Here is a 72,089-nt window from a genome sequence, read left to right as displayed (position 1 = left end):
GAGAGCGCGCGCGGGTGATGGTGTGAGGGAGGGAGGGAGAGAGAGTGGGGGGTGATGGTGTGAGGGAGAGAGAGAGTGGGGGGATGGTGGTGTGAGGGAGAGAGAGAGAGTGAGGGGTGATGGTGTGAGGGAGAGAGAGAGTGGGGGGTGATGGTGTGAGGGAGAGAGAGCGCGCGGGTGATGGTGTGAGGGAGAGAGGGAGAGAGAGTGGGGAGTGATGGTGTGAGGGAGAGAGAGAGTGGGGGGATGGTGTGAGGGAGAGAGAGAGAGTGGGGGGATGGTGTGAGGGAGAGAGAGAGTGGGGGGATGGTGTGAGGGAGAGAGGGAGAGAGAGTGGGGGGTGATGGTGTGAGGGAGAGAAAGAGAGTGGGGGGTGATGGTGTGAGGGAGAGAAAGAGAGCGGGGGGAATGGTGTGAGGGAGAGAGAGAGTGGGGGGTGCTGGTGTGAGGGAGAGAGAGAGAGTGGGGTGATGGTGTGAGGGAGAGAGAGAGAGAGTGGCGGTGATGGTGTGAGGGAGAGAGAGATTGGGGAGGTGATGGTGTGAGGGAGAGAGAGAGAGTGAGTGGGGGATGGTGGTGTGAGGGAGAGAGGGGGGAGTGATGGTGTGAAGGAGAGGGGGAGAGGCAGAGAGTGAGGGGTGATGGTGTGAGGGAGAGAGAGAGTGGGGGGTGATGGTGTGAGGGAGAGAGAGAGTGGGGAGTGATGGCGTGAGGGAGAGAGTGGAGGGGTGATGGTGTGAGGGAGAGAGAGAGAGAAAGTTTGTGAGAACTTACCATACATTAAGGGCACCTCCGAACTGACAGCCAGACTACTGCAACCACTAGGACTCACAACAGCACACAACCCAACAGGCACTCTCAGATAACAACTCACAAGGACAAAGGACCCGATACCCATCATGAGCAAAACCAATGTAGTGTACAAAATCCCATGCAAGGACTGCACAAAACACTACACAGGACAAACAGGAAGACAGCTAACGATCCGCATCCAAGAACACCAACTAGCCACGAAATGACATGAGGAGCTATCCTTAGTAGCCACACACACAGATAACAAGCAACATGAATTCGACTGGGACAACACTACTATTATAGGACAAGCCAAACAGAGAACAGCCAGGGAATTCCTAGAGGCATGGCACCCATCCACAGATTCCATCAATAAGCACATCGACCTGGACCCAATATACCGGCCACTGCAGCGGACAGCTGGAACTGACAACCGGAAGTGGCAGATTCAAACCACTACAAATGCCGAGGAAAGATCACAGAAGCGCTTCACAGGAGGCTCCCAAGCACGGAGGATGTCACCTAGACAGGGGACGAAACGTCTGCAACACAAATTCCCAGCTCAGCAAACAGAACCACAACAGAGAGAGAGAGTGGGGGTGGTGGTGGTGTGAGGGAGAGAGAGAGAGTGGGGGTGGTGGTGTGAGGGAGAGAGAGAGAGTGGGGGTGGTGGTGTGAGGGAGAGAGAGAGAGTGGGGGGTGATGGTGTGAGGGAGAGAGAGAGAGTGAGTGGGGGGTGGTGGTGTGAGGGAGAGAGAGGGGGGTGATGGTGTGAGGGAGAGAGAGAGAGTGGAGGGTGATGGTGTGAGGGAGAGAGCGCGCGCGGGTGATGGTGTGAGGGAGGGAGGGAGAGAGAGTGGGGGGTGATGGTGTGAGGGAGAGAGAGAGTGGGGGGATGGTGGTGTGAGGGAGAGAGAGAGAGTGGGGGGTGATGGTGTGAGGGAGAGAGAGAGTGGGGGGTGATGGTGTGAGGGAGAGAGAGCGCGCGGGTGATGGTGTGAGGGAGAGAGGGAGAGAGAGTGGGGAGTGATGGTGTGAGGGAGAGAGAGAGAGTGGGGGGTGATGGTGTGAGGGAGAGAGGGAGAAAGAGAGTGGGAGTGATCGTGTGAGGGAGAGAGGGAGAGAGAGTGGGGGGTGATGGTGTGAGGGAGAGAGAGAGAGAGAGTGGGGTGATGGTGTGAGGGAGAGAGAGAGAGAGAGTGGGGTGATGGTGTGAGGGAGAGAGAGAGAGAGAGTGGGGTGATGGTGTGAGGGAGAGAGAGATTGGGGAGGTGATGGTGTAAGGGAGAGAGAGATTGGGGGGGTGATGGTGTGAGGGAGAGAGAGAGAGTGAGTGGGGGATGGTGGTGTGAGGGAGAGAGGGGGGTGATGGTGTGAGGGAGAGAGAGAGTGGGGGGGTGATGGTGTAAGGGAGAGAGAGGGGAGTGATGGTGTGAGGGAGAGAGAGAGTGGGGGGTGGTGGTGTGAGGTAGAGAGGGGAGGGGTGATGGTGTGAGGGTGAAAGAGGGGGGTGATGGTGTGAGGGCGACACAGGAAAGACGGAGGAAAAGAAACCGAGAGAGAAAAGAAAGTCACCCCCTCCCCATCCGGGGGGCACCTCAGTGAGAGCCACATGTCACAGGGAGTGAGGGGGTTTTGGGGAGGGGGGTGGTGACAGAGGAAGTGATCCTTTCTTTGTCTCTGTGGGCGATGTCTCCGTTTGGAATATTTCTGGCCTCGGGCCCGGGTTAAGGGACTGTCCGCTCTCTGCGCGCTCCCTCTCCAGTCCAAAGTTCGGCGTCTCAGGGAGAGGAGCCTTTTCCTTTCTCCTCCCTCTGACTGTTATTCCTCCCCCTCAACGTGGGGTGTCCGGCCTTGTCGTCTCTTACACCCACGTTCCCCCAGGGTGTAATCCTCTCACCCACATTCCCCCAGGGTGTAACCCCCTCATCCCCGTTCCCCCAGGGTGTAACCCCCTCATCCCCGTTCCCCCAGGGCGTAACGCCCTCACCCACGTTCCCCCAGGGTGTAACCCCCTCATCCCCGTTCCCCCAGGGTGTAACCCTCTCACCCACGTTCCCCCAGGGTGTAACGCCCTCACCCACGTTCCCCCAGGGTGTAACCCTCTCACCCACGTTCCCCCAGGGTGTACCCCTCCCACCCACGTTCCCCCAGGGTGTACCCCTCCCACCCATGTTCCCCCAGGGTGTAACTCCCTCACCCACGTTCCCCCAGAGTGTAACCCCCTCACCCACATTCCCCCAGGGTGGAACCCTCCCACCCACGTTCCCCCAGGGTGTATCCCTCTCACCCACGGTCCCCCAGGGTGTAACCCTCCCACCCACGTCCCCCCAGGTGTAACCCTCTCACCCACGGTCCCCCAGGGTGTAACCCTCCCACCCACGTCCCCCCAGGTGTACCCCTTCCACCCACGTTCCCCCAGGGTGTATCCCTCTCACCCACGTTCCCCCAGGTGTAACCGCCTCACCCACGTTTTCCCAGGTGTAACCCTCCCACCCATGTTCCCCCAGGTGTAATCCCCTCACCCACGTTCCCCCAGGTGTAACCGCCTCACCCACGTTTTCCCAGGTGTAACCCTCCCACCCACGTTCCCCCAGGGTGTAACCCTCCCACCCATGTTCCTCCAGGGTATACCCCTCCCACCCACGTTCCCCCAGGTGTAACCCTGTCACCACCTCCAACCAGGCAGTGTGAGTGTGTTGGGACTCCCATCTGCCTCTCTCTCCTCCTCAGGCCCTTTGCTGTTGTTGTAAACCCCCACCCCATCCCCTCAAACCCTGCCCCAGGCCAAACCCTCCCTGCTGGTACCCTGCAGGCAGTAACCCGTCACTGTCAGAGGCGTGCAGGTCCACAGACTGGAGTCTCACTCGTCCTTGTGGTCACACACTCACTCACCCTTTAACAGTAGGTCTCCCACTCTCACTCAGCCTCTCCCACTCCCTGCCATCTCACACACTTTCTCACACTCACTCACCCCCCCCCCACTCACAGTCTTACTCTCTGCACTTCCTAGTGCTCTCACATACTCGCACACACACTGCCTGCCCTCTTTCACACTTTCTCACACTCACCCTCTTACAGACTCTCTGCGCTTCCTCATGCTCTCTCAATTCTCACAGGGTATATTGGCCAAGTCACAAAACCCCACACAGCGGACACACCGCCTTTCCAGAGGCAACCCCACACAGCGACACTGAAGGAACGGCCCGTACATATCCAAATCAAATGACCTGTGTGTCTCAGAGGGGAACTTGCTGGGTGGGGGTGGTTGGTGTTCCCATGTATCTGCTGTCCCTTGTCCTTCCAGATGGAAGTGGTCATGGGTTGAGAAGGTGCTGGCTAAGAAGTCTTGCTGAGTTGCTGCAGTGCATCTTGTAGATGGTACACACTGCTGCTACTGAGGGTCAGCGACGGAGGGAGGGGGTGTTTGTGGTGGGGGAGCCAGTCAAGCGGGGGCTGCTATGTCCCTGGAAAGTGTCGTGCTTCATAAACGTTGTTGGAGTTGCCCCCATCCAGGGGCAAGTGGGGAGTATTCCCTCACCCTCCTGCCTTGGGCCTTGTCGATGGTGGGACAGGCTTGAGGGAGTCGGGAGGTGAGTTACCTGCTGCAGGATTCCCAGCCTCTCCCCGACCTAGGGAAGCAGGGCAGTCTCCTTTGCCCCCTCCTCCCCCCCCCCCCCCCGGCGAGAATCAGCACCGCTGCCTCCTCACCCCACCCACCCCAGAAAGGAAATGAGTAATTCCCTCACCCGTACTCCGTCCGTCACTGCCCACTCTCCTATCACAAGGGGATCGAGAGGGGGATGGGAACATTCCCCTGCCTGCTGGATCTCTGCTGGAGCCCCAGCTCCCACAAATTTCCCGTCCCGACTTCTTGAAAGAAACGAGAGGGAGAAATATCCAAAGGGGTAAGACTGACAGGGAGGAGATTGGAGAAGCTGAAGAGATGTTCAGATCTTCACACCTTGAGGGGGGGGGGAAGGGGTGTTGCTGGGGGTAGAAATTCCGAATTGGGAGCGAGGACCGAGGTGGTAGTGTCAAAGCAGATGGAGGGTAGAGAGGGTCTGTATCATGGGACGATGTGGGGCAGGGGAGACTAGGGGGGGATGCGGAGTGCAGGTTTCCCGGGAGATGGGGTATATACACTTGCCTGCTGATGTTAACCCGAGTTCCAGGGCGGGGGTGTCGTAGGCATCAAGGAGCTGCCCCTGAGAAGGAGGGGGCTACAGAACCAGCGGCCCCTTCCCTAATTGCCCCTGGAGGAGGTGGGGGGCTGGGGTGGGGGTTGAACTGCCTTCTCGAACCGCTGCAGTCCCGTGTAGTGTGTCCCACACAGGGTCAAACATCAAGGACACAACCACGCTGTCAAATTATTTTCCCCGACTTTTTAAAATAAACAGCGCCGGCCCGGCGACAGACTTTCCCAGAGGAGCTGTACTTATGTGTATAATTTGAGCTTAATATGGATGAAAATGTGTGTCTTTAATCTTTCGCCGATGTCAATATTGTGTTTTCAGGTGGATTGTGGGTATTTCAGTCAGGGCAAGATCTGTTGCATTCCTATCAATGTTTAATATGTCTGATCAAAGATGTTCCAAATTCAATGCATTTATTATTAAACGGATGTATTTACTACAAGCCAGCGGAATCATTTCCCTTCATTCTCTCCCGGGTTGGAAATGAGGCATTTGGGAAGCAGGGAAGGTGGATTCCCTCCTACAATGAGGCTGGTTGGAAATAGGTGAGACCCAGTTATGGATCTTTGAAGTTGAATTGAGAGTTATTTGCTTTGCTGCTGGGAGGGCAGAAGGGAATAGGGACAGGAGGAGGCCATTCGGCCCCTCTGGGCTACTCCACCATTCAAGAGTGAGCTGACATTCCTCGCTTCCACTTTCCTACCTTAACCCTCGATTCTCCGACTGGTCAAGAATCTGTCTTGGCTTTCAATGCACACAAGGGTTCATGGCTAAGGAGGGGTCAGAGGGATATCGGCCAAATGCCGGCAAATGGGACTAGATTAATTTCGGAAATCTGGTCAGCATGGATGAGTTGGGCCAAAGGGTCTGACTCTGCCCCCACAGCTGTCTGTGGCAAGGAGTTCCAAAGACACTCAACCCCTGAGAGAAGGAATTCCTCCGAATCTGAGTCTGAAATTGAACCCCTTCATTCTGAGACTCTGCCCTCCGGCCCGAGACCTGAAGTGATGGTCTGGTGCCAGATCCAGAGACCTGGATGAGAATCCCACCAAGGCAGATGCTGGAGTTTGAATCCAATAAAAAAAATCTGCAATTAAAAGTCTGACAATGACGTTGACTCTGTTGGCAATTATTGGAAAATCCCATCTGGTTCACTAATGTCCTTTAGGGAAGGAAGCTGCCATGCTTACCTGGTCTGGCCTACATGTGACTCCAGACCCACAGCAATACAGTTGTCTCTTAACTGCCCTCTGGCCAATTAGGGATGGGCAATAAATGGTGGGCCCAGCCAGCAGCACCCTCATCCCGTGAGCGAATTTTTAAAAACTCTCCCATGAGGGAACCATCCTCTCATCTTTAACCCTGTCCAGCCCCTTAATATGTCCCACTGCGATCGCCCTATCATTCTCCGAAACTCCAGGGAGGAGAGACCCAAGCTGATTAGCGTTAGGCAATCCCTCCATCCCAGGGATCATCCTCGTCAACCTTCTCCAATGAAGTGATATCTTGAATAAAGACCCAAAGGAGCAGACTGGAGTTATAAGGATAGGCTGGGACTTTTTTCCCTGGAGTGTCGGAGGCTGAGGGGGTGACCTCAAAACATGAGGGGCATAAATAAGGTGAAGCGCAAAAATCTTTTGCCCCCCCGGGGTAGGGGAACCCAAAACTAGAGGGTGTAGCTTTATGGTGAGGGGGAAAGATTTAAAAGGGACCCGAGGGGCAACTTTTTCACACACAGGGTGGTGTGTGTATGGAATGAGCTGCCTGGGGAAGTGGTGGAAATTGCAACATTTCAGAGGTATCTGGATGGGTACATGAAGGGTTTAAAGGGACATGGGCCAAATGCTGGCAAATGAGACTAGGTTAATTGAGGATATCTGGCCGGCACAGATGAGTTGGGCCAAAGGGTCTGTTATGCCATGCCTCTCTTTACAAGTGACCTCCAGTTAACACAGTGGATGTGTTTACTGAAGCTTAAAACCAAACACTCATGGTTGGCGTTTGTTTCTGGTCAGCATGGATGAGTTGGGCCAAAGGGCTTGTCTCCATGTTCTATGGCCCTGAGTAATTCAGCAATAGGTTGGCTTGGGAGAAAAAGGCACTTTACTGAGTGTTATCAGACAGAGTATAACAGAGACGCATCAGGAAGGTATTCAGAGTGGTGAGCAGACGATCGGCTGAGGAGCAGAGGGTTAGAAGGGAGAGAGAGAGGGGCCCAGGAATTCATTCCTGGACTGGGCAGAGGAGGGGGAGATCTCTGGGTCCAGGCAGCCAATCAGGAGACAGAGAACTGGGTACGAGACAACCTTCTGAAGGAGTCATCCCAGACTCCAAATCTTCCCTCTGTTTTTCTCTCTCTCAGTTCCTGCTGAGTTTCTCTGACGTTTCTCTGCATTTGATTGTGATTTTCAGCATCTGCCTGATTTTGGTTTGAGTGATCCGGAATCTTTCATCCGCCTCCCGTTTGGAAAGGCTGAGGGGGAGGCAATGATATTATTGTTGGCCCTACAAGCCCAGCAATCCAGGCCTTGGGCCTGCGGTTTGAAGCCTGCGAGGGAAGTTGGTGGGATTTTGAATTGGATTCAATAACCATCTGGAATTAAGGATCTAATGATGACCATGAATCTGTTATTGATTGTTGGAAAAACCCATCGAGTTCACTAATGTCGTTTAAGGGAGGAGACTGCCATCCCTTACCTGGTCTGGCCTACATGTGAGTCCAGACCCACAGCCATGTGGTTGACTCTAGCTTCCCTCTGGGGCAATTAGGGATGGGCAATAAATGCTGGGATATGAATGAAACACTCTCTCTTACTAACTCACTCTCGCGCACGCTCGCACTCACTCATTCACTTACTCTGTCCCACTCTCTCACACTCACTCGCTCTCACACTCACAGTGCACGTTCCACTCCCCCCTCCCCCAATCAGACACACCCTGCTGCCTGTGGATTGTGATCCTTTTATTTCGGGGATGTGTGAGGGAGAAAGTCCCCGGTGAGACCGCATTGAATGGCCTCATTGTGTTGCTGAGTGATGGTGGATTGGGCGGTGTGTGATTTTCCTGCTGGAGATATTCACCCCTGCCCCCTCTGGGTGAGGCGGGGTGGTAGGTCAGCACGACACTACCCCTTGGTCCAGAGGGAGGCGCAAAACCTCGAGTGATGTGAGTGAGTCACTCAAAACAATCTGAGCTGGAGGAAGTTCACTCGGAACAACATTCACTCCAAAGCCAGGGCTCGGTGGGATTACTCCTTGTTGAACCTTTCTGCCTGTTCCAGGTCAGGAACAAAACTGGGATCTCCAAACCTTGACTATTTATTGGGATTTTTGGTCTCCTTCACTAGCACATTGTTACCTGATTGCATTTAATGTGTTATTGGCGTTTAGTTTGCAATGGGAGGGGAGAGAGGTGGAGGTTTTCTGTCTCTCTCTGTCTGAAGGATGTGTTTATCTCTGTGTGTCTGCTGGTTTGATAAAGACAGTATAACATGAACTTGTGGTGCAGATCAGAGAGATTCCAAATACCGAGTCCCTTGAGATGCAGGATTAGTTTATTAAGTAAGCAAGATGCAATTACATCATCCACCATGGATACAGAAACCAATTGGAGGCCATCTTCACTCAACCCAACCCAACTAACTCCCTCCCCTTCTGGAGTTCAGCTTCACCTATCCCCCAGAAACCCAAATGATTTTAAGTCAATTCAGGCCCAACACCCAACTGACCTCAGCCCAAACCATTGGCGATAAACCCCAGCCCAACCTCACTGACATTTACAGATGAAGGGAACGGTGATGACCCCAACTCCCCAGCTGCCTTCCTCGTTCGAACCTCGCTCAGAGAAGGGCTGGACCGAGGTCCTGACCAACTCTTCACCAACGTCCTCAGCGGCCGGTTTGTATCCTCACTCTCGGAAGAGAAGCAGAAAGTGGGGCCGGTTTGTGTTTGCAGGATGAGGTCACAGTGACCTTTAGCAGGAGGGTCCCTCAGCCATTCTGACTGTCATTTATTCCTGTTACAGCAAGTTATTGGCACATTGTAGGGGGTACAACTGATTCTGAGGGATTTTCGTATCAATGGTACTCCAAGGCTATTACAAACACTCAACAGGTTGAGAGAGAAACTCTAATTATGTCTCAGCTCATTACAATTGGGGAAAACAACTACATTTTAATCTCAACACGTTTTAGCTGATTCACCGATAAAGGAAGGTATGTTTCTGGATGAGGATACCAAGCAATTGGAACAGAATTATTCCCGAGGATCTCCAGTCTGAGATTTCGGAAGGGTTTTCCCCTGTGCGATAGTATTGTAGGTGAACTTTCTTCATTGAGCAGGGTGGTCAGTGGCGCTGGGTTCCAGTGTTGTCCCTCTGTGATACTGAGCCAATGGCGAAGGGGTGTCCCTTTTCTAAGGAGCTGCTGGTTTCCCAATGAAGAAGGTTTTAGGGGCCGAAGCGACAATTACGTCCGTCAGGAGCCTGATCCCAAAAGGGTTTCCTGAAAGTTGAGAAGGAAGCATTAGTGTGACATTCCCCCGCGGGGCTGAGGCACATGTCATTCTGTGGCTCAAAACGAAGCGGGAACGTGAAATATATAAATCCTGGAAAGGAAAGGCTTGTGTTGTGGAGGTGCTGGTGTTGGACTGGGCTGGACCAGGTTAGAGTCCCATAGGCTGACTTGAAGTCTCAAGCTTTCGGAGCGCTGCTCCTTTGTTTTACGAAGAGAGACTTCAGTGCTCTGGAGGTTAGGAGCATGATCTGTAGAAGATGTTAGACCATAAGACACTGGAGCAGAAATTAGGCCATTCAGCCCATTGAGTCTGCTCCGCCATTCAATCATGGCTGGTACGTTTCTCAACCCCATTCTCCCACTTTCACCCTATAACTCTTGATTCCCTTGATACTCAAGCACTTATCTATCTCGGTCTTAAAATATACTCAATGTCCTGCCCTCCACAGCCTCCTGGGCCAGTGATTTCCATAGATTCCCCCCACTCTGGCTGGAGAAGATTCTCCTTACTTCTGTACTAAAAGCCCTTCCCTTTACTCGAAGGCTATGCCCTTGGGTCCTAGTCTCTCCTAATAATGGGAACATCTTCCCAACATCCACGCTGTCCGGGCCTTTCAGGATTCTATGTGTTAAAAAACACAGACACAGAGAGGACATAGAAATCAATTATTTCCTAGCTGCCATCGGTTCTGAGGAAAGATCATTGGACCCAAAACGTTACCTCTGATTTCTCTCCAAACCCTGCTGAGTTTCTCCAGCAATTTCTGTTTTACTTTCTGAATTCCACCGGGCGCAGTTTTGTTTTTAGACATAAGATTAAACTTCCTCCAGTGTAGACGGCCCGACAAGTCCACACCGACCCTCTGAAGAGTAACCCACTCTCCATCCTACATTTACCCCTGACTAATATCCCTGAACACCATGGGCAATTTAGCATGGCCGACCCACCTAAACTGTGGGAGAAACCGGAACACACCCACGCAGACACAGGGAGAATGTGCAAACTCCACACAGACAGTCACCCGAGGGTGGGATCGAACCCGGGTCCCTGGCGCTGTGAGGCAGCAGTGCTAACCACTGAGCCACCCCTTCGAGAGGATGTTTCCCCTCGTGGGGCAATTTAGAATGGGAGGAGGATGGATGACAGATTTAAAACAGCAACAGAGGGAAATTGCTTCTCTCAAAGGGAGAATTCAGAACACCACCCCCCCTTCCCCACCAGAGTGTGTTAGCTGCTGAATAAATTTGTGAAGGAGATAGATTTGTAATTAGTAACAGATGAGTGATTCCAGAACGGGACGGGGGGAGGTGGGAAACGGTTCAAATGAGACCGTATTAGCGCATAACCAAGCCCCTCTTTAAAGGGCAAGTAGAAATCCTTCCATCCAATAAATGTTGGGGTTGATGGGACGAATGGCCTCTTCCTGTTCCTATTTCTCACGTTCTGATTGGCCTATGATTTTGCCATATCTCAGGATGCTCCCAGGACATCAGAGGCGCTATGTCAATGCAGGCCGTCGTTAGTTGCCTGGCTTTACTTGCTGAGCCGGGTGGGGTGTGGGGGGGGTGGTGGGGGGGTGGGGGTAGGGAGGTGGGCATCTCAGTGAGGCTCTCGCCAACCCCACCCCCTCCTCACCACTCCACCCCAGTCCAGGGGGTGGTACCACGCTGTCTGAGGAGGGGAGGGGCTACCTTTTCAAGGTGTGACGTTAAACAGAGCCTCCACCCACCAGCTCAGAGAGGGACATCGAAGGCCTCAATACCCAGAGGAGGACAGAAATCTAGCAACCCCCTGCCCCCCCCACAGTGCCCAGCATATCGACATCAGGCTGCGAAATGATCCGAGTGATAGAGTCTCGCTTGGCCGGGGATTCGGGGCGGCGCGGGGAGCAGTTGACTGAATTCAGGGCACCGCAAAACGAGCCATGGTCTCACTGAGCGGTGAGGTGAGTGGGCCGAATGGCCGACTGCAGATCTTAGCACATCTCTTGGGTGGGGGTGGGGAGGGGGGGTGGTTATCATTTCAGTGTTTGTGGAACCTTTCTGCGAGCAGATTGGCGTCTGTGTTTCCTACGTAGAGTCATAGAGATGTACAGCACGGAAACAGACCCTTCAGTCCAACCCGTCCATGCCGACCAGATATCCCAACCCAATCCCATCCCACCCCACCTGCCAGCACCCGGCACATAACCCTCCAAACCCTTCCTATTCATATATCCATCCAAATGCCTTTTAAATGTTGCAATTGTACCAGCCTCCACCACATCATTCCATACACGCACCACCTTCTGTGTGAAAAAGTTGCCCTTTAGGTCTCTTTTATATCTTTCCCCTCTCACCCTAAACCTCTGTCCTCTAGTTCTGGACTCACCAACCCCAGGGAAAAGACTTTATTCTATCCATGCCCCTCATAATTTTGTAAACCTCTGTAAGGTCACCCCACTCCACACCAGCCTCCGACGCTCCAGGGAAAACAGCACCAGCCTGTTCAGCCTCTCCCTGTAGCTCAGATCCTCCAACCTTGGCAACATCCTTTTAAATCTTTTCTGAACCCTTTCAAGTTTCACAACATCTTTCCGATAGGAAGGAGACCAGAATTGCACGCAATATTCCAACAGTGGCCTAACCAACGTCCTGTACAGCCGCAACATGACCTCCCAACTCCTGTACTCAATACTCTGACCAATCCAGGAAAGCATACCAAATGCTTCCTTCACTATCCTATCTAGCTGCGATTCCACTTTCAAGGAGCTATGAACCTGCACTCCAAGCTCTCTTTGTTCAGCAACACTCCCCAGGACCTTACCATTAAGTGTATAAGTCCTGCCCTGATATGCCTTTCCAAAATGCAGCACCTCACATTTATCTAAATTAAACTCCATCTGCCACTCCTCAGCCAATTGGTCCATTTGATCAAGATCCTGTTGTAATCTGAGGCAACCTTCTTCACTGTCCACGACTCCTCCAATTCTGGTGTTATCTGCAAACTTACTAACCATACCTCTGTTCACATTCAGACCATTTACATAAATGATGAAAAGTAGTGGACCCAGCACCAATCCTGGTGGACACTGCTGGTTACAAACCTCCAGTCTGAAAAATAGCCCTCCACCACCACCCTCTGTCTTCTACCTTCGAGCCAGTTCTGTATCCAAATGGCTAGTTCTCCATGAGATCTTAACCTTGCTAATCAGTGTCCCGTGGGGAACCTTGTCGAATGCCTGACTGAAGTCCATGTAGATCACATCTAATGCTCTGTCCTCATTAATCCTCTTTGCTATTTCTTCAAAAAAACATTTGTGAGACATGATTTCCCATGCACAAAGCCATGTTGACTATCCCTAATCAGTCCCGAAGGAATCCGCTCCCATGGTTGCTGCCACAGCATCTATTGCTGTCCTGAAGGACCCAAGTCCTATCCCTAATCAGTCCTTGCCTTTCCAATTACATGTAAATCCTGCCCCTCAGGACCCCCTCCAACAACTTGCCCACCACCGACGTCATTACTGCAATGGCTCTCCTGCACTGAGCTCTCAGCCAGTGATGGGCAGCACAGTACCACAGCTGAGGAAGGGGGAGAGGGTCTTCCAGCCTTTGACTGAATATATGAATGATCCTGGAACATAAGGATCAACTTACCTGGAAAAGCGGCCGGTCAGTATTTACCGTAGTAAGGTTTTGGATAGCAGCATCCTTTGATACATTTGTGATAAGGTGGGCAGTCTGAATCGCAGAAGCAGTAACCTGTAACAGACAAGGGTGGATCAATTTGCTTGCATTTATGAAAAGCTCTCTCTCTCTCTCGCCCGTGTCTGAAAGGACCTGAATTTAAGTTGTAGCCCCCTTCCTCACTCCTGTTCACTGCAGCGTCGGAGGTTGAGAGGTGACCATTACAAAACTGTGACGGGTGCAGATAAGGATAATGGTGGGTGTCTTTTCCCTAGGGTGGGAGATTTCAAGGATAAAGGTAAAAGGAGACTGATTTTAAAAAAAACACATGAGGGGCAAATCTTTTACACAGAGGGTGTTTCGTGTATGGAATGAACTTCCTGAGGGAGTGATGGCTGTGGGCAGAGTTACAACATTTGGATAAGTAAACGAATTGTATCATAGAATTGTACAGCATCGAAACAGACCCTTCAGTCCAACTCGTCCAGATATATCCAAAATGATTCTGGCCCCATTTTGCCAAGGAAGGATTTGGAGGGATATGGGCCAGGAGCAGGCAGCTGGGACTAGTTTACTTTGGGATTATGTTCAGCGTGGACTGGTTGGGCTGAAGGGATTGGAGTTAGGTGCCAATGCATTACTGCTGTGTCGCAAAGTGGCAAAGAACATGGCAGACCCGAACCATGTGGGTCACCAAGAGGTGAGCAAAAAAAAACAGGAAGGCAGATTGTTATCCGAACAGGGATAGATCGGGAAAGGGGGATACCTGGGTGTCCTCGCTGAAAGTAACTGTGCAGGTGCAGCCAGCAAATGGGGTGTTGGCTTTTATAGCGAGAGGATTCAGGGTCCAGGAGCGGGGATGGCTTGCTGCAATGGGGCAGGACCTCGGTGGGACCACACCTGGAGTATTGCTCCCCTTATCTGAGGAAGGATGCTCAGGTGATAGAGGGAGTGCAATGAAGGGTATACCACACTGAATCCTGGGAATATGGGGCTGACGTGTGAAGAGAGTTGGAATCGTCTTCACTGGAGTTGAGAAGAATGAGGGAGATCTCATTTTTAATCCTGTCTCCCTCCTGAGTGTATCTGGCCTTCCCCTTCAACCTATCAGCTCCCCCCCATTCACTCGTGTTTATCCTGAATTCCTGATTGGATCCATTGCTGATGTACCTTGTGTCGATGGTGCTCGAGTTCTAAGGCAGGAAGGATGTTCCCAATGTCCAGGGGCTCACACTCTGAGGGAGACGGGGTAGGACGGAGATGAGCACAAATGTCTTCACCCAGAGAGTGGGGGAGCCTGTGGAATTCTCTGCCACAGAACGTGGGTGAGGTCGAAACACTGAATGTTTTCAATAAGGAAGTGGATATAGCTCTTAAGGCTAAAGGGATCAAAGGTTTGGGGGAGAGGTGGAAGCGGGGAACAGGGGACTGAGTTAGATGATGCTATTGAATGGCAGAGAAGGTTTGAGGAACGGGAGAATCAACATTTCGGGTATAAGCTCTTCAATGGGGTGGCTCAGTGGTTAGCACTGCTACCTCACAGCGCTGATAGAGAATGAGAACGCTGAGATTAAAGATATTACCTCCATATCCGTAACCATAACCTGTGGAACAAACAGATTGGTGTTAATTCAAAACCTACACAGAGTCATACAGCACGGGAACAGACCCTTCGGCCCAACCACTCTGTGCCAACCATAATCCCAAACTGAACCAGTCCCAGCTGCCGGCTCCTGGCACATAACCCTCCCGACCTTTCCCATTCCTGCACTTGACTAAGTGTCATTTAAACATTGTAACTGTACAGACATCCACCACTTCCTCGCGAATTTTATTCCACACACAATCCACTCTCTGTGTAAAAGAATTTGCTCCTCATGTCTTTTTTAAATCTCTCTCCCCTTTTATCTTTTAAAATGTGCCCCCTTAGTCTTGAAACCCCATCCAAGGGAAATCAAACCTGCCATTAACTCTATCTATAACCCTCACGCATTTTATGTACTTCTATAAGGGCACCTCTCACCCTCCTGGACTGCAGTGACAGAAATTCCAGCCCATACAGTGTTTCATCGCAATAATTATTATTCCATTTGGAAATTGACAGATTGTGGGATGGGGATGTTCACTCAAAAGGGAGTGAACATCACAGTTCAAACTCAATTTATACATTTCTCCTTTGTTAAATACCTTATCAAAGCCAAAGTGAGATATCTATCTAAGGATCTGTCTGTCTTTCTCTCTATTTGTCTATGATTCTATCTGACTGTCTGTTTATCTATATATTTACTTATCTATCCATCTGTCTGTCTGTCTGTCTATCTATCTATCTGTATATCTGTCAGTCTGTCCGTCTATCTATCTATTTTCCTTCTGTCTATGTATCTATCTGTCTGCCTGTCTGTTTATCTATCCATTTATTTATCGATCCATCTGTCTGTCTATCTATCTGACTACCTGTCTGACTGTCTATCTATCTATCTATCTATCTATCTATCTATCTATCTATCTATCTATCTATCTATCTATTTTTCTGTCTGCCTACATACCTACCTGTCTATCTGTCTGTCTGCCTGTCTGCCTGTCTGTTTATCTATCCATTTATTTATCGATCCATCTGTCTGTCTATCTATCTGACTACCTGTCTGACTGTCTATCTATCTATCTATCTATCTATCTATCTATCTATCTATCTATCTGTCTGTCTATCTATCTATCTATCTATCTATCTATCTATCTATCTATTTTTCTGTCTGCCTACATACCTACCTGTCTATCTGTCTGTTTGCCTGTCTGTCTACCTATGTATCCATCTATCTATCCAATCTGTTCCGATATATCTGTCGTTGTGATTGTTTTATGGAAAATGGATAACATTTTTCAATCCAGATTCACTCCATTTCACCTTTATAATATTCCAGTGGACCACATTTACAAACATTTTTATTAAACAGTGAAGGATCAGGTACGGATGTTGAGATTGCTTCAGAAAAGATTTAAAGCAGTTGTTAAGTTACTGATTATAAGACATGAGCTTGGTCCGAAATGTTGTCAGAATTTAAATCCACTTAAAGAAAGCAAATATGAGTATGATCTGGTTCATACTCATAACTCAGGGCAGAACAGAGCTGAGTAACAGAGAGACATTGCAAACACAGCCTGGTTAATGCTGACATCTCAGGGAGGAAAGGCTGTAGTAACTCTATAGCCAGCGTTTAATAATCTGATTAATTTCCCCCTGGGTATGGACACGTACAGCAGGTCGATCAAATATCTTGGTTTAAGGAATACACCCACCCCACTCGACATTGGAACAATCTTGGATAACAGTATTAATGACTCTCGCCCATTTTGTCTGCTGTCTTTATTGTACATTGCACACAGCAAGAACTACCTTTCTATGGGATTTCCACTGTCACCATCAGAATAATGTGCTCAGTGTCTCTGTTGTGTTTTCAGAGACACAGATCAGGAGGTCAGAGTCTGAGATCTCTCAGGAAGGAGCTGAAATGGGGAGTTGAAGCCGCGATCCCTATTGACAGCTGAATGTCACAACCAGCAACAACGTTTGCCCCCGGGCCCATTGACTGCTTTAGGTTAGGAAAAGGCAGATTGTTGTCATATTATAGTCAATTCTCAGCCACTGGTACCAAGAACAGAACATTGATGCCCTGGGCACTGTATCTGGGGAGTTGTGTCACCATGGGGACAGTCAGGGTGCAGGATATGGATATGTGTCTATCTCTCACCCACATGCTCAGTCTCTCTATCCTTATTGCTAATAGAGAATGAGATCTCTTAGATTAAAGATATTACCTCCATATCCGTAACCATAACCTGTGGAACAAACAGATTGGTGTTAATTCAAAACCTGCATAGAGTCATACAGCACAGAACAGACCCTTCAGCCCAACCAGTCCATGCCGACCATAATCCCAAACTGAACCAGTCCCACCTGCCTGCTCCTGGCCCGTTTCTCTCCAAACCTTTGCTATTCATGGATTTATCTCAGTGTCATTTCAATGTTGCAACTGTTCCAGCATCCACCACATCCTTAGGAAGTTCATTCCACACATGATCCACCCTCTGGGCAAAAATGGTTACCCCTCGTATCTGTTTTAAAGCTCTTAAAAATGTGCCGCCTCGTCTTGATACCCCCCATCTGAGGGAAAATATACATCTCATTAACTCTGTCTATAGCCCTCATTCCCTTTATAGACTCTGCAAGGGCACCTCTCAATCTCCTCTGCTCCAGTGAAGAAAGGCCCAGCCTATCCAGCCTTTCACACGGCAATTACTGTTCCATTGGGAATTTCACAGATTGTGGGTTGGGATGTTCACTAAAAAGGAAATGAACATCACCGTTCAAACTCAATTTATACAATTCACCATTGTTAAGGAGATAATCAGCACGTGAGTGAAATACCTATCCAACTATATGCCTGTCTGTCGGTCTATCTATCTATCTATCTATCTATCTATCTATCTATCTATCTATCTATCTATCTATCTGGTTAACTACCCACCTATCTATCTATTTGTCTGTCTATCTGTCTGACTGCCTGTCTACCCATGTGTCCATCTATCTATCTGACTATGTATCCATGTATGTATGTATAGGTTTTAGGAAAATGATGTATGCTTTCCTCTTCAGTCTGACTCGATTTGACCTTTCTAATATTTCAATGGATCACATTTATCGACATTGTTATGAAACACTGAAGGATGAAGAATGGATGTTAAGATTGCTGTAGAAAAGATTTAATGCAGATGTTAAGTGATTGATTGTAAAACGTGAGTTTGGTCCGAGATGTCCTGAGATTTTATATCCATTTTAGGACAGCAAGGATGGTCAATTTTGAATCTAATCGGGTTCAGGCTCACATCTCAGGGCAGGACAGAGCTGAGGAACAGAGAAACATTACAAACACAGCCGGGTTAATGCTCACATCTCAGGGCAGGAAAGGCTATAGTAACTCAGTTGCCAGCGTTTAATAATCTGATTAATTTCCCCCTGGGTATGGACACGTACAGCAGGTCGATTAAATATCTTGGTTTAAGGAATACACCCACCCCACTCGACATTGGAACAATCTTGGAGAACAGTATTAATGACTCTCGCCCATTTTGTCTGCTGTCTTTATTGTATATTGCACACAGCAAGAACTACCTTTCTCTGGGATTTCCACTGTCACCATCATAATAATGTGCTCAGTGTCCCTGTTGTGTTTTCAGAGACACAGGTCAGGAGGTCAGAGTCTGAGGTCTCTCAGGAAGGAGCTGAAATGGGGAGTTGAAGCCGCGATCCCTATTGACAGCTGAATGTCACAACCAGCAACAACGTTTGCCCCCAGGCCCATTGACTGCTTTAGGTTAGGAAAAGGCAGATTGTTGTCATATTATAGTCAATTCTCAGCCACTGGTACCAAGAACAGAACATTGATGCCCTGGGCACTGTATCTGGGGAGTTGTGTCACCATGGGGACAGTCAGGGTGCAGGATATGGATATGTGTCTATCTCTCACCCACATGCTCAGTCTCTCTATCCTTATTGCTGATAGAGAATGAGATCTCTTAGATTAAAGGTATTACCTCCATATCCACGACCATGACCTGTGGAACAAATAGATTGGTGTTAATTCAAAACCTGCATCAAGTCGTACTGCACAGAACAGACCCTTCGGCCCAACCACTCTGTGCCGACCATAATCCCAAACTGAACCAGTCCCACCTGCCTGCTCCTGGCTCATATCCCTCCAAACCTTTCCCATTCCTGCACTGATCGAAGTGTCATTTAAACATTATTGCTTTACCCATACCCACTACTTCCTCAGAAAGTTCATTCCACACTCAAACCAAACTCTCTGTAATAACATTTGCCCCTCAAGTCTTTTTTAAATTACTTTCCTCTTTCTCCTTAAAGCTGTGTCCCCTCATCTTGAACCTTCCCATCCCAGGGAAAAGATACCAACCATTAATTCTATCTATAACCCTCAGTGAGTTTATAAATCTCTGTAATCACACCCTCCTACAAGGCAGTGAAAAAAATCCCAGTCTACAGCCTTTCACATGACAATTACTATTCCATTTGGAATTTGACAGATTGTGGGATGGGGATGTTCACACAAAAGGAAATGAACATCACAGCTCAATCTCAATTTATACATTTCTTCTTTGCTAAGGGCATTCTCAAAACATAGGGTGTAGGTTTGCTCGCTGAGCTGTAGGTTTGATACCCAGACGTTTCATTACCTGGCTAGGTGACATCATCAGTGGCGACCTCTAAGTGAAGCGAAGCTGTTGTCTCCTGCTTTCTATTTATATCTTTCTCCTGGATGGGGTTCCTGGGGTTTGTGGTGATGTCATTTCCTGTTTGTTTTCTGAGGGGTTGATAGATGGCATCTAGATCTATGTGTTTGTTTATGGCGTTGTGGTTGGAGTGCCAGGCCTCTAGGAATTCTCTGGCATGTCTTTGCTTAGCCTGTCCCAGGATAGATGTGTTGTCCCAGTCGAAATGGTGGTTCTTTCACCTCCGTGTGTAGGGCTACGAGGGAGAGAGGGTCGTGTCTTTTTGTGGCTAGCTGGTGTTCGTGTATCCTGGTGGCTAACTTTCTTCCTGTTTGTCCTACGTAGTGTTTGTGGCAGTCCTTGCATGGAATTTTGTAGATGACGTTGGTTTTGTCCATGGGATGTACTGCATCTTTTAAGTTTGTTAGTTTTTGTTTGAGAGTGTTGGTGGGTTTGTTTGCCACAGGATTCCAAGGGGTCTTAGTAGTCTGGCTGTCATTTCTGAAACTTCTTTGATGTATGGTAAGGTGGTTAGGGTGTCTGGCTGTGGTTTGTCTGCTTGTCTGCTTCTCGCCAGAAATACTACGTAGGACAAACAGGAAGAAAGGTAGCCACCAGGATACACGAACACCAGCTAGCCACAAAAAGACACAACCCTCTCTCCCTCGTAGCCCTACACACAGAGGAAAAAAAATCCACCATTTCGACTGGGACAACACATCTATCCTGGGACAGACTAAGCAAAGACATGCCAGAGAATTTCTAGAGATATCCCAACTCTGGCGACTGATTGTGTGGAGTTTGCACATTCTCCCCGTGTCTGCGTGGGTTTCCTCTGGGTGCGCCAGTTTCCTCCCACAGTCCAAAGATGTGCAGGTTAGGGTGAATTGGCCACGCTAAATTGCTCGTAGTGTTAGGTGAAAGTGTAAATGTAGGGGTATGGCTGGGTTGTGCTTCGGCGGGTCGGTGTGGACTTGTTGGGCCAAAGGGCCTGTTTCCACACTCTAAGTAATCTAATCTAATCTAAATCACATTTATTGACATTTTTACCAAAAACGGAAGGATCAAGGGTGGGTGTTAGGATTGCTTCAGTAAAAGTTTAATCGTGTTGCTACGTTACTGATTGTAAAACATTAGCTTGGTCCGAGATGTGCTGAGAATTTATATCTAATTTAAGAAAGAAAGATTGTTCAATTTTGAGTATGATCTGGTTAATGCTGACATCTCAGGGCAGGACAGAGCTGAGTAACAGAGGGAGGGACATTACAAACACAACTTGGTTAATGCTGACATCTCAGGGTAGGACAGAGCTGAGTAACAGAGAGACATTACAAACACAGCCTGGTTAATGCTGACATCTCAGGGCAGGACAGAGCTGAGTAACAGAGGGAGGGACATTACAAACACAACTTGGTTAATGCTGACATCTCAGGGTAGGACAGAGCTGAGTAACAGAAACATTACAAACACAGCCTGGTTAATGCTCACATCTCAGGGCAGGACAGGCTGGAGTAGTTCAGAAGCTCCTTTGCCAGCGTTTAATAATCTGATTAATTTCCCCCTGGGTATGGACACGTACAGCAGGTCGATTAAATATCTTGGTTTAAGGAATACACCCACCTCACTCGATATTGGAACAATCTTGGAGAACAGTATTAATGACTCTCGCCCATTTTGTCTGCTGTCTTTACTGTACATTGCACACAGCAAGAACTACCTTTCTATGGGATTTTCACTGACACCATCAGAATAATGTGCTCAGTGTCCCTGTTGTGTTTTCAGAGACACAGGTCAGGAGGTCAGAGTCTGAGATCTCTCAGGAAGGAGCTGAAATGGGGAGTTGAAGCCGCGATCCCTATTGACAGCTGAATGTCACAACCAGCAGCAATGTTTGCCCCCAGGCCCATTGACTGTTTTAGGTTAGGAAAAGGCAGATTGTTGTCATATTATAGTCAATTCTCAGCCACTGGTACCAAGAACAGAACATTGATGCCCTGGGCACTGTATCTGGGGAGTTGTGTCACCATGGGGACAGTCAGGGTGCAGGATATGGATATGTGTCTATCTCTCACCCACATGCTCAGTCTCTCTATCCTTATTGCTAATAGAGAATGAGATCTCTTAGATTAAAGATATTACCTCCATGTCCGGAACCATAACCTGTGGAACAAACAGATTGGTGTTCATTCAAAACCTGCATAAAGTCACACAGCACAGAACAGACCCTTCAGCCCATCCAGTCCATGCCGACCATAATCCCAAACTGAACCAATCCCACCTGCCTGCTCCTGGCCCGTTTCTCTCCAAACCTTTCCCATTCATGGATTTACTGCAGTGTCGTTTCAATGTTGCAACTGTTCCAGCATCCACCACATCCTTAGGAAGTTCATTCCACACATGATCCACCCTCTGGGCAAAAATGGTTACCCCTCGTATCTGTTTTAAAGCTCTTAAAAATGTGCCGCCTCGTCTTGATACCCCCCATCTGAGGGAAAATATACATCTCATTAACTCTGTCTATAGCCCTCATTCCCTTTATAGACTCTGCAAGGGCACCTCTCAATCTCCTCTGCTCCAGTGAAGAAAGGCCCAGCCTATCCAGCCTTTCACACAACAATTACTGTTCCATTGGGAATTTCACAGATTGTGGGTTGTGATGTTCACTAAAAAGGAAATGAACATCACCGTTCAAACTCAATTTATACAATTCACCACCGTCAAGGAGATAATCAGCACGTGAGTGAAATACCTATCCAACTATATGCCTGTCTGTCGGTCTATCTATCTATCTATCTATCTATCTATCTATCTATCTATCTGGTTAACTACCCACCTATCTATCTATTTGTCTGTCTATCTGTCTGACTGCCTGTCTACCCATGTGTCCATCTATCTATCTGACTATGTATCCATGTATGTATGTATAGGTTTTAGGAAAATGATGTATGCTTTCCTCTTCAGTCTGACTCGATTTGACCTTTCTAATATTTCAATGGATCACATTTATCGACATTGTTATGAAACACTGAAGGATGAAGAATGGATGTTAAGATTGCTGTAGAAAAGATTTAATGCAGATGTTAAGTGATTGATTGTAAAACGTGAGTTTGGTCCGAGATGTCCTGAGATTTTATATCCATTTTAGGACAGCAAGGATGGTCAATTTTGAATCTAATCGGGTTCAGGCTCACATCTCAGGGCAGGACAGAGCTGAGGAACAGAGAAACATTACAAACACAGCCGGGTTAATGCTCACATCTCAGGGCAGGAAAGGCTATAGTAACTCAGTTGCCAGCGTTTAATAATCTGATTAATTTCCCCCTGGGTATGGACACGTACAGCAGGTCGATTAAATATCTTGGTTTAAGGAATACACCCACCCCACTCGACATTGGAACAATCTTGGAGAACAGTATTAATGACTCTCGCCCATTTTGTCTGCTGTCTTTATTGTATATTGCACACAGCAAGAACTACCTTTCTCTGGGATTTCCACTGTCACCATCATAATAATGTGCTCAGTGTCCCTGTTGTGTTTTCAGAGACACAGGTCAGGAGGTCAGAGTCTGAGGTCTCTCAGGAAGGAGCTGAAATGGGGAGTTGAAGCCGCGATCCCTATTGACAGCTGAATGTCACAACCAGCAACAACGTTTGCCCCCAGGCCCATTGACTGCTTTAGGTTAGGAAAAGGCAGATTGTTGTCATATTATAGTCAATTCTCAGCCACTGGTACCAAGAACAGAACATTGATGCCCTGGGCACTGTATCTGGGGAGTTGTGTCACCATGGGGACAGTCAGGGTGCAGGATATGGATATGTGTCTATCTCTCACCCACATGCTCAGTCTCTCTATCCTTATTGCTGATAGAGAATGAGATCTCTTAGATTAAAGGTATTACCTCCATATCCACGACCATGACCTGTGGAACAAATAGATTGGTGTTAATTCAAAACCTGCATCAAGTCGTACAGCACAGAACAGACCCTTCGGCCCAACCACTCTGTGCCGACCATAATCCCAAACTGAACCAGTCCCACCTGCCTGCTCCTGGCTCATATCCCTCCAAACCTTTCCCATTCCTGCACTGATCGAAGTGTCATTTAAACATTATTGCTTTACCCATACCCACTACTTCCTCAGAAAGTTCATTCCACACTCAAACCAAACTCTCTGTAATAACATTTGCCCCTCAAGTCTTTTTTAAATTACTTTCCTCTTTCTCCTTAAAGCTGTGTCCCCTCATCTTGAACCTTCCCATCCCAGGGAAAAGATACCAACCATTAATTCTATCTATAACCCTCAGTGAGTTTATAAATCTCTGTAATCACACCCTCCTACAAGGCAGTGAAAAAAATCCCAGTCTACAGCCTTTCACATGACAATTACTATTCCATTTGGAATTTGACAGATTGTGGGATGGGGATGTTCACACAAAAGGAAATGAACATCACAGCTCAATCTCAATTTATACATTTCTTCTTTGCTAAGGGCATTCTCAAAACATAGGGTGTAGGTTTGCTCGCTGAGCTGTAGGTTTGATACCCAGACGTTTCATTACCTGGCTAGGTGACATCATCAGTGGCGACCTCTAAGTGAAGCGAAGCTGTTGTCTCCTGCTTTCTATTTATATCTTTCTCCTGGATGGGGTTCCTGGCATTTGTGGTGATGTCATTTCCTGTTCGTTTTCTGAGGGGTTGATAGATGGCATCTAGATCTATGTGTTTGTTTATGGCGTTGTGGTTGGAGTGCCAGGCCTCTAGGAATTCTCTGGCATGTCTTTGCTTAGCCTGTCCCAGGATAGATGTGTTGTCCCAGTCGAAATGGTGGTTCTTTCACCTCCGTGTGTAGGGCTACGAGGGAGAGAGGGTCGTGTCTTTTTGTGGCTAGCTGGTGTTCGTGTATCCTGGTGGCTAACTTTCTTCCTGTTTGTCCTACGTAGTGTTTGTGGCAGTCCTTGCATGGAATTTTGTAGATGACGTTGGTTTTGTCCATGGGATGTACTGCATCTTTTAAGTTTGTTAGTTTTTGTTTGAGAGTGTTGGTGGGTTTGTGTGCCACAGGATTCCAAGGGGTCTTAGTAGTCTGGCTGTCATTTCTGAAACTTCTTTGATGTATGGTAAGGTGGTTAGGGTGTCTGGCTGTGGTTTGTCTGCTTGTCTGCTTCTCGCCAGAAATACTACGTAGGACAAACAGGAAGAAAGGTAGCCACCAGGATACACGAACACCAGCTAGTCACAAAAAGACACAACCCTCTCTCCCTCGTAGCCCTACACACAGAGGAAAAAAAATCCACCATTTCGACTGGGACAACACATCTATCCTGGGACAGACTAAGCAAAGACATGCCAGAGAATTTCTAGAGATATCCCAACTCTGGCGACTGATTGTGTGGAGTTTGCACATTCTCCCCGTGTCTGCGTGGGTTTCCTCTGGGTGCGCCAGTTTCCTCCCACAGTCCAAAGATGTGCAGGTTAGGGTGAATTGGCCACGCTAAATTGCTCGTAGTGTTAGGTGAAAGTGTAAATGTAGGGGTATGGCTGGGTTGTGCTTCGGCGGGTCGGTGTGGACTTGTTGGGCCGAAGGGCCTGTTTCCACACTCTAAGTAATCTAATCTAATCTAAATCACATTTATTGACATTTTTACCAAAAACGGAAGGATCAAGGGTGGGTGTTAGGATTGCTTCAGTAAAAGTTTAATCGTGTTGCTACGTTACTGATTGTAAAACATGAGCTTGGTCCGAGATGTGCTGAGAATTTATATCTAATTTAAGAAAGAAAGATTGTTCAATTTTGAGTATGATCTGGTTAATGCTGACATCTCAGGGCAGGACAGAGCTGAGTAACAGAGGGAGGGACATTACAAACACAACTTGGTTAATGCTGACATCTCAGGGTAGGACAGAGCTGAGTAACAGAAACATTACAAACACAGCCTGGTTAATGCTCACATCTCAGGGCAGGACAGGCTGGAGTAGTTCAGAAGCTCCTTTGCCAGCATTTAATAATCTGATTAATTTCCCCCTGGGTATGGACACGTACAGCAGGTCGATTAAATATCTTGGTTTAAGGAATACACCCACCCCACTTGATATTGGAACAATCTTGGATAACAGTATTAACGACTTTCACCCATTTTGTCTGCTGTCTTTATTGTACATTGCACACAGCAAGAACTACCTTTCTATGGGATTTCCACTGTCACCATCAGAATAATGTGCTCAGTGTCTCTGTTGTGTTTTCAGAGACACAGGTCAGGAGGTCAGAGTCTGAGATCTCTCAGGAAGGAGCTGAAATGGGGAGTTGAAGCCGCGATCCCTATTGACAGCTGAATGTCACAACCAGCAGCAGCGTTTGCCCCCAGGCCCATTGACTGTTTTAGGTTAGGAAAAGGCAGATTGTTGTCATATTATAGTCAATTCTCAGCCACTGGTACCAAGAGCAGAACATTGATGCCCTGGGCACTGTATCTGGGGAGTTGTGTCACCATGGGGACAGTCAGGGTGCAGGATATGGATATGTGTCTATCTCTCACCCACATGCTCAGTCTCTCTATCCTTATTGCTGATAGAGAATGAGATCTCTTAGATTAAAGATATTACCTCCATGTCCGGAACCATAACCATAACCTGTGGAACAAACAGATGGGAGTTAATTCAAAACCTGCATCGAGCCATACAGCACGGAAACAGACCATTCAGCCCAGCTAGTCTGTGCTGACCATAATCCCAAACTGAACCAGTCCCACCTGCCAGCTCCTGTACCATATCCCTCCCGACCTTTCCCATTCCTGCACTGATCTAAGCGTAATTTAGACATTGTTACTTTACCCATGCCCATCACTTCCTCTGGAGATTCATTCAACCCTCCAACCACTCTCTGCGTAAAAGAAAATTTGTCCCTCCCGTCTTTTTAAAACCGTTCTCCTCTTACCTCAAGAAACATGTCCCCATCTTGAAACCAGCGCCCTCCTCCCCCATTCCAGGAAAAATACACATGGCATCATTTTATAAACCTCTATAAGATCACCTCTCACCCTCCTGCACTACAGTGAAAAATTTCCCAGCTTATCCAGCCTTTCACACAACAATTACTATTCCATTTGGAATTTGACAGTTAGTGGGATGGGGATGGTCACTCAAAAGAAAATGAACATCACAGCTCAAACTCAATTTGCTGAGGATATCCTCAAAACATCAGTGAAATAGCTATCTTTCTTTCTTCCTATCTATCTATCTATCTATCTATCTATCTATCTATCTATCTATCTATCTATCTATCTATCTATCTGTCCATCTCTCTGTCTATCAGTTTAAGCAACTTAATGCAGCTGTTAACTTTCTGAGTGTGGAACATTAGTTTGGTCTGAGATGTTGTCAGATTTTATATCCACTTTGAGAAAGCAAAGTTGTTCAATTTTGTGCATCAGCTGGTTAATGCTCACATCACGGGACAGGGCAGAGCTAAATTGTCCCATAGTGCCCAGGGATGTGCAGGTTAGGGTGGATTGGCCATGCTAAATTGTCCCATAGTGCCCAGGGACGTGCAGGTTAGGGTGGATTGGCCGTGCTAAATTGTCCCATAGTGCCCAGGGGCGTGCAGGTTAGAGTGGATTGGCCGTGCTAAATTGTCCCATAGTGCCCAGGGACGTGCAGGTTAGGGTGGATTGGCCGTGCTAAATTGTCCCATAGTGCCCAGGGACGTGCAGGTTAGGGTGGATTGGCCATGCTAAATTGTCCCATAGTGCCCAGGGACGTGCAGGTTAGAGTGGATTGGCCGTGCTAAATTGTCCCATCGTGCCCAGGGACGTGCAGGTTAGGGTGGATTGGCCGTGCTAAATTGTCCCATAGTGCCCAGGGACGTGCAGGTTAGGGTGGATTGGCCATGCTAAATTGTCCCATAGTGCCCAGGGACGTGCAGGTTAGAGTGGATTGGCCGTGCTAAATTGTCCCATAGTGCCCAGGGACGTGCAGGTTAGGGTGGATTGGCCGTGCTAAATTGTCCCATAGTGCCCAGGGATGTGCAGGTTAGGGTGGATTGGCCGTGGGAAATGTCAGGAGATGGTTCAGGGTGAGATGCTGATTGGTGTGGACGCGTTGGGCTAAATGGCCTGTTTCCACACTGTAGGGATTGTATAAATCCCGAAGAAATCTGGAGCGCTGTAGTGGGAGGGGCCAAACAAAATGGTGAGTCGGAGAGCGGAGAGCAAAGCAGAGGGCCGGGGAATATTCCAGCGAGTGCAGACAGATCCCGGAAGCTGGCTGGATGGACTACACTTCGTGAAGAAAGCAAATGGAGTCCTTTTCTTTATTGGCAGGACACGTTCGATTGGTTTAAAGAAACTTACTTTGTTCACAGGATGTGGACATCACTGGCCAGGCCAGTATTTATCACCCATCCTTAATTGCCCAGAGGGGAAGGAAAGAGTCAACCACATTGGGCTGTGGGTCGGGAGTCACGTGTAGACCAGAACAAGCGAGGATGGCAGTTTCCTTCCTGAAAGGGCTTGAGCGATCCAGATGGGGATTTGTTTTCCCCAGCAATGGATTCATGGCCATCACGAGACCCTTAATTCCAGATTTTTGTTGAATTCAAATTCCACCATCTGGCCGTGGCGGGTTTCGAACCTGGGTCCCCAGAGTGTCTGGATTATCATAACAGCACTAAGCCATTCCTGACTGCATTTCCTTAAACCTGGACACCGCTTTTAAACCACTACTGCTTACCACAGTATATAACAGAACCTCAAGGGGGTCTACCTCCCACTCACCCAACAACACATCGACGACTAAACCTTCCACCCAATGTTTTATCCAGCAGCTGAAAAATCTTTGGGAACCCATGGGCTTTGACATGGTTGGCCAGGTCTGTCTTGTGACATCTTCCAAAACTCCCCTGGATAGCCCTCATCCATCCCCCTTTGTTACCTCCTCAGGAGAGGTGAGGATGTTGCAAAAGGAGGGAAGAGGTAGAAATTGACATTAAGGAACGGAAAGATCATTGACTAGAATCAGTGCTCTTAATGCTGAGCTGTCTTGCCTACTGCGTCTATTGCTTGGAGTATATCACCATCCCTACTGCACACTTCACTAGTGCAGCTACCTGTTAGAACACCATGTACACTTACTGTCTCCTCACTTGAGGCAGGATACTGATTTGATTGTCCGGTTCGTGGTTCGGGTATTTTACAGTTTAATGGGACTACATGGCAGTTGGCATGGTGGCTCAGTGGTTAGCACTGCTGCCTCACGGCGCCAGGCACCCGGCTTCGATTCCTTCCTCAGGTGACGATCTGTGTTTGCACATTCTCCCCTCATGTCTGCTATGGTTTCCTCCCGCAGTCCAGAGATGTGCAGGTTCAGATGGATTGGCTATGGGAAGGCAGGGATGGGGTAGTGAATGGGATACCCTTCGGAGGGTCAGCATGGACGTGATGGGCTGAATGGCCGGCTCCCACAATGCAGGGAGTCTATGGACCCAGTTGGGATATGGTTACCTTTCAGCTATGTCACCCCAAGTTAGAATTGTACAGCCATCTGGACTGGTAGTGATTGGCTGAACACCCAAAACAGTTGGCAGGTTTGAAGATTACCCATGTTCAGTTGGGTGATTAACATTCTTGGGCAATAGCTATACCAGGTGACAAACCTGATAGCCAAGGCAAAAGGTACCCTGTCTGCTTGTGCCCCCAAGGATACCCACTGCCATGGTTTTACAGCAGTGTTACATAACAGAACAGACTCCCCACATACAGAGAACCGACCGGACTGTTCGGAGAGATTGAAACATACCAATATTGAACAGATAGTTCCAATGTTAAAATACTTACCACGTGGTTCAGGGACTGTGGAAGAAACAGATATCTGTGTTAACATCGGCTGTAGAAAAACGAGCGACAATTCACATTCGCAATGCAATTGGTCCAGGAACTCAAATATCTCCTGTTCAGAGATCACTGTAAAGACTCAGTGGGAACCTCTCCGAAACAACAACACGGGTCTGCCTCCATCACCCACTCTGAGCGTGATCCCTGGATCCCAGTAATCCACTGTCGGATCTACATTCTCCACATCCTCCCTTTGCGAATTGGCCAACTCCGCCTCCTTCAGTCCCCAGCTTTCCTACCAGTGGGAACACTTTCTCCCCATTGACACCACCCTGGGAATTTTAAATGCCTCAATTAAATCTCCCGTTCACCCTCTGTGTATGAGAACAGCCCCAGGTTTACCATTCCCTCCTGGAACTGTTTGAGTAAGCTTCCTTTACTCTGTCTCCAAGGTTTGGTTACCTTTCTGAAGTGACAGAGCTCTGTCCATGGTCTACACTGGACACTCGGAGCTCCATCCAGAGACTGCGAGCTCTGTCCATGGTCTACACGGGACACTCGGAGCTCCATCCAGAGACTGTGAGCTCTGTCCATGGTCTACACTGGACACTCGGATCTCCATCCAGAGGCTGTGAGCTCTGTCCATGGTCTACACTGGACACTCAGAGCTCCATCCAGAGGCTGTGAGCTCTGTCCGTGGTCTACACTGGACACTCGGAGCTCCGTCCAGAGGTGGCGAGAGCAGGACTGACATTAAAAAGCTGACCACCGCCAGGGGGTGAGTGGGACAGCAGACTGCTACATACATGCCATGACCACTGCCATCAGGCTGACCAGGAGGAACAGACACAGGTACTTCATGGTTGTGGTGAGTCAGGAGTCTCACGGTGAGTTGTCTGTTTGCCTCTTGCTGAGGTGATTTGTACACGGTGCCCCCTGGGTTTATATACACTTTCAGACCAGTCTCCTGACACCCAGCCAAGCAACTCTTGGCTCCTGTCAGAGCAGCTGCCACTCTGCCCTGCCATGAATCAGCTTCTCTGGCAGATTGGTTACGGGTCAATCAACAGGCGAAGAAATGTCAGCCAAAAGATAAGGCATTGGCTGCAGAGCGGAGGATCCTGGGAACCTTTTCCTGGCCAGCAATTCCCGGGCTGTCCACCCCTCACAATACCTGGAGCTAACCCCTGAAACCAGGCTCCTGTGGAAGGTGGGGAACAGCAGTGGGTCTGTATCTGTGGTTGAGTGGGACAGGACGATGGGTCTGCATACAGAACCCTCCATCACCACCCTCTGTCTTCTACCATAAAGCGAATTTAGTTGGTCAGAGCTTTGGGAGAACCTTGTTTAAATGGGGGGGGAGGGGGCAGTATTCTCCCCCCCGAAAGACAATGAGGGACAGAAAAACACACCACCCAATATGTAACATTAAACACTCACTGTTTCTCTTTATGATGACACTCAGTGTTTGAGTTAAAAATAAGTGATGATGTCATACGAGTGACAGGTAATGTCACATGGGATCTAGGGAGAGCTTTCCAATTGGATACTAAATTCGCTTTATGGTAGGAGGCAGAGGGTGGTGATGGAGGGTTGTTTTTCAGACTGGAGGCCAGTGACTGGTGGTGTTCCACAGGGATGGGTGCAGGGTCCACTGTTGTGTGTCATTTATACCAATGATTTGGATGAGAATATATGTCGGTAAGTTAGCGGATGACACCAAGGTTACCTGGAGTACAGTGAAGAAGGTTACCTGGAGTACAAAGGGATCAATTGGGTCAATGGGCTGACGAGTGGCAGATGGAGTTTAATTTGGATAAGTGTGAGATGTTGCGTTTAGGTAAAACAGGCAAGGGCAGGCCATGTCCAATTAATGGTAGTGCCCTGGGTATTGTTGGAGAACAGGGATACCTCAGGGTTCAAGTACATCATTCTTTGATGTTTGTGTCACAGGAACACAGGGCAGTTAGAAGGTATTTAGCACACTTGCCTTCATTGTCCTGACCTTTGAGTATAGGAGTTGGGAAGTCATGCTGGGGTTGTACAGGATAATGGTGAGGCTTCTTCTGCAGTACTGTGTCCAGTTCTGTGAAAGGAAGGACATTATTCAGCTGGAGGGAGGGAGGTCAGGACAAATTTACCAGGATGTTGCCAGGAATGGAGGGTTTGAGTTAGAGGGATAGGCTGGGACCTCTTTCACTGGAGCATAGGAGGTTGAGATTTATAAAATCATGAGGGGGACAGAGAGGGTGAATGGTAACGTGGCTCAGTCCAAAGATGGGGGATATCAAGACTAGGGAGAGCATTTTTAATGTGAGAGGAGAAAGATTTAAAAAGGATTTGTGGAGCAATTATTTTACACAGAGAGTGGTTTGTGTGTGGAATGAACTTCCTGAGGAGGTGGTGGATATGGGCACAATTTAAAACGATATTTGGATAAGCACATGAATAGGAAATATTGGGAGCGATGTGAGCCAGGATTGGGCAGGTGGGACTCGGTTGGTTTGGGATCATGGTCAGCATGGACTAGTTGGGCAGAAAAGTCTGGTTCCATGCTGTAGGAATGTAGACTATCTCAATATTCAATGTAGGCATACTGCTTCAAACTGAAAGTAAAGCTCCCTCTACACTGTCCCCAACTGTGCACTCTCAGGACAGGGACAGCATGGGATTCAATACAGAGTAAAGCTCCCACTACACTGTCTCCCCCATCAAGCACTCCCAGGACAGGGACAGCACAGGGTTAGAGACAGAGTAACACTGTCCACCATCAAACACTCCCAGGACAGGGACAGTACAGGATTAGATACAGAGTAAAACTCCCTCTACACTGTCCACCATCAAACACTCCCAGGACAGGGACAGCACAGGGTTAGAGACAGAGTAACACTGTCCACCATCAAACACTCCCAGGACAGGGACAGCACAGGATTAGATACAGAGTAAAACTCCCTCTACACTGTCCACCATCAAACACTCCCAGGACAGGGACAGTACAGGGTTAGGGACAGAGTGAAGCTTCCTCTACACGGATTGCCAGCATTCCCAGAGTGTTATGAGGATGGAATAGTTTTCTGAGCATGGACTGAATGTCAGTTCCCATGATGCCGCAGGCTGATTGCCCATCGATAGTGGTGTCAGTCCATCACCACATTCAGCCCGGAATCAGAATGGCGATATCTCAGAAGGAAGCCTTCCATCGTGTCTGACCTTGCATTAAAGTAAACCCTGTTCTTGACCCTCCTTGTCCTTATCCACCTTGCCTCACCCTCTGTCTGCATCTTTAACCAGAGAGTCTCCGAGGCAGCAACAAACTGCTCCTCCCAATCTCATCTCGCGTTCAGCTACCTGTCAGTTCCAGTGCGTTCGGCCTGTTTGGTAAATCCTTTTCAGCAATTCGTACTGTCTCTCGTTTTCCCAACCACAGCCCATTTCCATCAGAGCTGGCCCAGCACTGTCTCTTGGCTTACATTCATACTTCACACTCAATGCTTCAGTCGAGCCATGAATAGGAAGGGTTTGGAGGGATTTGGGCCAAGTGCAAATTGGACTGGACTCGTTTCGGATATCTGGTTGGCACGGATGGGTTGGACCGAAGGGTCTGTTTCCGTGCTGTCCATCTCTATGACTCTATGACTCTATCTGTAAATCATGAGATCTGCAAATGTCCTTCACACTGTCAGTGTCCTTTCACAATTTGGAAGCCATTGGACTTCCTTTCAAGCTGCTGCCCGTCTCTTTTTCATGCTCTCTCTTTGGATCTATGAACTGATTCCCTCGCCTCTCTGAACTAGCGCTGTGGACACTGTTCCTCACCAGCCTAATCAGTCACATACAGAGACTTTCAGCTCCATCTTACTCTCCATCTCTTCTGTCGTCGGTAGGAGAGCTGAGTCCAGGGGTGGTTCATTTGGAAAGGAGTTGGATAGTTTCCTGAGATTGACCGGCGTGTCGGTATGGAGAGAGATGGTACCTCATTGGCCCCATTACTCAGACACGCTCTCCCAGAGTTTGTGTGATTAGTTTCAGAGCTAAATGTTACAAAGTGTATTCCTCAGTGGAATTCCCATCTTTACTGTTTGTCCTTACTCTCCCAGTAGATTGTGAGTCTGGTTGGGGTCTGGGGTGGGAGGGGAGTGTGCTGATGGACAGGCAACTCAGTGTGAGACAGGTTCAATGCTCCAGTCCCCTTTTCCCCATCCTGTCTCCTCTTGTCAGTGCACTGATCGGTACCTTTGGAAACATAGCTCCCCTTCACCACACAATGTGACTCTGTTAAACATCTCGTCATTGGCTTCATGTCCCAGAATGCTCGCTGTCCTTGCCTGATCTCGCTCTTCAAGGACGCCACGTCAGATGTTGGCGGGTCTGGCCCCCACCCCTCACCTCACCCACACCTGGCCCAATAAATATTCACGGGGACCATTGTGACATTCGAGATAAATCTCCTAGAGAACACGATGGAAAGGGATAAGATGTTCTCTGATAATCTCCGGGATAACGAGGGAAAATGTACGTGGCTCATGGCATTCACTCAGCTCCTTGATGCCAAGGTACATCCGGCAACGTGGCGCATTGGCAGTGCCAGCTGGCAGCATGGGCAGAGGGGGAATGTATGGGGAGTTGGAGAGGAACAGGTAAGTTTGAGCATCTGGTTCCCAACACTCTCCACCACTGAGCGTTTCCCTCACTTCATGTCTGGCTCAGTGGGAGATTTACTGATGTTCGCGATTGGTGAACACTTCATTGTCCAGCACCAAGACTAGGGCAACAGCCAGTGAACCAGATGGATCTTGGTCTGTTTCCATCCAGTCATTCCCCTGGGAAAGGCAGTCAGGAGCTTCCTGAATCCAGAACCAGTCCAGACTCCCTTATAATGAGGACTTTGTTACTGTGTTTCGGGTGCCTTTATTCTACCAATGTGTTTCCATTTGTGTAGCGCCTGACACCACCTCAGGGCACTCTACTGTGCTTCACTTTCCGGTTTTTAATGGGAGAGAAGGGGTCTCAATTTACACACAGCAACCTCCCACTGTTCTCAAATGTGGGACCCTCAAGTCAACTGAGAAAGATAGCAAGTGAAAAATTGGTGACCTTCAAATGTAGGCAACAGCCAAATGCAGAACCTTTGATTCCTACTCGCTATTTGCAATTCTATTAGCCTCTTTCAAAAAAACTTTTCCAAGCGAAGATCTCCTTGATGCTTCCATATCGGTTGTGAGATAGTTTTCCAACCATCCTGTTCAAAGATGTTCTGACACACCAGTGGAGCAGGTGGGACTTAAACCCAGCCCAAAGGGAGGGACATTACCACTGTGTCACATGATATTAGACTTAGATTAGACTTACAGTGTGGAAACAGGCCAACAAGTCCACACCGACCTGCCGAAGCGCAACCCACCCATACCCCTACATATACCCCTTACCTAACACTACGGGCAATTTAGCTTGGCCAATTCACCTGACCCGCACATCTTTGTGACTGTGGGAGGAAGCTGGAGCACCCGGTGGAAACCCACGCAGACACGGGGAGAACGTGCAAACTCCACACAGTCAGTCGCCTGAGTCGGGAATTGAACCCGGGTCTACAGGCGCTGTGAGGCAGCAGTGCTAACCACTGTGCCACCGTGCCGCCCATATCATGTCCTATTCAGAATCATGAGGGGTGTAGATAAGGTGAATAGCAAAAGCTGAGGAGACCAAAATGAGAAAGCATATGTTTAAGATGAGGGGGGAATGACGGGGTACCTTTTTCACACAGAGGGTGGAATGGGCTCCCCGAGGAAGTGGTAGATGCAGGTGTCGTTACAATGTTTAAAAGACAGTTGGATAGATACACGAATAGGAAAGGTTTCGAGGGATGTGGGCTAAATGCAGGCAGGTGGGACTAGTTCAGTTTGGGAAACGCGGTCAGTATGGAAACAGTCCATTTCCCTGCTGTATGACTCTCTGACTTGATGTCTAAAATTGGTGGCATAGCAAACAGTAAAGAAGGTTATCTACGATGACAAAGAGATTAGTGTTAACGGGTTGAGGAGTGACAGATGGAGTTTAATTTGGGTAAATGTCAGGCATTGCATTTTGGTAAAATAAATAAGGACAGGACTTGTACAATTAACAGTCAGGCCTTGGGTACTGTTGTAGACTAGAAAGACCTCAGGGTTCGGGTACATAATTCTTTGATCACATGTCGACAGGGTAGTGAAGGAGGTGTTTAGCACGCTTGCCTTCATTACTCAGACCTTTGAGTATAGGAGTTGGGACATCATGCTGAGGTTGCTGCTGAAAATGTGTTGCTGGAAAAGCGCAGCAGGTCAGGCAGCACCCAAGGAACAGGAAATTCGACGTTTCGGGCATAAACCCTTTATCAGGAATCCCTTCCTGATGAAGGGCTTATGCCCGAAACGTCGAATTTCCTGTTCCTTAGATGCTGCCTGACCTGCTGCGCATTTCCTGCAACACATTTTCAGCTCCGATCTCCAGCATCTGCAGACCTCACTTTCTCCTATATCATGCTGAGGTTGTAAAGGACCTTGGTGAGGCTTGTTCTGGAGTACTGTGTCCAGTTCTGGGCCAGGTGTGAGTGAGTTGGGGGTGGGGGGCGGTGGGCGGACACACCAACATCTGACGTGGCATCCTTGAAGGAGGAGATCAAGCACAGACAGCAAGCATTCTGGGAACTGGTGTCAACGACAAGTCGTTCAACGAAATCACATTGTGGGATGACGGGGAGTTCTCGGAAGGGTTTTATTAAGCTGGAGAGGGTTTCCCAGGATGGTACTGGGAATGGAGGGTTTGAGTTATAAGGAGAGGCAGGATAGGCTGGGACCATTTCCCTGGAGCGTTGGGTGACCTTAGAGAGGTTTATAAAATCATAAGGGGCGTGGATAGAGTTAATAGCCTTTACAATCTCCTACGACCCAGTGAGAAACTTATCCAGCCTCTCCTTATATCGTAAACCTTCTAGTCTCAGTAAAACCCTTGTAAATCTTTTCTGCACCTTTTCTAGTTTAATAACATCCTTCCAAAAGCAGTGAGATGAGGACTAAATGCAGTATTCCAAAAGTGGCTGACCAATGTCCTGTACAGCCGCAACATGGCCTATCAACATCCAATACTCAATGCTCTCACTAATAAAGGCAAGCATACCAAACGCCTTCTTCACGATCCTGTCTGCCTGTGATACCACTTTCAAGGAACTATGTATCTTCTTCCCTTGGACTCTCTGTTCGACAACACTCCCTCGGGCCCTCCCATGAATACTGTAAGCCCTATCTCAGCTATACTGGGTTTAATAGCATTGCGACGATTTCTTCCACCTGATTTCATTGCAGCTGCAGACAGTCGCGCTCTCCTGTAGGTACGCCAACAGTTAAAAGATCGCATGGAGAGGATTGGACTGATTCAGGACCCAAAGTTGGTGTAAGCATGAAAGACTGAGGCATGACTGGGGTGTAAAAGAATATTTTGCGTCTATCTTCATCGAGAAAGAATGTGCTGCTCAGACACATCGCAGGCACTGATTAAGACAGAGAGTCATGGTGATGTGCAGCTCGGAAACAGACCCGTTGGTCCAACTCGTCCATGCCGACCAGATATCCGAAAGTAGTCTCGTCCCATTTGCCAGCATTTTGCCCATATCCCTCTAACCCTTTCCTATTCATGTACCTACCCAGATGCCTTTTAAATGTTGGAATTTTACCAGCCTCCACCACTTCCTCTTACACCTCATTCCATATACGCATATTCCATATTCTGCATGAAAACGTCACCTCTAATGTTCTTTTTACACCCTGCCCCTCTCACCCAACACACTCTAGGTTTGGACTCCCCTTCTCTGGGGAAAAAGACCTTGACTATTCACCCTATCCATGTCCCTCGTGATTTTATAAACCTCCATAAGGTCATCACTCAGCTTCCGACACCCCAGCAAAAACAGCCCCAGCCTATTCAGCCTCTCCCTATAGCTCAAACCCTCCAATCCTGGCAAAGTTCTTTTCTGAACCCTTTCAAGTTGAACGACATCTTTCCTGAAGCAGGAAGACCAGAACTGAATGCAGCTTTCCAGAAGTGGCCTCACCAATGTCCTGCGCAGCGTGACGTCCCAACTCCTACACTCAATGCACTGACCAGTAAAGGCAAGCGTGTCAAACGCTTTCTTCACCACCATGTCTACCAGAATTAATCAGGTACCTGAAACAGCTGCAATGGGCCCAAGTGACAGCGGAAATTGTTGAGTCACTGGCGGAAAATTTTTTTTTTAGTCCTCCTTCAGGTCCAGGGATTTCCAATTCCGGAGAATTGCAACGTAGTTCAGAAGGGAAAATGGACGCCTGATTCAGAACAGCAACTGCAGACCAGTCGGTTCGATATGGCTGTTTGCAAAAAAAAAATGAGAATGAAGGAGCAAGTGAATATTTTCGCTCTGGCGAATGCATGATATTGAAGGAAAACCAATTTGGAATTCCTGAGGAAGGATTGTGTTGAACGAACTTGCTGGACGTTTTGTTTTGGAAGAAATAGCAGAAAGGGTTGATTGGCGTACTGCAATATATCATTTAAGAATCCTGAAAGTGAACTTGGAGCCATTAAGTAATACAGCACAGAAACAGGCACTTCAGCCCAACCAGTCCATGCAGACCATAATCCCATACTAAACTCATCCCACCTGTCTGCTCCTGGCTCATGTCCCTCCTAACATTTTATATTCATGTACTTATCCAAAGGTTGTAACTGTCCCTGCATCCAACACTTCCTCTGGAAGGTCATTCCACACATGAACCACTCTCTGTGTAAAAACATTGCCCCCTCATGTCTTTTTTAAAATATTTCTCCTCACACCTTAACAAACAGTCTTGAAATCCCCCACCCTAGGGAAAGGACACCTGCCATTCACCTTATCTATAACCCCTCACACTGCAGCCTCACAGTGCCAGGGGCTTGGGTTCGATTCCAGCCTCGGGGGAATGTCTGTGCGGAGTTCGCACATTCTCCCCGTGGCTGACTGGGTTTTCTCCAGTTTCACAATCCAAAGATGTGGCTTAGGGTGGATTGGCCATGCTAAATTACCCAGAGTGTTCAGGGATGTGTGGGTTAGGATGGATTGGCCATGCTACATTGTCCCATAGTGTCCAGGGATGTGCAGGTTAGGGTGGATTGGCCGTGCTAAATTGCCCAGAGTGTTCAGGGATGTGCAGGTTAGGATGGATTGGCCATGCTAAATTACCCAGAGTGTTCAGTGATGTGCAGGTTAGGGTGGATTGGCCATGCTAAATTACCCAGAGTGTTCAGGGATGTGCAGGTTTGGGTGAATTGGCCATGCTAAATTGTCCCATAGTGTTCAGGGATGTGCAGGTTAGGGTGGATTGGCCATGCCAAATTGTCCTATAGTGTGTAGTTTAGGGTGGATTGGCCATGCTAATTTCCCAGAGTGTTCAGGGGTCTGCAGGTTAGGGTGGATTGGCTGTGCTAAATTACCCATAGTGCCCAGGGATGTGCAGGTTAGGGTGGATTGGCTGTGCTAAATTGCACAGTGTTCAAGGATGTGCAGGTTAGGGTGGATTGCCGATGCTCAATTGTCCCATAGTGTCCTGGAATGTGCAGGCTAGGGTGGATTGGCCGTGCTAAATTGTCCCATAGTGTTCAGGGATGTGCAGGTTAGGGTGGATTGGCCATGCTAAATTGCACAAAGTGTTCAAGGATGTGCAGGTTAGGGTGGATTGGCCATGCTGTAAATTGTCCAGAGTGTTCAGGGATGTGCAGGTTAGGGTGGATTGACCGTGCTAAATTGTCCCACAGTGCCCAGGGATGTGCAGGCTAGGGTGGATTGGCCATGCTAAATTGTCCCATAGTGCCCAGGGATGTGCAGGTTAGGGTGGATTGGCCATGCTAAATTGTCCCATAGTGTTCAGGGATGTGCGGGTTAGGGTGGATTGGCCATGCCAAATTGTCCTATAGTGTGTAGTTTAGGGTGGATTGGCCATGCTAATTTCCCAGAGTGTTCAGGGGTCTGCAGGTTAGGGTGGATTGGCTGTGCTAAATTACCCATAGTACCCAGGGATATGTAGGTTAGGGTGGATTGGCCGTGCTAAATTGCACAGAGTGTTCAAGGATATGCGGGTTAGGGTGGATTGGCCGTGCTAAATTGCACAGAGTGTTCAAGGATGTGCAGGTTAGGGTGGATTGACCGTGCTAAATTGTCCCATAGTGCCCAGGGATGTGCAGGTTAGGTTGGATTGGCCATGTTAAATTGTTCCATAGTGCCTAGGGCTGTGCATTTTATGGTGAACTGGCCATGCCAAACTGCCCAGAGTGTTCTGGGATGTGTAGGCTAGGGTGGATTGGCCATGCTAAATTACCCATAGTGCCCAGGGATGTGTAGGTGAGGTGCATTAGTCAGTGGTAAATGTAGAGTAACAGGACAATAGATCTGGGTGGGATACTCTTCGGAGGGTCAGTGTGGACTTGTTGGGTTGGAGGACCTGTTTCCACACTGTCGCGAGTCCAGGATTCAAGGTTTTATAAACCTCCATGAGGTCACACCTCAACCTCCTACGCTGCTATACCTCGAGCCCCTCCATTCCCAGGAACATCCTGGTAAGTCTATGCTGACCCGTTTATGGGGATTAAAATAGATGAAATCCAGGTGAATACAGAACTGGCTGAGTGATACAAGTTGAGACTAGTGGAAACTGAACCTGAAGTTGCTGGTGAAAGTTAATCGATCTGGAGGCTCTTGGGGGCGAGAAAGCGTGGGTGATATTTTGAGTATGCTGACTGTTCATCAGCAACATTACCTCTGCTTTCTTCCCACAGATTCTACTGGACCCACTGAATTCCTCCTGCAATTTCTACCCTTTGCTTCAGATCTCCAGCACCTGCAGTTCTTGTTTTTAATTTAGGGATTAGTGGAACTCTTTCAGAATGGACAGAGTCGAGAATGGAGCTCCCCACATTCTGGTACATATTAGTAACGGAAATCTGAGGGGAATGGGGCTGGTCTGCAAAATGAAGGCGTTTAGCACGCTTGCCAACATTGCTCAGAGCTTTGCTCCTGTTAAGGTTGGACAGGGTGATGGTGAGTACTGTATCCCATTCTGATGTACAGTCATAGAGGTGTACATCACAGAAACAGACCCTCCGCTCCAACTCGTCCATGCTGACTAGATATCCTAACCTAATCTAGACAACCACCAGATGGAGGAGCAGGACTTCGAAAGCTAGTGCCTCCAAATAAACCTGTTGAATTATAACCTGGTGTTGTGTGATTTTTAACTTTGTCCACTCCAGTCCAACATTGGCACCTCCAAAATATAACCTAGTCCCATTTGCCAGCAGTTGACCCATATCCCTTTAAACCCTTCCTATTCATATACCCATCCAGATGCCTTTTAAATGCTGTAATTGTGCTAACCTTCACCACTTCCTCTGGCAGCTCATTCCACACACACACCACCCTGTGCATGAAAATGTTGCCCCCTTAGGTCCCTTTAACTATTTTCTCTCACCCTAAACCTAAGCCCTCACCATATCCATGTCCCTCATGATTTTATAAACCTCTATAAGGTCACCCCTCAGCCTCTGACTCTCCAGGGAAAACAGCCCCAGCCTAGTCAGCCTCTCCCAGTAGCTCAAATCCTCCAACCCTGGTCACATCCTTGTAAATCTTTTCTGAACCCTTTTAAGTTTCCCAACATCCTTCCGATAGGCGGGAAACCAGAATTACACACACTATTCCAAAAGTGGCTGAACCAATGTCCTGTTCAGCCACAACATGACCTCCCAACTCCTATACTCAATGCTCTGACCAATAAAGGAAAGCATACCAAATACCTTCACTATCCAGTACACCTGTGACTCTACTTTCAAGGAGTTATGAAACTGCACTCCAAGGTCTCTTTATTCAGCAACACTCCCCACAATGTTACCATTAAGTGTATAAGCACTGTTAAGATTGCTTTCCCAAAATGCAGCACCATGCATTTACGTAAATTAAACTCCATCTACCACATGGTTTTCTATGCACAAAGCGATGCCGACTATCGTTAATCAGTCATAGAGTTATAGAGATGTACAACATGGAAACAGACCCTTTGGTCCAACCTGTCTAGGCTGACCAGATATCCCAACCCAATCTAGTCCCACCTGCCAGCACCCGGCCCGTATCCCTCAACCCTTCCTATTCATATACCCATCCAAATGCCTCTAAATGTTGCAATTGTACCAGCCTCCACCACTTTCTTTGGCAGCTCATTCCATACATGTACCACCCTCTGTGTGAAAATGTTGCCCCTTGGGTCTGTTTTATATCTTTCCCCTGTTGGATTCTGGGTAATCCAAGATGGAGGGACGGAAAAATTTCTGGCTGTAAGAGCTGCTCCTTTTGTTGAGGTATTTTAGGTGTTGGAGGTGATTTCCTCGAATTCCAGGAGCAGCAATTCCTGTTTTATATGCTGTTATATTGTTTTGGAAAAAAAAAAGTCAAAACAACAGCAGTTTTAAAAGGGAGAAGGACAGACAAAGGAAGCACATGGTAAGGACAGTGAGTGAGAGAGAGAAGGAGAGAGAGAGAACGAACCTGCACAGTTACTGCCTTTGCTGTTGAATTCATGTGTCGCTGGACATCGGAGTGCATCTGGGAAAACTAACAAACAGTGAATTTCACAACTACTCTTGGAGGAACTGTTGGGTGAAGTTCACAGCACAGAATCAGATATGTTAACTGTTGTTTTAAGTCTGTCCAAGAGAAAGGCTGTATTAGTGAGTACAGTGGGTTCTTTCTTGATTATATGTTTTTGGAGATAAGTCTCTTGATTAAACTTAAAATATAAGCCATAGCTATTAATTTAACCTGGGGCAGTGTTTGTAGAGGAATAAGACGGTGTTATTTTCTGGGTCTGTAGATTGTGAAGGAGCAAAAATGGCTTTTGCAGTGATATGTCCTTGTTGTCAGATGTGGGAATTTAAAGAGAGTTTAAGGGTTACTGCGGATTATATCTGCCATAAATGCTGTTAGATGCGAATCTTATCAGATCGAGTGGATCGGTTGGAGAGACAGATAGAAGCGATGAGGAATTTGCAACAGCAACAGTATGTTGGCAGTTATAGGAAGGGGGGAAGTCTCAAATACAGTCACATAGATGGGTTAACTCCAGGAAGGGTAAGAGAGGTAGACAGCTAGTGCAAGAGTCTTTTGTGGATATATCCATTTTAAACAGGTATGCTGTTTTGGAAAATGTAGGGGATGATGGTTTCTCAGCGGAACGTAGCACGAACAGCCAAGTTTCTGGTATTGAGACTGGCTCTAATGCAACGAGGGGTACGTTGGCTTCCAAGAGATCAATTGTGTTAGGGGATTCTGTAGTCCGAGATACAGACAGACGTTTCTGTAGCCAGCAGAGAAAAAGCAGAATGGTGTGTTGTTTCCCTGGCGCCAGGATCAAGGATGTCTCAGAGAGGGTGCAGAATGTTCACACGGGGGAGAGGGGTCAGCAGGAGGTCATTGTCCACATTGGAACCAACGATATAAGAAGGCAAATAGTTGAGATTCTGAAGGGAGATTACAGAGAGTTAGATAGAATTTTAAAAAGGAGGTCCTCAAGGGTAGTAATATCTGGATTACTCCCAGTGCTACAAGCTAGTGAGGGCAGGAATAGGAGGATAGAGCAGATGAATGCATGGCTGAGGAGCTGGTGTATGGGAGAAGGATTCACAGTTTTGGATCATTGGAATCTCTTTTGGGGTAGAAGTGACCTGTACAAGTAGGACGGATTGCACCTAAATTGGAAGGGGCCTAATACACTGGCAGGGAAATTTGCTAGAACTGCTTGGGAGGATTTAAACTAGTTAGGTGTGGGGGTGGGGGGGTGCGTGGGACCCAGGGAGATAGTGAGGAAAGAGATCGATCTGAGACGGGTACAGCTGAGAACAGAAGTGAGTCAAACAGTCAGGGCAGGCAGGGACAAGGTAGGACTAATAAATTAAACTGCATTTATTTCAATGCAAGGGGCCTAACAGGGAAGGCAGATGAACTCAGGGCATGGTTAGGAACATGGGACTGGGATATCATAGCAATTACAGAAACATGGCTCAGGGATGGGCAGGACTGGCAGCTTAATGTTCCAGGATACAAATGCTACAGGAAGGATAGAAGGGGAGGCAAAAGAGGAGGGGGTGTGGCATTTTTGATAAGGGATAGCATTACAGCTGTGCTGAGGGAGGATATTCCCGGAAATACATCCAGGGAAATTATTTGGGTGGAACTGAGAAATAAGAAAGAGATGATCACCTTATTGGGATTGTATTATAGACCCCCCAATAGTCAGAGGGAAATTGAGAAACAAATTTGTAAGGAGATCTCAGCTATCTGTAAGAATAATAGGGTGGTTATGGTGGGGGATTTTAACTTTCCAAACATAGACTGGGACTGCCATAGTGTTAAAGGTTTAGATGGAGAGGAATTTCTTAAGTGTGTACAAGACGATTTTCCGATTCAGTATGTGGATGTACCTACTAGAGAAGGTGCAAAACTTGACCTACTCTTGGGAAATAAGGCAGGGCAGGTGACTGAGGTGTCAGTGGGGGAGCACTTTGGGACCAGCGACCATAATTCTATTTGTTTTAAAATAGTGATGTAAAAGGATAGACCAGATCTAAAAGTTGAAGTTCTAAATTGGAGAAAGACCAATTTTAACGGTATTAGACAAAAGCTTTCGAAAGCTGATTGGGGGCAGATGTTCGCAGGTAAAGGGACGGCTGGAAAATGGGAAGCCTTCAGAAATGAGATAACAAGAATCCAAAGAAAGTATGTTCCTGTCAGGGTGAAAGGGAAGGCTGGTAGGTATAGGGAATGCTGGATGACTAAAGAAATTGAGGGTTTGGTTAAGAAAAAGAAGGAAGCATATGTCAGGTACAGACAGGATAGATCGAGTGAATCCTTAGAAGAATGTAAAGGAAGTAGGAGTATACTTAAGAGGGAAATCAGGAGGGCAAAAAGGGGACATGAGATAGATTTGGCAAATAGAATTAAGGAGAATCCAAAGGATTTTTACAAATATATTAAGGACAAAAGGGTAACTAGGGAGAGAATAGGGCCCCTCAAAGATCAGCAAGGTGGCCTTTGTGTGGAGCCAATGGGGGAGATACTAAATGAATATTTTGCATCAGTATTTACTGTGGAAAAGGATATGGAAGATATAGACTGTAGGGAAATAGATGTGGACATCTTGCAAAATGTCCAGATCACAGAGGAGGAAGTGCTGGATGTCTTGAAACGGTTAAAAGTGGATAAATCCCCAGGACCTGATCAGATGTACCTGAGAACTCTGTGGGAAGTTAGAGAAGTGATTGCTGGGCCTCTTGCTGAGATATTTGTATCATCGATAGTCACAGGTGAGGTGCTGGAAAACTGGAGGTTGGCAAACATGGTGTCACTGTTTTAGAAGGGCGGTAAAGACAAGCCAGGGAACTATAGACCGGTGAGCCTGACCTCAGTGGTGGGCAAGTTGTTGGAGGGAACCCTGAGGGACAGGATGTACATGTATTTGGAAAGGCAAGGACTGATTTGGGATAGTCAACATGGCTTTGTGCGTGGGAAATCATGTCTCACAAACTTGATTGAGTTTTTTGAAGAAGTAACAAAGAGGATTGATGAGGGCAAAGCAGTAGATGTGATCTATATGGACTTCAGTAAGGCGTTCGACAAGGTTCCCCATGGGAGACTGATTAGCAAGGTTAGATCTCATAGAATACTGGGAGAATTAGCCATTTGGAAACAGAACTGGGTCAAAGGTAGAAGACAGAGGGTGGTGCTGGAGGGTAGTTTTTTCAGACTGGAGGCCTGTGACCAGTGGAATTCCACAAGGATCGGTTCTGGGTCCTCTACATTTTGTCATTTACATAAATGATTTGGATGCGAGCATAAGAGGTACAGTTCGTAAGTTTGCAGATGACACCAAAAATTGGAGGTGTAGTGGACAGCGAAGAGGGTTACCTCAGATTACAACAGGATATGAGCCAGATGGGCCAATGGGCTGAGAAGTGGCAGATGGAGTTTAATTCAGATAAATGCGAGGTGCTGCATTTTGGGAAAGCAAATCTTAGCAGGACTTCTACACTTAATGGAAAGGTCCTAGAGAGTGTTGCTGAACAAAGAGACCTTGGAGTGCAGGTTCATAACTCCTTGAAAGTGGAGAGGCAGGTAGATAGGATAGTGAAGAAGGCGTTTGGTATGCTTTCCTTTATTGGTCAGAGTATTGAGTACAGGAGTTAGGAGGTCATGTTGCAGCTGTACAGGACATTGGTTTGGCCACTGTTGGAATATTGCATGAAATTCTGGTCTGCTTCCTATCAGAAAGATGTTGTGAAACTTGAAAGGGTTCAGAAAAGATTTACAAGGATGTTGCCAGGGTTGGAGGATTTAAGCTACAGGGAGAGGCTGAACAGGCTGGGGCTGTTTTCCCCGGAGCGTCGGAGGCTGAAGGATGGTCTTATAGAGGTTTACAAAATTATGAGGGGCATGGATAGGATAAATAGACCAAGTCTTTTCCTTGGGGTGGGGGAGTCCAGAACTAGAGGGTTTAGGGTGAGAGGGGAAAGATATCAAAGAGACCTAAGGGGCAAATTTTTCACGCAGAGGGTGGTACGTGTATGGAATGAGCTGCCAGAGGAAGTGGCGGAGGCTGGGACATTTGCAACATTTAAAAGGCATTTGGATGGTTATATGAATAGGAAGGGTTTGGAGGGATATGGGCCGGGTGCTGGCAGGTGTGACTAGATTGGGTTGGGATATCTGGTCGGCATGGACAGGTTGGACTGAAGGGTCTGTTTCCATGCTGTACATCTCTATGACTCTATGACAACCTAAATCTATGCTTTCTCGTTCTGGAATTCCCGATCCCAAGGGAAAGACTTTGCCTATTTACCCTATCCATGCCCCTCCTGTCCCTCAGGGTTCCCTCCAACAACTTGCCCACCAGCAATGTCAGGCTCACTGGTCCATATTCCCTGGCTTGTCCATACCACCCTTCTTAAACAGTGGCACCACGTTAACCAACCTCCAGTCTTCCGGCACCTCGCCTGTAACTATCAATGATAGAAACATCTCAGCAAGGGCCCCAGGAAACACATCCCTAGCTTCCCAGAGAGTTATAGGGCCTGGGAATTAGGTCCTGTGGAATTAACCCACTGTTATGCATTTCAAGACATCCATCACTTCCTCCTCTGGACATTTTTCAAGACGTCATCATCTATTTCTCTACATTCTATATCTTCCATGTCCTTCTCCACGGTAAAATACTCATTTAGTATCTCCCCCATCTCCTGTGGCTCCATATCAGAGGCTGCCTTGCTGATCTTTGAGGAGCCCTATTCTCTCCCTAGTTACCCTTTTGTGGTCATCCTGTTAAAAGGAGGATATTATTAAGCTGGAGAGGGTTCAGCAGAGATTGATCAGGATGTTGCCAGAAATGGAGGATTTGAGTTGTCAGAAGAGGCTGGGTAGGCTGGGACCTTTATTCACAGGAGTGTAGGAGGGTTGAGAGGAGGCCCTATAGAGGTTGGAAAAACCACAAGGATCAACCGTCAGTGAAATGGCCTCATGATGGAGGGAAGGTCATTGATGAAGCAGCTGAAGATGGTTGGGCCTAGGACACTACCCTGAGGAACTCACACAGACATGTCCTGCAGATGAGATGATAGACCTCTAACAACCACAACCATCCTTTCACCTCTTACATTATTAGACCCAAAACATGGAACTTTTGTTTTGGCAACACCGTTTCTTTTTGCCAAAGTATTATCGTGTCGACCGATTCCATGGAATAATGGTTGGGAAGCTGAAATTCAGGATGTGAGTTTGCTCGCTGAGCTGGAAGGTTCATTCTCAGATGTTTCGTCACCATGCTAGATAAAATCATCAGTGAGCCCCCTGTGACGCACTGGTGTTAGTGACCCGCTTTCTATTTATGTGTTTAGTTTCCTTGGGTTGGTGACACCATTTCCTGTGGTGGTGTCATTTCCTCCGGTGATGTCATTTCCTGTTCTTTTTCTCAGCGGGTGGTAAATGGGGGTCTAAAGCAATGTGTTTGTTGACCTGCTAGCTGTAAATCAGTTCACCTGAGTTCGGGAGCTGAAATCCCATCTCATTGATACTTATTACAGAACGATCATCGGTTGGTATAAAAACTCCTATCTGGGTCAGTAATGTCCTTTAGGCAAGGAAATCTGCAGTCCTTACCCAGTCTGGGCCTGCACATGGCTCCAGATCCTCAGCCAATGGAGTTGACTGGTAACTGTCCTTCGCAAGTCACTCGGTTCAAGGAACCATTAGGAATGGGTGACAAATGTTGGCCTAGCCAGCGATACCCAAAACCCATGAAAGTATCAAAATATCTATTGAAGAATAAAGAGTGGAAAATAGGATTAAATAAATGTGACGGGTTACATGATTCTAGAGTCCTTTATGATGCAGGAATAGTTTATTAAGCAAGCAAGATGCAATTACATCATCCACCATTGATACAGAAACCAATTGGAGTCCATCTTCACTCAACCCAACCCAGGAAGCCCTTCCCCCTCTGGAGTTTAGTTCCAAAGAAATGCAGCTGACTTTAACTTGATTCAAGGGTAAGACTCCCAACTGAACTCAACCCAACCCATGGGAGATCAACTCAATCTGACCTCAATGATATTTACAGATGAAGAGGATGTTTGAGACCACAACTCCTAGGTTGCTTTCCTCAATCAAGTCCTGATGTACACGGCGGTGAGCGAAATCTCCACTAAACAGTTTCAGTGCTTGGTTGGCAATCATTTCCTAAGTCTGGTATATAAGTAGGATTGTATGACTGGTGACTGTCCTCCAACAAACAGGGTGGTCTTCGGCGGTGGGTTCCAGTGTTGTCCCTCTGTGATACTGATCCAATGGTGAAGGGGTGTCCCTTTCTAAGGAGCTGCTGATGTCACACACAAGCAGGTTATAGGGGTGGAAACGACAATTATGTCCATCAGGAATCCCATCCCGAAAGGGTTTCCTGAAAGTCAGGAAAGAAATGTTAGCGTACATTCGTGGTAACTGTCAAAATTTACCGGGCGGAAGTGAGGCAAATGCTTGGAGAGCTATGAAGTGGGGAAAGGGGATTTTGTTCAAAAATACAAGGGCAGAGGAGGGCCAAGAGATGAAGAGTCTTTCGCCCAAGGATTGACGGGCAGATCTGTGGTTACAAAGACCAAAGTCCAATCTGTTTTGAAAATCCTGCTTGGATTATTTAAGGGAGGCGTTCAATTGGGTGGGCTGCTCTTCAGAGGGTTGGCTTGGACTTGATGGGTCGAGTGGCCAGCTCCCACACTGTAAGGCCTCTCAATTCAATGGATTCCCGGGATGGAGAGAGGGAAGGGTTTGAGGAACGTTAGGACAGGTTGGGGGCTCTCTATCCTTGGAGGAGTGGTCAGAAACGACAATGCTATGAGATTCGTTTCATTCATTCACAGGATTTGGCTGTTGCTGGATAGGCCCAGCATTTATTGCCCATCCCTAATTGCCCTGAGGGTTGTTAAGAGTCAGCCATGTTGCTGAGTCATGTTGAATTTGGCTTTTCCCTTTGGCTAAGTGCTGGTCTTTGTTTGGAGGGATTCTCACCAGGACCAGCGAGGGAGGTGATCCGGTGCTTCAGTGGTTAGCGCCGTTGCCTCCCAACACCAGGGACCAGGGTTCGATCCCACCCCGCTCCTGCAGAGTTTGCACATTCTCCATACCCTCTTCCCACCGCGTCTGCTCCCTCCGGGTGCTCCGGTTTCCTCCCAACGATACGTAGGCTAGGGTAGATGGGCTGTGCTGAATCATTCCACAGTGTCCAGGGATGGACCATGGGAAATGAGGGTTCGTGAGGGCAGTCTTTGGATGGGCTGCTCTTCGGAGGGCTAGCGGCAGACCTGATGGGCCGAATGGCCACTTTCCACGCTTGGGAAGGATTCCTTGATTCCCCGTGTCAGATATCTCGCCAGACACGCCTCATTAACTTGCGTAACCTTCCCCCCCCCCTCCCAGTACCCTCATTCCATGCCCTGTAACTGGAGCGACCCACGGGGTATCCGATGCCAACCTTAAAACAGTGCCTCCACCCTGCCCATCTGCCAGTCTGGAGCTGCCCTGCAGAGAGGGAGTTCTGGGGGAGGGGTGGGGAGGAGCTCAGAGCCCCCTGAATGTGGACAGGGGTCATGCAGCATGATGCAGAGGAGGGACGCGGAAGTGTGGCTCGAGGGGGTTTGCTGCCAGGGCTCTTCCAGGGGGCTGGCACATGCCAGAGCGGGCGAAGGGGGTGTGAGGGTCAGTCACACTTCTCCTCCGGCAAGACACAGCTCAGATTTTGGGGGGAACGAGGGTGTCATTGGGCAGTAGGAGAGATGGTCGGGTGGAGCTGGTGGATGAGGGTTTGGAGCGGTGGGTAGGGAAATAAAACTAAGCTTGACGGTCAACGGTAAGGGCTTTGGGAGGGATGGGTCCACTTAGGGACCAAGATGAGGGTGTTGTTTGCTAGGCACAGCATTTATCTGTGGCACGGTGGCTCAGTGGTTAGCACTGCTGCCTCACAGCGCCAGGGTCTGATTCCACTGACTGTGTAGAGTATGCACGTTCTCCCTGTGTCTGCGTAGATTTCGTCTGGGTGCAGTGAGTACGCCACAGCATAAAGGGGACAATGCGAGAGGGTATGACTCACCCCGACGGCTTCAGGCGACCAGTTTCAGAAACAGCGGCAAGCACAGGTTTAAGCAACAATATTCTTCCTTCTGGCAGTCACTGTCGGTCTGGCAGTCTGTCACTGTGCCGCGGGGAGAGGGAGGGCGAGAGGGGAAAACACATGAGGTCAGGTTACGGGACCCTACCACCTCCACCCTCCCCGCCTCCAACCCCCCCGCCCCCCCCCGCCCACTCACATCCTCTCTGCTGCTTCTCGAGTGTGTAGCACGTCAACCATTTCTGAAAAGCTCCGGGCGTGACGATCAGGCGCCGGAGAGGGGCTGTCTCTCTGCCCGCCTTGCCCACCTCCCTGCACACACACCGTCATTGGGAGCTAAGGGTCAACTAAATGGTAGGTCATCAGGGCTAACCCTGAAGCTGGGAATCCTTCTGTAATCAACTCCCCCTCTGAGGCCTTTGAGTTTTGGGGCCTGAGGTGACCTTATACAAGTTTATAAAATCATGAGGGGTGCAAAAAGGGTTAATATTAGATGTATTTTCTTTAGCATGGGGTATTTCGAGATGAGAGGCACAGTTTTGAGGTGAGAAGGGAGAGATTTTTCAAAAAGGGACAAATGTTTTTATCCAGAGAGTGGTTCACATGGAGAATGAACGTCCTGGGCAATTGATGGAGGTGAGCACACATACACCGTTTAAAAGACATTTGGATAGACACGGGAATAGGAAATATTTGATGGGATTGGGACCAAGAGCAGGCAGGTGGGGGATGAGTTTAGTTTGGGCATGGACTGGGTTGGACCGAAGGGCCTGTTTCCGTGTTTTATGACTCTATGAGGGGCGTAGATATGGTGAATAGACAAACTCTTTTCCCCAAGGTCGGGGAGTCCAAACTGTGGGGCGTAGATTTAGGGTGAGAGAGGAAAGATTTAAAAGGAAACTGAGGGGCAACTTTTTCATGCAGAAGGTGATATGTGTATGGAATGAGCTGCCAAGGGACGTGGTGGAGGTTGGCACAATTACAATATTTAACAGGCACTTGGCGAGGTATATGAATAGGAAATATTTAGAGGGATATGGGCCAAACGTTGGCAAATAGAACTAGATTAACTTTATATCTGGTCGGCATGGATGAGTTTGACCAAAGGGTCTGTCTCAATGCTCTATATCTCTCTGACTCTATAACTCTAAGTCAGAAATCACACAACACCAGGTTATAGTCCAACAGGTTTAATTGGAAGCACTAGCTTTTGGAGCAACGCTCCTTCATCAGGTGATTGTAGAGACTCCCAGTTTGTACTCCCCAGTCCAACACCGGCATCCCCAAATCATGATGCTAAGTCAGGAGTCTGATGGAATATGTCACCTTTCTGTCTTGAGCCCTTAATTAGTTTCCCATTAAGGAGTTTGGGAAGGAGACAGGATTCGACAAGAGGGATTTGAGTGTGGGAGGAGTGTTATGTGGATACTAAAATAACGAGTGGACCTCACGTTTCGTAACTGAATGAAGCAGGGAGCAAGATTCTAAAATATGTTGGGTTGATAAAGGGCTGAGAGAGGAGCAGCTACAGGGAATGCACCAGGTAGAAGATGACTGACAGTTAACTGACAAGCTTTAATCGCAGTTTATTACTCAGACTCTCCATCCCAATTTTCTTTCTCTGACAATAAAATTAAGTTCAGTACCTTTGAGGACAAAATCAGTTCAACAAACAGACCTCGGTTAATATTTTAAGCAGAAATCTTGGCCCTTTTTTCACAATTATTCAACGTTTCAAAAGTTCAGAATTGCATGCACCTCTCCTTGGTGCTGCCCTGTCAAATTTTACTTGGAATTCACCGTTTATTCCCAGTTCATTTCAGTGTGTTCATTTGACTTCCCAGCCCTGGTGGGAGGGTGAGCTGTGAAGAGGACATGGAGATAGTGCAGTGTGATTTGGACATGTTGATTGAGTGGGACACATGCACTGGATGCGGTACAAATATCCACTTTGGTGGCACAAAACAGGAAGGCAGATTATTATCTGAACGGTGATAGATTGGGGAGGGGCGAGGGCTAACGAGAGGATTCAGGTACAGGATCAGGGATGCCTTGCTGCAATTGTACAGGATCTTGGAAAAGCCACTCCTGGAATATTGTGTACAGTTCTGGTCTCCTTTTCTGGGGAGGGACATTCTGGTGTTGGAGAGAGTGCAGCGAAAGTTGACCAGACTGATTCCTGGGATTGACATATGATGAGAGATTGTTTCGAAGAGTAAGGGGGATCCATTTGTAACTAATGAAATTCTAACAGGACTAGACGAGGTAGATTAGATTAGATTAGATTACTTACAGTGTGGAAGCAGGCCCTTCGGCCCAACAAGTCCACACCGACCCGCCGAAGCGCAACCCACCCATACCCCTACATTTACCCCTTACCTAACACTACGGGCAATTTAGCATGGCCAATTCACCTGACCCGCACATCTTTGGACTGTGGGAGGAAACCGGAGCACCCGGAGGAAACCCACGCAGACACGGGGAGAACGTGCAAACTCCACACAGTCAGTCGCCTGAGTTGGGAATTGAACCCGGGTCTCAGGCGCTGTGAGGCAGCAGTGCTAACCACTGTGCCACCGTGCCGTCCCGTAGCTGCAGGAAGGGTGTTTTTTTTTTCGCTGCAGTCCACTTGCTGTGGGTTGACCCACAGTGCTGGTAGGGAGGGAATTCCAGGAGTTTGATCCAACGACTGTGAGGGAACGGGCGGTATGTTTCCAAGTCAGGGTGATGAGTGGCTTGGAGGGGAACTTGCAGGGGGCTGGTGTTCCCAAGTACCTGCTGCCCTTGTCCTCCGAGATGGAAGTGGCCATGGATTGGGAAGGTGCTGTCTAACAATCTTTGGTGAATTTTTGCAGTGCATCTTGTAGATATTACACACTGCTGCTACTGAGCACCAGTGGTGGAGGGATTGAATGTTCGTGGATGTGGTACCAATCATGCTTGGATGTGGTACCAATCAATTTGACCTGGATGGTGTCAAGCTTCTTGAGTGTTGTTGGAGCTGCCCCCATCCAGGCAAGTGGGGAGTATTTCACCACACTCCTGACTTGTGCCTTATCAATGGTGGATAGACTTTGGTGTGTCAGAAGATGAGTTACTCACTTCCCGATGACCAGGGGGAGTCCAGATCCAGGGGGTCACAATTTAAAGGAGATGGGGTTGGGCTGAGATGAGGGAAAATTTCTTCCTCCAGAGAATGGGAAGATTGTGGCCAAAACATTGAAGTTTTCCAAGAAGGAGCTGGATACTGTTCTTGGTACTAAAGAGACCAACCATGACAAAATAATAAAAACAAAACAAAGTTGATGCTAAAAATCTGAAACAAGGAAAGATAAATTGCTGGAGAAACTCAGCAGGTTTGGCAGCATCTGTGGAGAGAGAGAAACAGAGTAAACATTTCTCGTCCAATATGATAATTGGCCCGGTCATCAGAACGGATAAAAAGTTTCAATTTCAGTTTAATTAAAATCCACTTGCTGCCATGATGGGGTAATCCCCACAGATATTTATGCTCTGGATCATTCAGCCTTTGATCTTACAACTACACCACCATACACCCCATTATTGCCCTCTCATGCTTGATTGTATTGAAAGCAAAGTTTGGTGAATTGTTGTTTTTTTTTTCAATTGCTTTGTTTTCTATTAATAAAATAATGTTTTCAATGAATCATCGATTTTAAAAAAAAATTATCCCAACAAAACCATAAATGTGTCGAGTTATGGCATGGTGAAGAGTTTTGGGATTTGTTTCCATCCGTAGGCGTCACAGTTTCCCTGTTCACCCTGGGGAAAACCATCTCTAAAATGAAAGACAATACCTTTGTCAAAGTAATACGATCCTGTGGAAGAAACAGATTAGTTTTCGTGAGCCTTATCGTTGGAGAATGAGCTGAGAAAGTACAATTGCAAAGCAATCATCATGGCAATTAATTCATTTACAAACTTCCTGAGAGTGGCCGCACAAGTAGACAGGGTGGTAAAGAAGGCATATGCCATGCTTGCCTTTATTGGTCGAGGAATTGAGTACAAGAGTCAGGATAGGAGAAAGTGAAGACTGCAGATGCTGGAGATCAGAGCTGAAAACGTGTTGCTGGAAAAGCGCAGCAGGTCAGGCAGCATCCAAGGAGCAGGAGAATCAATGTTTCGGGCATGAGCCCTTCTTCAGGAATGGGCCCATTCCTGAAGAAGGGCTCATGCCCGAAACGTCGATTCTCCTGCTCCTTGGATGCTGCCTGACCTGCTGCGCTTTTCCAGCAACACATCTTCAGTACAAGAGTCAGGATGTCATGTTGCAGCTTTATAAGACTTTGGTTAGGCCACACTTAAACTATTGCCTTCAGTTCTGGTCACCACATTACAGGAAGGATGTGGAGGCTTTGGGGTGGGTGCAGAAGAGGTTTACCAGGGTGCAGCCTGAATTGGAGGTTATGAGCTATATGGCGAGGCTAGAAAAATTTCTCTGGGGAGGCGGAGGCTGAGGGGAGACCTGCTAGAAGTCTATAAAATGATCAGATGCATAGATAGAGTGGACGGTCAGAATCTTTTCCCCAGAGTTGAAATGTCTAAAACTAGGGGACATGCATATGAGTTGAGAGGGGGAAAGTTCAAAGGAGATGTGAGAGGTGGGTGTTTTTTTTACACAGAGAGTAGTAGGAGTCTGGAACGTGCTGCCAGCGTTGCTGGTGGAGGCAGATACGGGAGGGGGGACTTAAGGGGCTTTTAGATCAGCACATGAATATCCGAGGAATGGACTAAGGGCAGGCAGAAGGGATTAGTTTAATTTGGTGTCATGTTCAAACAACATGATAAGGGCCTGTTCCTGAACTGGACCGTTTTATGTTCTATAGATTGCAGAGATTGAGGATTGCTTTTACCCTTTCAAAATAAAAATATATTTGACCATTTGTCCATGTTTTAATTTATTATAATTCATTTATAAAAGCATAGAGGCAGGTACAGGCTATTTAGCGTTTCATTTATTGGCCTCTCCTCCTATTTGAATGAATCTCTAACTCTGTTGAGCAGTTACTTCGCTGCAACACAGCTTTCTTCCTTCCCTTGCAAGTTAAACATTTTTATAAGCTGAAGGTTCCTCACACTCACGACTCCCCTGGCAAGGGGTGGGCAATGGGAGTAGCTGCGAAGGCTTGGGGGGCTCAAGAAAGAAACTTCATTCCACCCCCTCAATGATCCGCTGGGCAAGAACATCCATGGGTGGCTTTGCCAACTCCCCTCCAACTAATGCCCACAAGAGGCCTATCAACAGCCAGTGAAGGACACAACATTGCCCACTCCCTTGTAGCTTTGCCCAATAGGCAGGCTACGTCTCCCTTAATGGAATTTAGGATCCAAACGTTGTAGCCTCTGAGTGACCCACATCTTCTGGGCAGTTGGTGTACAGATAATTGATAGGGCGAGGCGCTTGCTTTCGCTTGTAGCTTGTGAGGGTGACCTAGTGAGGTTTTTCTTGATGATAGCGGAGGAGTGGAGAGAGTGTCAGTGCCACCCGACAACCCCAGTCCCAAACGGAGACCAAACATGGGGGAGACACGTCAGCCATGATGTTTAAAAGCGTGTCATGCTCTTTGCCTGTAATTGAGGCTATCGACAGTTGAAAAAAAACCAATTGGAACTCTCAGACTCAGGTCCAACATTATTCAAGGAATACATTGCATTGCGGTCTCCTCACTGATCCTGTCTGAAGGCAGGATAGAATTGCAAAGCTCATTTATCACTGGAGTGATGGACCAGAGCAGACACCCTCCCCACCCCAGAGCCTAACTTTTTCTTATTTTAAGTGCTGTGTTCTAGACATGATGTGACTACTCGACATTACGCAAAACACAATTTATTTAAACACAGAACATTACAGCACAGTGCAGGCCATTTGGCCCTGGACGTTGCACCAACCTGTGCAACCACTCTAACCTACACTAGTGCATTCTGGTCCGTATGCCTATCCACTGACCATTCAAATGCCCTTAAAGTTGGCAAGGTAGAATGCAATCAAAAGAAAGAGGGATTTAGAATAATTTAACTCTGTTGGAAAACTTAACTGAATACTAGATGCAGTACCTATTACTAATTGACTGTTTCAAATAATAACATCCCATAAACACACCCTTTTGGCAAAAAGACAAATTCAGACACAGATTTGTGTTTTGTTTAACGTGGAGTAATTTGACCAGGCGCATTGCGTCTGGAACACAACACTTTCCATTCTACCTTTAAAGTAAGAAAGTGTTAGGGTCCATGTTAGCTTCTTAAAATAGTTGGAGGGGTCTGCTTGGGTCCATAACAACCACTCTGGACTAGAAAGCAAGAAACAGACTTGACAAAGGAAGAGAAAATGAATTGGTAAATGCATTGCACCTTTTTTGGAAATAAAAGATTCATGGAGATAGCCAACATCTGTCGCATCTCCATGGTAACACGGCAAAGGACGAATCGGAATCAACCTACCTGTCTAAGAATTAAGATTGACAGTTAACTGCTCTTGCAATATGTCCACCCCAATGATTGGTCAACCTTTTCTCCAATTGAATGGAATGATGTCCCTGTCTTACATCATTAAATGAGTGCAAGATAAGAAGCGTGAACCTGTTTAGCAAAGTCTTAAGTTCTGTGGTACCATACGACGAATTGTCTGCACTCAGTTTCAGAAGGGAAATGCAGCTCCCTCACATCCTTTCCCACTGTAATTCCCATCAAATATTGTTAGGCTCTGCTATTGGAATCTTAAAGTGAGAGATCAGAGGCTGGCTTTTCTTGGGACGCAATGGAATTTGTCATGGTAAGGTCCTAGGGAGTGTTGCTGAACGAAGAGACCTTGGAGTGCAGGTTTATAGCTCCTTGAAAGTGGAGTCGTAGGTAGATACGATAGTGAGGGCGTTTGGTATGCTTTCCTTTATTGGTCAGAGTATTGAGTACAGGAGTTGGGAGGTCATGTTGTGGCTGTACAGGACATTGGTTAGGCCACGCATGCAATTGCATGAATATTGCATGCAACACTAGTCTCCTTCCTATCGGAAGGATGTTGGGAAACTTGAAAGGGTTCAGAAGACATTTACCAGGATGTTGCCAGGTTTGGAGGATTTGAGCTACAGGGAGAGGCTGAACAGGCTACAGCTGTTTTCCCTGGAGCGTCGGAGGCTGAGGGGTGACGTTATAGAGGTTTATATAATCATGAGGGGTATGGGTAGGGTAAATAGACAAGGTCTTTTCCCTGAGGTGGGGGAGTCCAGAACTAGAAGGCATAGGTTTAGGGTGAGAGGGGAAACATATAAAAGAGACCTAAGGGGCAACTTGTTCATGTAGAGGGTGGTACGTATATGGAATGATGCACCTAATACTATGGGCAATTTAGCATGACCAATTCACCTGAACTGTGGGATTGTGGGAGGAAAACCATGCAGACACGGGGAGAATGCACAACTCCACACAGAGTCACCAAAGGCTGGAATCAAGCCTGGGTCCCAGGTGCTGAGAGGCAGTATCCTACCTGCTGAGCCACCGTACCACCCCAATGGTTAAAGGGATGATAAACCTCAGTGATGAGGGTAGTTTGATGAAGCTGGGACTTAGAGTGAAGTAGATTGAGAGGGAGATCTGATCGAGATTTTCAAAATCATGAGTGGGCAGAGTGGAAGCTGTCCCCACTTGTAAAAGACGGACACGTGAGAGGAGCAGAGGTTTAAAGAGAGGTCTGTCTCCCTTCAGTGGAATTGGGTGTATAAAATGATAGGTAAAAACAGGGTAAAAACAATGACTGCAGATGCTGGAAACCAAAGTTTAGATCAGAGTGGTGCTGGAAACGCACAACAGTTCAGGCAGCATCCGAGGAGCAGGAAAATTGACTGGTCCTCCTGGGAGCAGATATGGCGGAAGCGAAGGAATTGGGAATAGGAGATGGCATTTTTGCAGGAGGTAGAGTGGGATGGCATCCACCAATATCATTTATTGTATCCGTTGCTCCCGATGCAGTCTCCTCTACATTGGGGAGACTGGGCGCCTCCTAGCAGAGCGCTTTAGGGAACATCTCCGGGACACCCGCACCAATCAACCACACCGCCCTGTGGCCCAACATTTCAACTCCCCCTCCCACTCTGCTGAGGACATGGACGTCCTGGGCCTCCTTCACTGCCACTCCCTCACCACCCGACGCCTGGAGAAAGAATGCCTCATCTTCCGCCTCAGAGCACTTCAACCCCAGGGCATCAATGAGAACTTCACCAGTTTCCTCGTTTCCCCTTCCCCCACCTCACCCCAGCTCCAAACTTCCAGCTCAGCACTGTCCCCATGATTTGTCCTACCTGCCTATCTTCCTTTCCACCTATCCACTCCACCCTCCTCTCTGACCTATCACCTCCAACCCCACCCCCACTCACCTATTGTACTCTATGCTACTTTCTTCCCACCCCCACCCTCCTCTCATTTATCTCTCCACCCTTCAGGCTCTCTGCCTGTATTCCTGATGAAGGGCTTTTGCCCGAAACGTCAATTTTCCTGCTCCTCGGATGCTGCCTGAACTGTTGTGCTTTTCCAGCGCCACTCTAATCTAAACTCTGTGTAAAATGATAGACAATGCCTGAAACATATAAGGGGACTTGACAGGGGAGATATGGAGAGGTTGTTTCTCCCTTATGTGGGAGAGTCCAGGACCAGTCAGCATCATCTCAGAGTAAGGGGTCACCCTCTGAAGACAGAGAGGAGGAGGAATTCTTTGTCTTCGAGGGGAATGTTTCTGTGGAATTCTTTCCTACAGAGGGCTACCCAGGCTGGGTTGTGAAGAGTATTTGAGGTTGCGATAGATTTTTAACCAGAAAGGGAATCAAGGGGAAAGTGAAGTCAAGGATCAGCCAGAATCTCATTGAATGATAGAGCAGACCCAATGGGCTGAATGGCCTATTCTATGTTTAATGACCAAGCCATAAGTTCAATGGAAGTTGGCAATCTCAGTCAGCGGCATCAAAGAATTGCATTCATTTGTTCCCATTTGCGCCCACAAGGTGGGGAAGGTAAATTCTCCCACCCGTTGCCACCCATTATTGCCGTCCGCTCCATAAGGCGGGATTCCCAAAGTGGGAGGCAAGAGAGCGGGCAGTCCTGGGTGGGAATTGCCGTGATTGTACTTCGGGGAATGAGCTCGACTTCCAGTCAATTGCAAGTTGTGCTGAATGCCAAGATTTAGAAACATATTCATCCCTGAGCCGAAGAATTCCAGAACAGGAAATTCATCCCAAGAACGAGGGAAAGGGGAGGAATCTGCAATCAATGATAGTAATAACCAATAGCTCAGTGATTGTCTTCAGTCCTTTTACTGTATCGAGTCATGTAGATATACAGCATGGCAACATTAATCTCATCCCATTTGCCTGTACTTGGTGCATATCCTGCTGGGGCAGCACGGTGGCTCAGTGGTTAGCACTGCTACCTCACAGTGCCAGGGACTTAAGTTCAACTCCAGCCTCAGGCTGTGTGGAGTTTGTGCATTCTTCCTGTGTCTGGATGCTCTGGTTTCCTCCCACAGTCCAAAGATACGCAGGTTAGGTAAATTGCCCAAAGTATTCAGAGATGTGCAGGTTAAGGGAGGTTACCCTTTGGAAGGTTGGTGTGGACTTGTTGGGCCGAAGGGCCTGTTTCCACACTGTAGAAATTCTAATTCTTATATTTTCCTATTCATATATCCTTCCAAATACCTTTCAAATGCTGACATTGTATCTGCCTCCACCACTTCCTCGTTCCATATGTGTACCACCCTGAAAAAGGTCTCTTTTAAACCTTTCCACTCTCACCTTAAACCTATGTCCTCTAGCTTTGGACTCCCCCACCCTGGGAAAAAGACTTTGGCTATTCACCCTATCCATGCCCCCGCATGATGTTATAAACCTCTCGAAGGTCACCCCTCAGCCTCCGACCCTCCAGGGAAAACAGCCCCAGCCTATTAAGCGGCTCCCTGTAGCTCAGACCATCCAACCCTGGCAACATCCTTGTAAATCTTTTCTGCACTCTTTCAAGTTTAACAATACCTTCTCTGTAGCAAGGAGACCAGAATTGAATGTAATATTCCTAAAGTGGCCTAACCAATATCCTGTATAACCGCAACTCCCAATACTCAATGCACTGACCATAAAGGAAAGCATACCAAATACCTTCTTCACTACCCTCTCTACTTGCGATTCCACTTTTGAGGAACTGCACCTGCACTCCAATGTCTCTATGTTCAGCAACGCTCCCCAGGACCTTACCATTAAGTGTATATTCCTGCCCTGATTTGCCTTTCCACAAAGCAGCACCTCATATTTATCTAAATTAAACTCCATCTGTGACTCCTCAACCCATTGGCCCATCTGATCAAGATCCTGTGGCACTCTGAGGGAACCTTCTTCACTGTCCACTAATCTGCCAATTTTGGCGTCATCTGCAAACTTACTGACCTTTTGTGGCAAAGGGTATATTGAATGAAAGACCCATACCTGTGCTCCCATATCCTTTGCCTGTGGAACAAACAGATTGTGTTAGTGAACATTGCAGGGCACGATCTGAATTACCACAGTTCCAACACAGTTGAATAACAATACAGTGCTGCAGCTGCTAAATTCTGATGTCTGGAACAATGACAGACGACACCCACTCTCCAATTTCAGAAAAGGTCATTCCTCACTGGGAATGGGGAGGGAAGGTCCGGGAGGGGAGAGGGCATTGGCTGCGTTTGTAGGGAAAGGGTCTGCGTTTGCAATTTTGCTTCAGCCCCTCTGTCCTTATTCCTTTCAGAGATATCAAGAAGTCAAATTAAATGCCATACCTTTGGGACCATAGCCTGTGGGGATAAACAACAAACAGACTGTGTTAGTTTGGAAAATGAATTGAGGACTCACATACCGTCATAGGATCCCCATAATGTGGAACCTGGCCATTCGGCCCAACCAGTTCACACCAGCTCTCTGTAGACCATTCCGCCCAGACACCCCCCACCCTATCCCTGCACTTCCCATGGCCAACCCATGACCAAGCCTGCAAAACATTGGACACCACGAAGCAATTTAACACAGCCAATCTACCCTAACCTGTATATCCCTGGATACCACGGAGCAATTTAGCATAGCCAATCTACCCTAACCTGTACATCCCTGGGCACTATGGGACAATTTAGCACAGCCAATCTACCCTAACCTGTACATCCCTGGGCACTATGGGGCAATTTAGCATGGCCAATCCACCCTAACCTGTACATCCCTGGGCACTATGGGACAATTTAGCACAGCCAATCTACCCTAACCTGTACATCCCTGGGCACTATGGGGCAATTTAGCATGGCCAATCCACCCTAACCTACACATACTTGGATACTATGGGAAAACTTAGCATGGCCAATCCACCCTAACCTGCACATCTCTGGGCACTATGGAACAATTTAGCATGGCCAATCCACCCTAATCCGCACATCCCTGGACACTATGGGACAATTTAGCATGGCCAATCCACCCTAACCTGCACATCCCTGGGCACTATGGGACAATTTAGCATGGCCAATCCACCCTAACCTGCACATCCCTGGACACTATGGTGCAATTTAGCATGGCCAATCCACCCTAACCTGCACACCCCAGGGCACTATGGGACAATTTAGCACGGCCAATCCACCCTAACCCGCACATCCCTGGACACTTTGGGGCAATTTAGCACGGCCAATCCACCCTAACCTGCACATCCCTGGGCACTATGGGACAATTTAGCATGGCCAATCCACCCTAACCTGCACATCCCTGGGCACTATGGAACAATTTAGCATGGCCAATCCACCCTAACCCGCACATCCCTGGACACTATGGGACAATTTAGCATGGCCAATCCACCCCAACCTGCACATCCCTGGGCACTATGGAACAATTTAGCATGGCCAATCCACCCTAACCCGCACATCCCTGGACACTATGGGACAATTTAGCACGGCCAATCCACCCTAACCTGCACATCCCTGGGCACTATGGGACAATTTAGCACGGCCAATCCACCCTAACCTGCATATCCCTGGACACTATGGGACAATTTAGCATGGCCAATCCACCCTAACCTGCACACTCCAGGGCACTATGGGACAATTTAGCATGGCCAATCCACCCTAACCTGCACACTCCAGGGCACTATGGGACAATTTAGCATGGCCAATCCACCCTAACCTGCACATCCCTGGGCACTATGGGACAATTTAGCACGGCCAATCCACCCTAATCTGCACACTCCAGGGCACTATGGGACAATTTAGCATGGCCAATCCACCCTAACCTGCACATCCCTGGGCACTATGGGACAATTTAGCACGGTCAATCCACCCTAACCTGCACACTCCAGGGCACTATGGGACAATTTAGCACGGTCAATCCACCCTAACCTGCACAGCCCTGGACACTATGGGGTAATTTAGCATGGCCAATCCACCCTAACCTGCACATCCCTGGGCACTATGGGGTAATTTAGCACGGCCAATCCACCCTAACCTACACATGTTTGAACAGGGAGAAGAAACCCATGCAGACACGAGGAGAATGTGCACACTCCACGCAGACCATCACCCAAGGGTGGAATCAAACCCGGGTCCATGGTGCTGGGAGGTGGCGCTGAGCCAACAACCACAAAGTTTAATGCAATCGATTTAGCAGTGGGCCCTCTCAGAACTCGATGGACTTTGTGTCCATATTGCTCTTTCATAGGCACATTAAGAGTTGGGATCTTGTTGTGTAATGCAGCTCCGAGGTCCCAAGCAGAAAGCCCTGCCCCTCATTATTTTTGGTTCATTTATTCACAAGGTGAGGGCATCAGTGGCTGGGTCCAGCATTTGTTGCCCAGCCAGTAGTAAAGTGTCAGCCATGTTGGTTGTGGGTCTGGGGTCACTTGTAGGCCAAACTGTGTAAGGGCAGCAGTTTCCTTCCCTGAAAGGGGTTAAGTGAGTTAGCTGGGCTTTTCCAGCAATGGACAACTACCATGGTTAGAGTCTTAATTCCAGATTTTTAATCCCATGGCCAGATTCGATCCTGGGTCCCCTCAACGCTACCAGGGACTCTGGATGAACAGTCCAGTCATAGCACCTCCAGGCCATCGCCTCTCCTGATTTTTGAGGGGTATGGGATGAGAGGGGAATATCTCTGGGCCACAAAGCCCATCAGGCAGGGGTCAGCCACCTGCCACGGGTGAGCTGCCTGCCCATCAGGAGGGTGCGGGGGGAGGGGGAGGGAGGAAGGCAGAGGGAGACCAGCTGGGTTCTGTGCTCAACGGCGCCACAGAGGACGGATGGCTGCTGGTGGAAGGACAGGTATTAATTCGGAGAGTTGCAAGGGGTCACACTCATTACCCACCACATTTTCTGATTAAAAAGAACAGTACCTCTTTACAAATTTTATATTATATATGACCATATTTATGCCTTAGCCCATAAACTTTAGAATGGGGAAATTCATCCAGTTAACACTTTGCAACAAAGGAATGGAAGGCAATTTCAGGGTTAAAATGAAGGGGTCTGTCTATCATCGCCACCTTTTATTGACCACTCTCTCTGCCCTGATTCCTTTGGAGATTTTGATTTATAAAATTAAGGACCGTACCTTTACTGTCATAGCCTGTGGAACAAATGGTTAGTGTTAACGAACAGTGCCTGCACAGAGCCAATTGAACATTTACCTTTTCAGCTCGATTAATTTAACATTCAGTTCATTCAGAATTACACATTCTGGAGGCTTGTGATGATACTGTGGCTTTGAGGGGTGTATTTTCCCTTTTTTGTTTCCAGGTGAGGTTTGGAAGACAGAGATGTCAGGAGAAATGCAGGGTTACAGGGCGAGGGTAGGGGTTTGGGTCTGGGTTGGATGCTCTTTGGAGGGTCAGTGTGAACCGGATGGGCCGAATTTCATTCTTCCACACTGTCGGGACTCTAGGATTCCCACGTTAAGCCTAATTGTCTCACAAGAGTATCTCAGGTGTAATGTAATGTAACTGGCTACTGCATAATATGTAGTAAACCCACTTACTGTCTTTTTTTTGCAAACTATGTGAATTTTACCCTTTGCAAATGCAGTATTTCACCCACTGTATAATAATCTTGGCTCAATATCTTTATTTTACAAACTGCCATATGCCAGAAGATGGCTTAAATATGTCACAAATCTATTGTAGTAAAAAATGAGGTCTGCAGATGCTGGAGATCACAGCTGAAAATGTGTTGCTGGTTAAAGCACAGCAGGTTAGGCAGCATCTCAGGAATAGGGAATTCGACGTTTCGAACATAAGCCCTTCATCAGGAATCTAATGTCAAATCTATTGTCCAATGTTTAATGGAGCCACTAATCGCTTCACTGTCTTGATAAGGATTGGTTCTGTATGACTTGAGGGCAAAAGTTTCTTCATTATTAAGGTTTTTTGATCATAGATCTGATTAGTGATTACATCTCAGAGTAGGATAGAGGTGTGTAGCTCAGAGAGTCTGTAATTGCAGGGAATAACAGGTTTAACTTTGGAGGTGGATAGTGAGCTATGCATTTGGTAATATTAAATATTTGACATGGCTCATTGGATATAGCCAACTCATTCAATCTCCAAACTACTCAGCCAATGGAATAAATAGTTCACATCCATTTTCCCATCACCATCATTACTGACTGAATCTCATTGAAACTTACAGAGGCCTGAATAGAGTCTTTTTAAAAATTCATTCATGTGATGTGGACATCACTGGCTAGGCCCAGCATTTATTGCCCATCCCTAATTGCCCAGAGGACAGTTAAGAGTCAACCACATGGCTGTGGGTCTGGAGTTATGTGTAGGCCAGGCCAGGTAAGGATGACATTTTTCTTCCCTAAAGGACTTTAGTGAACCAGATGGGCATTGCCCCCCCCCCAATTGGCAATGGATTCACCATCATCATTGGACACTTAATTGCAGACTTTTTAAAAAAATTGAATTCAAATTCCACTATGGTAGGCTTCAAACACGGGGTTCCCAGATTATTACCTGGGTCTCTGGATTAAGAGTCCAGGGATAATACCACTGTCATCTAATCTCGCAGAACGGATGTGGAGAAGATGTTTCCACCAGCAAGAGAGACTAAGAAACAGCCTCAGAGTGAAGGGGAGACCCTTCAGAACTGAGACGCGAAGGTATTTCTTCAGCCAGAGGGTGGTGAACCGATGCAACTCATTGCTGCAGAGGGCTGGGGAGGCCAAGTCATCGAGTGTCTTTAAGACAGAGAGAAAGAGATAGGTTCCTGATTATCAGAACGGGGATCGAGGGTTATGGGGAGGAGGCAGGAGAATGGGGTTGAGAAACATATCAGCCATGATCAAAGCAGGCTCAATGGGCCGAATGGCCTAATTCAACTCTTACATTTGTGATCTTATTTAAGTGGTGAGGAGTGTGGACTGTCTTGGCTTTTTCTACTTCTGCCATTATCAAACTTTGATTGTTCCTACTCCCAGTGCCATCAGAGCCAAACAAGTGAAAGGTAAGATTCGAGTATTTCCTGGAAATGATGCAAAATTAGGTTTTCTTGTTTCCCAATATGAGAGGACTGACTAGTCAATACAAAATCTCCTAAATGTATCATCAAATGTCACAATATATGCATATATCTTTCATTGGCCAGTACCTTCTAACACAAAAAAATTCATGCAATGAATACCGAGTTACAAAGGAGGAGATGGGAATATTCAGGGTAACTTTGAAGCAAAGGGGTTTGTTTCTGTCTAGCACCAACACCCTTTATTGCTCACTGTCTTTCCCTGAGTCTTAAAAACAATTTTGCAAATTAAAGGCCATACCTTTGCCATAACCTTCCCCTGTGGAACAAACACATTGTGTTAACGAACAGCGTCCACAGAGATTCAATTACACATTTAACAATTTCAGATAAATCAGATGAACATTTGAAATGAAGAGAGAAAATGCTGGAGAGATTCAGCAATCCATGACAGCATCCATGAGGAATGCAACACAGTCAAGTGGGTCATGGAGTGGCAGAGGGAGTGTAGTTTAAATAAATGTGAGGTGCTTCATTTTGGAAAGGCAAATCAGGGCAGAATGTATACACTTAAAAGTCGGGTCCTGGGGAGTGTTGCTGAACAAAGAGAACTTGGAGTGCAGGTTCATAACTACTTGAAGGTGGAGTCACAGGTAGATAGGGTAGTGAAGAAAGGGTGCCTTTATCAGTAAGTGCACTGAGTATAGGAGTTGGGAGGTCATGTACCAGCTTACAGGACATTGGTTAGGTCATTTTTGGAGTACTGTATTCAATGCTGGTCTCCCTGCTATAGGAAGGCGTTGTTAAATTTGAAAGGGTACCGAAAATATTTACAAGGATGTTACCAGGATTGGAGGATTTGAGCTACAGGGAGAGGCTGAACAGGCTGGGGATATTTTCCCTGGCGCATCAGTGGCTGAAGGGTGACCTGATAGAGGTTTATAAAATTATAAGGGGCATGGGTGGGGTAAGTAGCCAAAGTCTTTTCCCCAGGGGTGGGGTTGTCCAAAACTAGAGGGGCATAGGTTCAATATGAATGGGGAAAGATTTAAAAAGGACCTACGGGGCAACATTTTCACGCAGAGGTTGGTGTGTATATGGAATGAGCTGCCAGAGGAAGTGGTGGAGGCTGGTATAATTACTGCATTTAAATGGCATCTGGATGGGTATATGAACAGGGATATGGGCCAAATGCTGGCAGTTGAGACTGGATTAATTTGGGATATCCAGTCGGCATGGATGAGTTGGATCAAAGGGTCTGTTTCTGTGCTGTACATCTCTATACGCTTTTTCATTTATTGGCCAGGAATTTTTCACACAAAAAATTCATCCAATTATTACTTCATAACAAAGGAAGAGATGAGAACATCCAGGGTAATTTTACAGTGAAGGAGTTTGTATCTGTTTATCACCAACACATTTATTGCTCACTCTCTCTGCCCTGATCCTTCGGAGAAACTGATTTCTAAGATAATACCCTTAAAGTCTTAACCTTTCCCTGTGGAACAAACACATTGTATTAATGAACGGCGTCTACAGAGAGTCAATCGCACATTTACATTTTCAGCTCAGTCGGATTAACGTTTGGAATGAAGACAGAAATTGCTGGAGAAACTCAGCAGGTCTGACAGCATCCATGAGGAACGAAACACAGTCAGATAGGCCGAGGAGTGGCAGATGGAGTTTAATTTAAATCAATGCAAGATGTTGTATTTTGGTCAGACAAGTCAGGGCAGGCCTTACCCACTTAAAAGTCAGGTCCTGGGGAGTGTTGCTGAACAAAGAGACTTTGGGGTGCAGATTGAGAGTTCCTTGAAGGTGGAGTCAGAGGTAGACAGGATAGTGAAGAAGGAATTTGGTACGCTTGCCTTTATTGCTCAGTGCATTGAGTATAGGAGCTGGGAGGTCATATGGAGCAAATGCTGGCAAATGGGAGTAGATTAGGTTAAGATATCTGGTCGGCATAGATGAGTTGGAGCAAAGGATCTGTTTCTATTTACCTTTATGACTCTATGAATGTATGTGTCTCAGATATGATATGGTTCACTACCTCATATTAGATTAGAGACATATATCTTTTGTTCTGGGTAACACTGCAATGAAGGGGCTTGGCCTTGTATCTATCTCTGACACGTCATGTGCTCACACTCTCTCTCTCTCTGTCCTTATTCCACTCGAGAAACCAATTTTTAAAACTTTAAGTACAATACCTTTGCTAACGTAACCTTTCTGTGTGGAATGGACAAGTTGTTAGTGAACGAAGTGCACAGGATCAATTGAGTATTTACATTTTCAGCTTGACTGTTTAAACCTTTGGTTCATTCAGAATTACACAGCCTGCAGAGTCAGTATTCTTAAATTAGATTACTTAGTGTGGAAACAGGCCCTTCGGCCCAACAAGTCCACACCGACCTGCCAAAGTGTAACCTACCCAGGCCCATTCTCCTACAGTTACCCCTTCACCTAACACTACGGGGAATTTAGCATGGCCAATTCACCTAACATTTTTGGATTGTGGGAGGAAACTGGAGCACCCAGAGGGGACCCACGCAGACACAGGGAGAACATGCAAACTCCACACAGAGAGTCACCTGAGGCAGGAATTGAACCCAGGTCTCTAGCACTGTGAGGCAGCAGTGCTAACCACTGTGCTACCATGCCACCCATTCTCTCTCCTATGATAAATGAACATTGCAGTTTGCATTCATTCATTTGAGTTCACTCATCTCTTCATCCTTTCTCAGGTGAATCTCAACCTATCATATGGTGATTGAGTAATAATCTGGTCAAATTAACTCTCCAATGCACACTCATTCATCGTCACAAAATTCTAACAGGACGAGGCAGGTGTAAATGCAGGAAGGATATTGCCAATGACCAGATGAGTCCAGACCCAAGATGGGGGGAGGGGGTATCAGTCTGAAGGAGCCAGGGTAGGACTGAGATAAGGAGAAATGTCTTCACCCAGAGAGTGGGGAGTCTCTGGGATTCTCTGTCATAGAATGTGGTTCAGGCCAAAACATTGAATGATTTCAAGAAGGAGTTACTTGAAACAAAGAATATTAAGGGGTATGGGAGAGAAAGCCGAAAGAGGGGACTGTGTTGGATGATCATCAGGTGATAGTATTAAGTGGCGGAGCAGGTTCGAAGGGCTGAATGGTTTATGCCTGCTCCTACCTTCTCTCTTTTGGAGTTTAATCATCTATTCCCCCTTCACGAATGGATATCTAACCTCCTTGAATATCTGCTACTAAATGAAAAATTACAGTGACTTGAAAAAAAAATCAAGGGATTGTCTCCTCTGCATTCATGTTATTGAACCTTGTATCATAGTGTCAGACAGCACAGAAACAGACCCTTTGGTACAAACAGTCCATGCCATCCATAATCCCAAATTAAACTAGTCCCACCTGCCTGCTCCTGGCCCATATCCCTCCAAACAATTCATATTCATGGACTTATCCAAATGTCTTTTAAACATCGTAACTGTATCCACATCCATCACTTCCTCTGGAAGTTCAATCCACACACGAACCACTCTCTGTGCAGGAAATTTGCCCCTCATGTCTTTAAATCTTTCTCCTCTCACCTTAAAAATGTGCCCCCTTTGTCTTCAAGCCCCCCACCCAAGACACCCGCCAATCACCTCATCTACAGCCCTCATGATTCTATAAACCTCTATAAGGTCATTCCTCAATCCCCGGCACACCTCTGAAAAAGGTCACAGCCTATCCAGCCTCTCCTCATTAGTTAAATCCTCCATTCCCCGTGACATCCTGGTAAATCTCTCCAGCTTAATAATATCCTTCCTATAACAGGGTGACCAGAACTGGACACAGTTACTCCAGAAGAGGCCTCACCAACATCCAGTACAACCTCAACATGACGTCCCGACTCCTACACTCAAAGGTCTGAGCAATGATGGCAAGTGTGCTAAACAACTTCTTGACCACCCTGTCTACATTTTGACGCAATGTTTGAAAAGACCATATGAGGACAGAAACTGTTTGTTAAAACACAGCCATTAAATCTCTCTGCTGTGCAAAGTCTGCGAGAGCCCCAAATTAGTTGGGCCCAGAATACGTATCAAAAGGAATCTTTGAAATTGGACGTATTAGTGCCATGGTCTGGTCAATCACCACATCTCAAGGCAGGTCAGGCTTGCATAGAGTAAAAAGCATTTAATTAGCAGAAGGATGTACCGACATTGGGAATAGACATTGAATTCTCCAGCAATTTACTTGGAAGGATTTGGAATGACTCATTGCATCTGAATCTCGATAATATAGAGTTGCCTAAATTCAATTTTCAGTACGTCTTTTCAAAATGATATATTCCTCAGTTCGTTTAGATCAATAAATTCTCCTCATCGTAGAGCATAGATGAGTGCTCAGACCAACCATGTAGCAGAGATTTGTATTTTACAGCTCACTGTCTCTTTCCATACCGCTTTCAGGAACTGGATCTCTGAAATTAAAGATATCACCTTTGCTGCTATGACCTTTCTCTGCGGAGCAAATAGATCAGGACCTTGATCAGACGGGCCAATGGGCTGCTGAGTGGCAGATGGAGTTTAAATGCTGGGTGGCACAGTGGTTAGCACTGCTGCCTCATAGCGCCAGAGACCTGGGTTCATTTCCTGCCTTGGGCAACTGACTGTGTGGAGTTTGCACATTCTCCCCGTGTCTGCGTGGGTTTCCTCCGGGTGCTCCGGTTTCCTCCCACACAGGAGGGATGGTGGTGCTGGCTCAAAGGGCTAAATGGCCTACTCCTGCAGCTATTGTCTATTGTTGAACCAAGAGACCTTGGAGCGCAGGTTCATTGTTCCTCCCAAAAATGTGCAGGTTAGGTGAATTGGCCATGCTAAATTGCCCGGAGTGTTAGGCGCAAGGGTAAATGTTGGGGAATGGGTCTGGGTCTGGGTGGGGGTAGGTCAGTGTGGACTTGTTGGGCTGAAGGGCCTGTTTCCACACTGTAAGTAATCTAATCTAATCGACAAATGTGAGGTACTGCGTTTTGGAAAGACAAATCAGAGCAGGACTTATACACTTAATGGGGAGTGTTGCCGAACCAAATTTGAGGAAGGACATTCTGGCTATTGAGGGAGTGCAGCGTAGGTTCACGAGGTCAATTCCTGGAATGGTGGGCATATCATATGTTGAAAGATTGGACCAACTGGGCTTGTATACCCTTGAGTTTAGAAGGATGAGAGGGGATCTGACCTAGACGTATAAAACTATTAAAGGATTGGACACTCTGGAGGCAGGAAGCATGTTTCTGCTGATGGGTGAGTGCCGATCCAGAGGACCCCTTAAAAATAAGGGGAAGGCCATTTAAAACAGAGTTGAGGAGAAACGTCTTCACCCAGAGAGTGGTGGGTATATGGAATGCTCTGTCCCAGAAGGCAGTGGAGGTCAAGTCTCTGGATATTTTCAAGAAAGAGATGGATAGAGCTCTTAAAGATAGTGGAATCAAGGGTAATGGGGATAAGGCAGGAACAGGATACTGAATGTGGATGATCAACCATGATCATAATGAATGGTGGTGCTGGCTCAAAGGGCTAAATGGCCTACTCCTGCAGCTATTGTCTATTGTCTATTGTTGAACCAAGAGACCTTGGAGCGCAGGTTCATTGTTCCTTGAAGATGGAGTCGCAGGTAGGCGGGGCAGGGTGATGAAGAAGGCATTTGGTATGCTTTCCTTTATTGGTTACACGGGATGTAGAGGTGCTGATGTTGGACTGGGATGGACAAAGTCAGAAGCCACACACGACATTAGGTTATCGTCGAACAGATTTATTTGCAATCACAAGCTTTCGAAGCGCTGCTTCTTCATCCGGCACTTACCTGATGAGGGAGTGGCATTCCGAAAGCTTGTGATTTCAAATAAACCTGCTGGACTATAACCTGTGTGACTTTAGACTTCATTGGTCAGTGCATTGAGTAAAGGAGTTGGGATTTCATGTTGTGGCTGTACAGGACACTGGTTAGGCCGCTTTTGGAATACTGCATTCAATTCTGGTCTCCCTGCTACAGGAAACATTGTTGTGAAACTTAGAAGGGTTCAGAAAAGATTTACAAGTATGTTGCCATGGTTTGTGAGGGTTTGTGAGGCTGAACAGGCTGGGGCTGTTTTCCCTGGAGCATCAGAGGCTGAGGGGTGACCTTATAAAGGTTTATAAAATCATGAGGGGCCTGGATAGGATAAATAGGCAAAGTCTTTTCCTTGGGGTGGGGCAGTCCAAAACTAGAGGTTTAAGGTGAGAGGGGGAAGATTTAAAAGGGACCTGAGGGGTGCCTTTCTCACTCAGAGGCTGGTACGTGAATGGAATGAGCTGCCAGAAGAAGTGATGGAGGCTGGTACAATTATAGCATTTAAAATGGAAGGGTACATAGAGAGGAAAGGGTTTAGAGGGATGTGGGCCAAATGCTGAGAAATGTGACTAGATTAATTTAGGATATTTGGTCAGCATGGACGAGTTGGACCGAAGGGTCTTTGTCTGTGCTGTACATCTCTATGACTCTTTGAGAATGAACAATGGCTGTGGGGAATGAGTTGAACAATTCACAGTCT

This window comes from Hemiscyllium ocellatum, chromosome 44, assembly GCF_020745735.1.
Source record: "Hemiscyllium ocellatum isolate sHemOce1 chromosome 44, sHemOce1.pat.X.cur, whole genome shotgun sequence".
NCBI classification, from domain to species: domain Eukaryota; kingdom Metazoa; phylum Chordata; class Chondrichthyes; order Orectolobiformes; family Hemiscylliidae; genus Hemiscyllium; species Hemiscyllium ocellatum.
Note: the sequence above shows the minus strand (reverse complement) of the source record.